This window comes from Erigeron canadensis, chromosome 9, assembly GCF_010389155.1.
Source record: "Erigeron canadensis isolate Cc75 chromosome 9, C_canadensis_v1, whole genome shotgun sequence".
In the NCBI taxonomy this organism is placed as follows: domain Eukaryota; kingdom Viridiplantae; phylum Streptophyta; class Magnoliopsida; order Asterales; family Asteraceae; genus Erigeron; species Erigeron canadensis.
In genome coordinates this window covers 31,902,095-31,966,641 of record NC_057769.1, presented here as the reverse complement: position 1 = coordinate 31,966,641, position 64,547 = coordinate 31,902,095, and the positions used below count along the sequence as shown (strand labels likewise).

General features: G+C 33.9%; 7 protein-coding genes and 1 pseudogene across 10 annotated transcripts in view; 5 read left to right on the top strand and 3 right to left on the bottom strand.

Moving 5' to 3' along the window:
• LOC122581337 (kinesin-like protein KIN-7K, chloroplastic) overlaps nt 1–2,626 on the top strand; it is a 13,421-nt gene extending 10,795 nt beyond the window's left edge. The window contains exons 17-23 of one of the 2 annotated variants that reach the window (XM_043753552.1): nt 1–113; nt 223–363; nt 445–570; nt 655–705; nt 850–897; nt 997–1,125; nt 1,665–2,626. The exon at nt 1–113 is cut by the window's left edge and continues 115 nt beyond it. In XM_043753552.1, coding sequence (XP_043609487.1) covers nt 1–113; nt 223–363; nt 445–570; nt 655–705; nt 850–897; nt 997–1,125; nt 1,665–2,207 — 1,151 coding nt within the window. In that variant the 3' untranslated portion in view covers nt 2,208–2,626. The remainder of the gene's footprint in view (nt 114–222; nt 364–444; nt 571–654; nt 706–849; nt 898–996; nt 1,126–1,664) is intronic. The other variant, XM_043753553.1, reaches the window with a different exon arrangement.
• Nucleotides 2,627–5,492: 2,866 nt separating this feature from the next.
• On the top strand, nt 5,493–13,204 carry LOC122581157. The gene is made up of 9 exons (XM_043753323.1): nt 5,493–5,566; nt 5,673–5,881; nt 6,575–6,931; nt 7,017–7,276; nt 7,949–8,090; nt 8,810–9,181; nt 9,631–9,762; nt 10,285–10,413; nt 11,078–13,204. Exons 2-9 carry the CDS (start codon nt 5,774–5,776, stop codon nt 13,058–13,060), a joined length of 3,483 nt encoding a protein of 1,160 aa, XP_043609258.1. The 5' UTR covers nt 5,493–5,566; nt 5,673–5,773; the 3' UTR covers nt 13,061–13,204.
• A 1,228-nt stretch (nt 13,205–14,432) lies between these two features.
• On the bottom strand, nt 14,433–16,728 carry LOC122581773. The gene is made up of 3 exons (XM_043754049.1): nt 16,618–16,728; nt 15,593–16,277; nt 14,433–14,844 (listed from the first exon to the last, which is right to left on the bottom strand). Exons 2-3 carry the CDS (start codon nt 16,170–16,172, stop codon nt 14,648–14,650), a joined length of 777 nt encoding a protein of 258 aa, XP_043609984.1. The 5' UTR covers nt 16,173–16,277; nt 16,618–16,728; the 3' UTR covers nt 14,433–14,647.
• Nucleotides 16,729–20,444: 3,716 nt separating this feature from the next.
• On the bottom strand, nt 20,445–25,758 carry LOC122581016 (DEAD-box ATP-dependent RNA helicase 37-like). Of its 2 annotated transcripts, none has more exons than XM_043753156.1 (7): nt 25,659–25,758; nt 24,483–25,294; nt 24,062–24,145; nt 22,805–23,047; nt 22,071–22,238; nt 21,868–21,981; nt 20,445–21,118 (listed from the first exon to the last, which is right to left on the bottom strand). In XM_043753156.1, the coding sequence occupies exons 2-7, from the start codon at nt 25,209–25,211 to the stop codon at nt 20,585–20,587; spliced, it is 1,872 nt and encodes a 623-aa protein (XP_043609091.1). In that variant the 5' UTR covers nt 25,212–25,294; nt 25,659–25,758; the 3' UTR covers nt 20,445–20,584. The 2 variants fall into 2 exon arrangements, with proteins under 2 accessions (XP_043609091.1, XP_043609092.1); XM_043753157.1 differs by having other exon boundaries at nt 24,483–25,283; nt 25,659–25,748.
• Nucleotides 25,759–26,938: 1,180 nt separating this feature from the next.
• LOC122581018 (lipid phosphate phosphatase delta-like) lies at nt 26,939–31,148 on the bottom strand. Its single transcript, XM_043753158.1, has 8 exons — nt 30,953–31,148; nt 30,470–30,565; nt 30,036–30,110; nt 29,821–29,951; nt 29,062–29,165; nt 28,846–28,974; nt 28,253–28,368; nt 26,939–27,533 (listed from the first exon to the last, which is right to left on the bottom strand). Exons 1-8 carry the CDS (start codon nt 31,121–31,123, stop codon nt 27,123–27,125), a joined length of 1,233 nt encoding a protein of 410 aa, XP_043609093.1. The 5' UTR covers nt 31,124–31,148; the 3' UTR covers nt 26,939–27,122.
• An 8,549-nt stretch (nt 31,149–39,697) lies between these two features.
• LOC122583590 lies at nt 39,698–41,980 on the top strand (annotated as a pseudogene).
• A 7,498-nt stretch (nt 41,981–49,478) lies between these two features.
• Nucleotides 49,479–51,811, top strand: LOC122581733 (myb-related protein 2). Of its 2 annotated transcripts, none has more exons than XM_043754001.1 (7): nt 49,479–49,583; nt 49,689–49,896; nt 49,976–50,052; nt 50,397–50,457; nt 50,547–50,631; nt 50,712–50,781; nt 50,871–51,811. In XM_043754001.1, exons 2-7 carry the CDS (start codon nt 49,689–49,691, stop codon nt 51,522–51,524), a joined length of 1,155 nt encoding a protein of 384 aa, XP_043609936.1. In that variant the 5' UTR covers nt 49,479–49,583; the 3' UTR covers nt 51,525–51,811. The 2 variants fall into 2 exon arrangements, with proteins under 2 accessions (XP_043609936.1, XP_043609935.1); XM_043754000.1 differs by having other exon boundaries at nt 49,479–49,591.
• A 7,982-nt stretch (nt 51,812–59,793) lies between these two features.
• LOC122583589 lies at nt 59,794–62,115 on the top strand. Its single transcript, XM_043755977.1, has 3 exons — nt 59,794–61,402; nt 61,652–61,747; nt 61,811–62,115. Exons 1-3 carry the CDS (start codon nt 59,794–59,796, stop codon nt 62,113–62,115), a joined length of 2,010 nt encoding a protein of 669 aa, XP_043611912.1.
• The last annotated feature ends 2,432 nt before the right edge of the window (nt 62,116–64,547 follow it).

The window sequence follows — 64,547 nt, the reverse complement described above, 5'->3', positions numbered from 1 at the left end:
CCATACATTTACGCTCCTTGCCTACAGAATGCACATCTGGCGAGTTCTTGTCAGATGCCAAACAAGATCAACAAATTGACGAGGATAATTATTCACATCAAGAGACTCCTTCGGTATGCCTTCTGTATATATGTATAACTGAAGGTTGTATTTGATTTTAGAAGTAGTTCATATGAATACACGAATCTGTAACTAAAAAATCCCATTATATTTGATGAGTAGACTAGCGTCAGGACCCTTGATCATATTGATCTTTTGAGAGAGCAACAAATTGTATTGTCTGGGGAGGTTGCAGTTCATTTAAGTACATTAAAGCAGTTGTCAGAGGAGGCTGCACGAGACACTAATAAGGAATTCTTGAATGTAATAATTCGAACTTTAAATAGCCATTAATAGCTGGCGGTATACTCATGATACTAACTTTTTATATCGTTCAATATGTAGGTCGAGATAACCAGATTAAATGATAAAATCAAACAGAAGAACAAACAAATCTCCCTTCTGGAAGGCCAAATAGCTGATTCAGCTACATCATCTCATCACAATATGGATAAAGTTGAACAATCACGCGTGAGTGCAACCACCTTTCATATTTGTATAGCTTTGATATTAGGATAAGTTCTCTAATCAAGCTCAATTTTATAATGCGTGTAGTCTGTTTCCGAGCTAGAAGCACAACTAAGCGAGAAATCTTTTGAACTTGAGGTATTTCATCTTGCAGGAAACTGATTTTGTTTATGAAGTTTTTACCTTTGTGTTGCACAAAAGACATGTTTAGACATTGATTCACCAAAAACAGTGTCAGTTTGAATTGTTATATGTTATACCCTTATACCATCTTTTTGACAGGTGAAAATTGCGGATAATCGAGTAATTCAAGAACAGCTCAACCTGAAGGTACAATACCAGTGCTTATTCTTTTGATGGAACTTCTGTCACTCCTATATTATTTTTTTTTTTTGTTTTCTGACCTACTGGTATTTTAATTTCTACCAGATCACTGAATGTGAAGGATTACGAGAAACAATTGCTTCCTTGAAACAGCTTCTTCCAGATGCTCATGTTGCAGATAAAAAATTTGAAAAGACGGAAGATACAAAGCAAGATTTGCTTCAGCAGGCGCAGGTTCTTTAATCATTCCCATGTTACCAGTTTTTGCATGTCGATTCACTTTTTTTAAGCTGAAAAATGCTGCATAAACAGCAAATTAAACCTTGTGAGGGCATTGTTCGATGCCGATGTTAATATCCTCTGCATAGACAGCACAGTACTACCCCCAAGGTTTAATATGATTCATTAGCAGCATATTAAACTTTGGGGGCAGCGTTAAAGGAACAACAAGTTATAGCATTAAAAGTATTAAACTAGCTCCAATGCGATGTTGTGGGTCAAATTGTTTTATTCCTAAAGTTATATTATAGTTTTACTATTATATATTCTTTAATCCTATTTAATACTTTATTAAACTAAACTAGTTTGTTCCATAAAAATTGAATGAAAAATGATTATCTGGTCGATACACCCGAACTAACCTGTTTTGAGTTTGTAGTTTCTACCTGTAAATTCTTGAGCATTTTTAAGTTGTGTATGGTCGTCCATTTGGATCTAAGTCGCTGTTTTATATCATGCAACTAATTTTACTATTATTCTTTCCCCCCAAAAAGCAGGCCTTTGAGATTGAACAACTCAAACAGAAAGTGATTGAGCTCTCCGACTCGAAGGATATGTTAGAAGCACGGAACAAAAAACTAGCAGATGAAAGCTCATATGCCAAAGGATTGGCCTCTGCTGCCGCAGTCGAGCTCACGGCTCTATCCGAAGAAGTTTCAAAACTAATGAAGCAGAACGAGAGACTAACAGCTGAGCTAGCATCACCAAAGCACTCAACAACCCCGCGTAAAACAATTGTTCCTACTAAAAACGGACAAAGAAATAATAGTCATACAAGACAAAAAGAAAAAAGCCCGTCTCAATTAGAGCTAAAAAGAGAACTGGCATTGTGTAGAGAAAGAGAATTGTCTTATGAAGCACTGCTCTCCCAAAAGAACGAAAGAGAATCTGAGCTACAACATAGGGTAGAGGAGTCACAACAAAGAGAAGCTTATCTTGAAAATGAGCTTGCAAACATGTGGGTAATGGTGGCAAAACTAAAGAGATTACAAGGAGTTGAGACTGAGCCATCTGAGTCGAGTAAAGAGAACCAATGAAGTGATCGATGGGACCTCATATGATGTGCTCGCTGTGATCTAACTACACCAAATCATTCCACCAATCATAGATTGTGCGACATCACCACAGACGGGTGTACGAGTTATTTGTCAATATAAAACTTGATGTCCGTCTTCTGACAATGGTTCGTGGTAGTTTTTTGAGAGTGGGAATGTAATATCGGCTTATATAGTAGCTTCTAACCATGGGAAAATGTTGTGCGCATCAAAAATTGGAAGTACATCTACGCGCTGAAAGGCGGAAAAAAGGGTTAATCATGTTCCTGTTCATAGAAATGATATCAGATGGGATAAAAATGAAAATTTTTAGAAAGAGTGTTTGCACACAACTTGTATGCAAGTAACTTGTTGGATGTTGTTCCTTATAATTAATATTTATGTAAATTAAGTTATTATTATTTTATTTTTTTTAGGAACGTGATCACCACAAATCTTCTTTTGCGATTATTACCTTTATGTACCCGTGTCCTTACGCTACAATCATAGAGAAAGAAAAGACTAACGAGTCAAAAGCGACTTTAGTAACATACACTAAATCACTAATCTTTTTAAAGAAAATTCTGTATAAAGATGTGAATTATTCACGAATATTGAAAGATATAGCATGTTGTCTTAACTAGTTCTAAAAAAAAAATAGCCACGTGTATTGTTAATTATCTTTATTCATGAAAAACACTGGTGATTAGTGAATGATGATGAGTGAATAGGTTTTGTACTTTATAACTGGAAAGCTAAAGCCTATACATAATAAGTAGAGATTTTGTAAGATCTTATGTTGTTTAACCATTTCTAAACTATGTTTACGCATTTTAGATCAACTGTTTAAAATGATAAAGGTAACAACTAACAAAATTGAGTGTTGAACAAAGTTGAAAATGAAGTCGATCCTTTTATTATCAAGGACTTTTTAACATAAGGCTGACATAAGGTTGTTTGTACGTAATGCCTTGTTTAGAAATTTTCCCAAGTTACCATTCAAATTTCAGGGTTAATTATCAACTTTACACTTAAATACCCGTGTACCATAATTTGTATAGAAATATGAAAATTTACGAATATTAAGAACAACTATACCATTTCTCGACTATTGGATACACTGTATTGTATATAAAGTTTAAGAATATTAACGATGCCATTTAATATCGATATACTAAATGAATAATACAACTAGTATAAACAGCCTCCTTTTTTGATTATGAACTACTAATAAATCAAAATTAAATTCAAATAATCGACATTGTGTAATAATAACACATAAGTATGCGAAAAGTAAAACTATGAGTATAAAAACTATGAAGACAATTTTGTGTTTATTTACAAAAACACTGGAGTAGAAATCTTTTGAATGCATGTGAATTAGTGGTTTAAATTCACATGTTAACTTATTCAACCAATAGTCATCAACCAATAATTCATTTTTTGATGCATATCCTACACCCTTTGAGACCATGACTTTGGCTTCTTCCCACTCATCAATTAAATAAACTATTATCTTTAATTAATTAATTATTTGACATATATAAACAAATCTTCAAATCAATGTTTGTAATACGTAATAGTTTATGCATATGATTGTTAGGACTTAGGAGTTAGGAGGATAGCCAATCAGCTTGACCACCTACCCAAATTTAGTTATTGAGGCCCAACAACCTTGGTAACTATGTTAAAATTAAGATTAAAAATGTTCATTTAATTTAAATTCAATTATAACCCTAAACGTATATTTATTTACAATTCTTTTGATTTTGAAAATACATCCTGATATATTCTTTTTACTAGATTTTAGACTCGTGTCCAACACTGAACACAAGACTTACGACATTATTAATATTGGATATTACTACATGTAATTCATAAAAGCTTATAAGTTCAAAGATGAATATATAAGTAGATACTAAATATTCAATTCAAATGTCAGAAATGTTAAGCTAATAGAAAAAAAACTGGGGATTAAGCTCAAAGAGTAGATTTAAGGATGTCAAATGTACCCCTAACCTTCACTTTTAGTTATATTATAGATTATTATTAAAGAAAATTTATTGTAATATTATTACAAGTTTTTGAGATAGGTAACAACTAAGCTAAATTAACTAATTTTTCATATTAGTTGATAGTTTCAATTATAAAACGATGGTTCCTTTTTAATAATCTTGATTAACTGATTATATTGTTTATATCTAAAAATTGTATTGTGGTTTTAACTAGATAAACATCTTGAGAATTTAAAAATAGTGAATAGATTGGTGACCCATTAGTAAAAGTTTTGATTTTGGAAAAATCCACCAGGGTTCAAATCCCATTTTATATTAGAGGGGTTTTCGATAGTTATGGGTTTTATCTCATACATGCGTAATTCGAGCACCATATACTAATCAATTGGATGTTACTTTGTTATCTCAAATGCTAACTGCTAACTCGCTATTATATATATATATATATATATATATATTTATTTATTTTAAAAAATCACAAAAACACCCAATTATGGCATACATAAGCTTATTATCATCTTTATGTAACATGAACATAAATATTCATCCATTCATTATCCAAAACAATATATCTCACCAAGGATTAGAAAAAAAGAAAACACTTTTATGTGACTGTATAAGTGATAACCATGATTATAACTAAAGGGTATCTCCACAATGCCGTAACGGTAGCAGCAATGGGTGGTGACATGTGGTGGGAGTGGTGTGATTATTAGTGGAAAAGTACAACAACATAACTCAATTTTTAAGACGGGGTATCAGGAGGTGAGATGTAGATAGTCTTGTTTCATGACTAGAGATATTGCTTCCATAAGGACCTCCGGCCAAGATGATGCAAGAGTAGGAGAGTGTTAATAGTTTAGTTACGACACTTGTTCGCCGAGTATCACGTGACAACATTATAGAAGTAGATAAGTATAGAAAACATACCAAACGAAAATATTTTGGGTAGATAGAGGTTGGAACATATTTTGTGGGTACTTTGAATAGATGTAGTGTGTGAGTCTAGAAACATTGGAATTAAAAGGTATTTTAAGTTTTTTAAAGAAAAAAAAGTTTTAAAAAGAAGGAGATGATTTGTTTATAAAGTTAATAGAGGTAAAATACATATATAAACTTTATAAAAGGAAAGAAAAAAAGAAGCTAAGAAAAAAGTTAGTCATATGTCCAACCAACCATGTTTTTAACCGTGTGTGATTATATATAAGGTGCAATAGAAATAGATACATATAAAATTTTTTTACAACACAACCAAATCTCATCGAAAACCCTCTCACGTTCTTCTTCGTCTCCATCGCTCTCTTAATTCTCAGAGATCCTTTTTTCCAATTTCTTCAATTTAATCAGGTTTATTCATTTATCCAATTATATACATACACATATGTATACATATGCAATTATTTTAATCAATTCAATATATTTATGATCTAATTTTATTTATTTTTTGGATCAGATTATTGATACAGTGGAAAATTCGGTTCTAAATTTATTGCATATTTAATTAATAGTAAATGGATAAATTGATGAGAAATTGAGAAGAAGAATAAAAAAAAGATGCCGGAATTAACGCACGATACAACGACGTCGTGTGGATCAGTTTCGTCAACTGTGTTTTGGTCTAAGAATCGAGATGATAGTATTAGTCACAATCACCTCCAGAAGGTACTTTTTTTATGTACATTACATGTTTTTATTTTATGTATTCATATATATATATAAATGAATTTTTATAGTGGTGATTGTTTATAGCATTTGTTTATACATCTTAATTAGTTAATTTATAAATTTATATATATATATATATAGATTCTGTGGTGCATATAGATTCTGTACTTGTGTGTTAGTTTGCTAATAGTACATCTGAGCCAGGTATATTTTTCGTGTCTTGGAGTTGACGAATATCAAGTAGTTTCGGTCGGGTCTCATTGGATTTAGGTTGAGGAGAAACATAGGGACTGAGGGAAGTATATTTGTACGAAATTTCTATTACACATGATTGTTGATTAGGTCCTTGTAGTTTAGTGCTAGTAGGAAGTGGTTTTGTTTCATGTGGTATGTTAGGCAACTGAGGCCGCAACATTAAATGTACAGAGTGGCCTTGACTAAGTTTAGTATGGTTTTATGTATAAAACGAGCAGGTTCAGGTAGAAATTTTGTGTCGAAGTTGATACTAGTATTACACTAAAATTATAAAGAGTTGGACTTTCTGGAGTAGATAGGTTAGTAAGGCAATGTTAAATAAATTAAGTTCTTATTGTTTATCTGAACAAATCATATAAGAGTAGAATCTATTTTGTGTGACTAATTAAGTTATATTTGATAGTAATTTTTTTTTATTTTTGGTATTTATTGTAGTTTTGGAGTGACTTACCGCTGCAAGCTAGGCAGAAACTCTTGAAAATTGATAAGCAAACACTTTTTGAACAAGCGCGTAAAAATATGTATTGCTCCAGATGCAATGGGTTACTTCTGGAAGGTTTTATGCAGATTATTATGCATGGAAAGTCATTGCAGCAAGAGGGAACAGTTGGTCTCGGTTCTGGCAATAGGTCAAGAACCTCAAAAACCCAAACCGTCGAAGATGAGTGCTTAACAATTGGGTTTCAAGATCCATCTGTTCATCCTTGGGGAGGTCTAAAGACTACTAGGGATGGAACACTCACCCTCTCGGATTGCTATATTTATTCAAAGTATTCTAAGGGGCTCCAAAATGTAATTGTTGTGTTAATTATTCTTTAATGTAGTTTCGTTTATCCTAAAATGGTTATTTCGTGATCTCATATTACTCCCAAATCAGGTCTTTGACAGTGCTAGAGCAAGGGAGCGCGAACGTGAGTTACTTTATCCTGATGCATGTGGAGGTGGAGGTCGTGGATGGATTAGCCAAGGGATGTTGGGGTATGGAAGAGGTCATGGAACCCGTGAAACATGCGCTTTGCATACTGCTAGACTTTCCGTTGACACTTTGGTCGACTTTTGGTCTGCACTAGGAGAAGAAACAAGATATTCTCTTCTAAGGATGAAGGAAGAAGATTTCATGGAACGACTAATGTACAGGTAGGTCTTAGTTGTAGACTCTGTATGGGCGTTTATGAGGCATCCCTATCATCAAATGTAGCGTCGAATTATCATCACTTGAATACTATTTTGATGGATCTGTAGATCAAGGGAATGGCTAATAGGATTAGGAAGTAAAGGTTAAAAGTTGACCACACAGCATCTAGGTAGAAGTCCTATGCATTGTGCTGAAAATACAAGAATCCAATACTTTTATTTTTCTACTTAAGGAAAAAGCTGGTAGTCATCTTCACATTTTTTAGGCCACTCATATTCAACAGGCTGCTAGTTATGTTTTGTTCATTGGGTCTTTATATTCACATCAACGTTAATGAAACAACCGGATAACTTAAATAACAAAATTTTAGAGTAATACATGCTATCAGATATCAGAAGTCCTGTTAGATGGAATATTCTAGACTGAATCACCTTACTTTAGGTTGATCTTGATACTGAGTTATTTTTAATTCCAATCCATGGTGGCTTCACTCTAGCTTTAAGGCAGGAGTTTGTCTACTTGTGTATTCCTAAAGTCACTTCCTACTTTAGACTCTTCCAGGAACATAGTGGGAAGGAAAAAGTTTAAAATGCTCCAGTAGTTTGTTTAAGTTTTTTGCTGATCATGTTAAGGAGATTATAGTGCTTCTACCATAACTTTATCTTTTTTCACAGGTTTGACAGCAAGAGATTTTGCAGAGATTGCAGAAAGAATGTTATCCGTGAGTTTAAAGAGCTAAAAGAACTTAAGCGCATGAAGAAAGAAACTCGTTGCACGAGCTGGTTTTGTGCAGCTGATACAAGCTTTCAATATGAGGTGCGTCACAACCACAAGTGCATGTCTCTTATGCTGTCTCTGCTATTGAATATCAACAGAGATTACATATTTGACCCATTTACTTATAAATGGGTCAATTAGTGTATAATTAAATTTTTTATCTTAAATTGGAAACGAGTCAGATGGATCCGTTCCTGATTATTAAGATAGAAGTACCAACAAATTTTCATTTTATCTACCATTATTAGCTTTATGCTCTCATTTGTGGTAGCACCATACTTCCATTTTCTTACCAATATATGCAATGTCCTTACACGCATATGTAAAGGCTGATAAGGATAGAACTGGTTTCTAACATTGTTAACAAAATACAGTTAGCTGATAATAACTTAATAAAATTTATAAAAGAAGGTTGCTATTGTCAGAATTTAAACCCTTATTGATACTGAGAAAATAAAATGGTTTATCATTTTCTTCTCACTTCTTAGGGTTTTTTGGGTTGTAAGTGTATTTTTAATTCATAAAATCTTCTAAGCCGCTTAATTCAAAATTTCATAAAATTTTGTAATTACATTAGAAACACTATTGTTTGTCTCGATCAATTACCAAACCCATTCAACCTGGCCATTCAAGTTTCAGCTCTGGCTCTTGCAGTTTTCCTTTTTTTTTTTTTGTGAATTATGTGATTTTCAGTTATCTGTTTCAATGTACATCATGGATAAAACTGTGACTTAGTGAGGGCAATTTTATACTTGTAGGTGACTCTTGATACAATTCAGGCTGACTGGCATCAAAACTATGCCGACTCCACAGGATTATATGAGCATTATGAATGGGCTGTTGGGACTGGAGAGGGAAAATCTGATATACTAGATTTTGAAAATGTTGGCACAAGTGCAAAGGCCCAAGTGAGTGGTCTAGATCTCACTGGTTTGAATTCATGCTATATCACTCTAAGGGCATGGAGAACCGATGGACGCTTCAACAAAGTCTCAGTTAAAGCCCATGCTTTGAAGGGTCAACACTGTGTTCATGCTAGGCTTGTAGTCGGTGATGGTTATGTTACAATCACAAGAGGAGAAAACATTAGGAGGTTCTTCGAGCACGCAGAAGAGGCCGATGAAGAAGAGGTGATTAACTTGTTAATGCTTCTAAACCATCTTCTCTCTTTTTCAGAGATTATATATTTTCTGCAATTAACTAGAGGTGGCTATTTCAACCCATTTAGTTATAAATGGGTCGATTCAGGCCGGGTTATATAACACAATTAGTTTTTTAAGAAGCAGGTTGAATGGTATATAAGTTGTGTAAAGAGTCTCTTATATATCTAAAACCTTCCAAGTCATGTTATTAAATGGGTTAAATCATTAATTGATATAATATTCGTAATCTAATCTTATCTGAAACAGTAATTTAAGAAAAATGGATTGAAGGCGTGTCTGGTTAACCCAATTGACGCAGCCGGTACCAAAGTTATCCGTTTCGATATGTCATTCAGCCCATCCTTTTATAATCTTTTTTACAAATAGCTGTAGTCGTTCTTTAGTGGTATGATTCTTAATGATGAAACTGAATTCAGGATGATGATTCCGTGGACAAGGATGGAAATGAGATAGATGGAGAATGTTCCCGTCCTCAAAAACATGCGAAGAGTCCAGAACTTGCTCGAGAATTTCTTTTAGATGCTGCGACAGTTATTTTTAAGGAGCAGGTAATATTCAACTACATTGAAAGAAATATATTCTCTTGATATGGATTTCTAATTTCCTCTTCTACCCAAGTCAAGTTAGCCTGTTTTAGCTTTTGATAAATCTACACGAAAATACTCATATTTGAGATCTGTTTGGATACTTTTTTCTTGATGCTTTCATGCCTCAGTGTAGAGTGATTTCCTTATTAATCTATTCTACTTGGCTTTTAGTTGCAATAAAATCCAATCATGCATGAAAATGAGTTTACTTTTTCAGACCAAGTGCAGCATTATAATCCAACTTTGTCTGACGAATCCGGCACATATTTTCCTTGCTTCTGCAATACTGAAGATAGATATAGAAGGGCATTTTAATAGTAACCTAGATTAGTTTATCATAAACTTCTTAACAATTATAGAAGGGTATTTTAATAGTTGTATTTCCAATACATCAGTTGTAAGTTACACGAGATTTCTATACCAGCTAATGTTTGAGAAGGATTTCAAACATATAATTTAATTTACTCTTAATAAATTTCATAGGTTGAAAAGGCATTCAGAGAAGGGACTGCTCGTCAAAATGCACACAGCATGTTTGTATCTCTTGCGTTAAAATTGTTGGAAGAACGTGTGATGGTCGCATGCAAGGACATTATTACTTTGGAAAAACAGGTGAGATGATTTGTGATTTGGTTCACTTGTATATGGTTTTGTTTAGAGGTGGCAAATTGGACAGGGCTGGCTGGTTGGGTCATTGTTTCAATATAGCTTTGTCAAAATGGGTAATCAATTATGATTGTGGTCCAATCAGGTCAGATGACACCGACTCGTCAATAAGTATGTCATTTTTATTTTAATATTAATGAATAAGGAGTTGTTTATTTAACTTTCTAGAAAAGCAAGGCCACCTTGAGGAGTTGATGTTTAAGGTATCTAGTAATCTGGATAAAAGATACATGTGCCTAGTAAATATTGTATGAAACTATGCCTAACTATGAGATTGAGACGCATGGCAAAATCTAAGGTTAAGTTTAGGAGGAAGAAAATGAATGAGTAATATGGTAATCTTTTAAGTACTTTGATAAGGCATATGTACTATTATGTGTTACTCAAGGCGTCTGTTTTTTTTTTTAATTAATAAAACTATCAACGAGGTTTTAAACGTTTGGAAATACTTGACTTTTAACCCGAATGACCCGTTCATTATTTAGCTAAGTTCACAACCGTACCTGTTTGACCAATTAGAGATAAAATGCAAAGCCGACTTTTCTTAGGAAAATGGGTTGGAATATTGTTGTAGCTGTTTGAGTGTTTTCTCAACTCAATTCTTCCTCAGTTTAAGCTCCTTGAGGAAGAAGAGAAAGAGAAGCGTGATGAAGAAGAAAGGAAGGAGCGAAGAAAGGCAAAAGAAAAGGAAAAAAAGCTTCGTAGGAAAGAGAGGCTCAGGAGTAAAGATAAAGAAAAGGAGAAAACGTGTGCCGAACCTCCTCAAACTCCATCTGTTCCTGATACCAATGAAGAGGAATTGACAAATGTTATCAATGAGCCAAATGTCACCAACACTTATTGTGAAGAACAGGAAGATACTCTGTCATCTATGCCTGCATCAGAAGATTATGCTCAGGAGGATAAAATATTGGAATATGATGAAGATTTCAATGTCGAATTCAGTTATAAAGAAGACGGAAATCAATGGTTTGAAAGTGATCAATTAAAACACCCACGTAGGAGACTGAAACCATGGAAAGACTATCAACTTGATCAACCCTCAAAGTGGCAAGAAAGACGGCGGTTTGAGAATGGGTCAATAGCCAATAAACCCGGGCCAAGGTTTCACAATGACAGTTTTGAAACTTCTTCAATAAATGGCAACTTTAATGGAGTAAATAAGCCTGTAAGGCGTTCAATTGGATCACGGTACAACGAAAGACTACATTGTTCTCATAATAGAACGAGTGGCAGGTACGACCCTCCTGCATGTAATTGCTACCATAATGATTACCGACCCAAAGCAGGAAAGAAACTGGAACCTGATACAGATATCTCGAAACAATATATTCGCGGAAACAAGTACAATAATCAAACTGAAAGTGTTTGGGAAAAATCCAGGACCAAAGTTATGACTGGAATTAACGGGTCAAGTAGAGATTCATCGTATACAAAGAAAGTATGGGAACCCAGAAGCAATATAGATACTGATGATCTTATTGATCGGTCTGCTGATGTCACCAAACCCGTCAAGATAATTAATTTATCAGAAAAGACCGGCGTGACCAATTCGACTCTCATCAATCATGAGAGTAATGGGATGAAGGATTTAAAAAGTAATGTTCATGTAGAAGCCGAACCTGAACCTGAAAGTGGGACGACTGATCTTTCTATTACTAGCAGCAGCAACTCCAATTCGGATAGTTGCTCGTCATCTCTTAGTGAAGGAGACGGAAGTTCTTCATTTTCGTCAAATCCACAGAATCCCGAGTCTTCATCCACATCAGATTCAGAATATGCCAGCCATCATTCTGATGTGATGAAAGAAACATCACTCTGCCTCGAGAATGACTTTTCGGAGTGTGGTATTGTGAAGGAAGGTGACTTTCTCAGAAAAGACACATCGGGAGAATTATTGACAAAAACTACTGAAAGTTGTGAATCTGTGAAAACGAATGATGTTACGGTATCTCATCATCATGGTAATGTAATGCCACCTCCAATGCAAGCTCAGAGCCTGCACTTTCCAGTGTTTCAAGCTCCTTCCATGGGTTATTACCATCAGGGCCCGGTTCCATGGACCACCGCCCCAGCCAACGGGCTCGTGCCATTACCACATCCAAACCATTATCTGTTTCCTAGCCCGTTCAGTTATGGTTTTAATGGAAATCCTCGCTACCTTCAGTATGGTGTTGCTGGTCTCCAGCCGCTGGCTCCACCACTGCTAAACCATAGTCAGCTCCCGATATACCAACCTGTTCCACCGATCAATGGCATTAAGGAGCACTCAAAGGCCGTGCCTATCAAAGGCACGCAGAAGGAAAATACTGAAAAGTTGGAGACGGGGTGCTCTACAGTCGCAGGCGGTCAAAATGGGAATTCTGACAAACATCAAAACGGTAATACGGGGTTTTCTCTTTTCCATTTTGGTGGACCTGTTGATGTTTCAAACGGGTTTAAGCCCGATGAGGTTGCACCTGCTTTGAAAAACGGGATTGATGTGAATGTTTGTTCAAAGACATCAGGAGACAGTTGTGGGAAGGATGCGAATGCTGTTGAAGAATATAATTTATTTGCAGCAAGCAACGGAATACAATTTTCCTTCTTTTAAATATACAGTTTTGATGAGAAATTAAAGTTTTTGAGTCTTCGAGGTACACCCAATTTTTTATTTTCCATATGCAATAATCTTGTGAAACAAATTCAGCATATTTCTTGTTTTTCATGTTATAAGTTTTGATTGTTTTTTGCTGCTCTTTTTGGTGTAGAGTTATGAGTTATGTATTGCGGTATTTATTTTCCCTGTAGCAAATGAGAGAAATCATCCGTTACTCATCTCCATTGTGTGTTTCATTTTTAATCTTTTAATTGTGCATTAGTGATGGATGAAATCACTCAGTGACGTTACATGGCATGTTGTAAATCGGAAAAAACACACCCAAAACCCGTACGGTGAGTCTGATAAACCCTCGAATGCTGCTCACAAATAATGAGGATTTAAGAATCATACTCATATAACAAGATGCACTCTAAAAATAAAAAAATAATATCTAGCTAAATCAAAGATGAATATTAAATAGATAGATGCAGCAATTGTAAAATGGCATTATCGAAGTTGACATTCAATGGTGACCAAAGAAATGTTTGCTAAGTCAGAAGAGATGGAGGTCGAGTCACATTAGAAGTTGACATTCAATGGTGACCAAAGTTGACATTCAATGGTGACCAAAGAAATGTTTGTTTGCTAAGTCAGAAGTGACATGGTGTACAATTTGTTGAATAAAATGCTGAAATCTTAATGCTTGCTTTTTTGATAACTTTGAACTTGAGTTCAACAAAAAGGTCCTTAAAATTACTAGTTCAAACAATATCGAGTGGTTGCTTTAGAAAAGCATCCATCTGATCGAAGTTAAATGGATATAGGAAGATACCACCATAAGGGTATTTGATATGTTGTAACAAGCTACGTCCATTACACTACCCTCAGCATCTCCAATACATGACATGACTTGTTCATGAGGTTGAAGTGTTTTAAAACTTAAAAATCAGGCCACATTCTTAGTTTCTCACAACCTAGTCAGAAGCCAGTCACGCGACCTTAGCAAATATAACCATGGTGATAACAAGGCGATTACACTTGTAGAGCCGTATTGAGATCACAATATCACATATTCTGTATGCTGTAATCTAAGCTCAAAAAGGAAATTTTCTTGACAATATCTGATGCCCTTTACTGTTAACTGTAACAAGTACTTTGAAACTTAACCTGTATTTTGTATCACAAATTCTCTTTATTTCATGCCATCGTTATGGGTCACTCATTCCGACCTAATATTATTACAAGCTTACCTTTCTTTCTTTTGGAACGGCGTGTTAGTTGGTTAGTGGCTCGAACCCTAGCAGTGACAACTTACTTTTTGACCTAGCCTTAAGGTAAATCAGATATCAAAAGGACAAACGGAGTATCATGAAGATTGTTGGTATAGAAACAAAACAAAACAAGCTTTTCCCTATTCAAGCATGTTATAATCCAGCATAGTTGTCATAGTATTGGAAGCAAATTCCATGGTCTTTTTCATATTCCAAAATTTTAGTCAGACTTCAGAAAGTCAAAGACCTGTACTGCTATTGAAATTCAACTCAGATGGCAAAGCCTTCACATAGACCAAAACTATACCAGAATCTCAGGGTGGACCATCTACTTTGTGTATGCTAATACAGCAAGATAAAAACCAGGTTCATCAACAAAATCAGCCATCGTAAATAAATGATGAGATGCAGCGCTCTCTAGTGCGGATTTATCAGGCAAGGTGGAGACTACAACATCAGGGTACTCAGCTTTTTGCTGCTCGAGCCCTTCTCTTCCTTTCGGATGGCTTATCACGATTCTTGCACCTGCTCACATGTAATGCAAAAATGTTAAAGCTCGATCCGTGTACTACTTTGATACTTATAAACTTACATTTCAGAAATGAGTGTACTCCCTAGGTAACAACGCAAGACAGGTGTATATATATATATATTTAATTGTAGGGGAAGAGGACACCTGATTCAGTGATAACAAAAGAGCAAAACAGGTAATTTTATGTCAGGTTACACTGAATCAGGACACCTTTTGTCCAAAATATTTATGTTCTAATACAGCAAGTAATTAGCAGGTCAAATATAATCACTGAAATCAAAATATTTCAATGAGAATTTAACTTAAGATGATTGAGAAGGTTCTATGCTATAAAATAAACATGAAAAAAAATTCAATCTGACCCAATTAACCTTTTTTTTAGGCTAATTGTTTTGAACCATCTGACCAGTTCGAGATCTAAGATAACCCATATCGACCCACTTATAAATAAAGTCCTTGCAACAACATGAATACAACTAAAATGATACTAACTATGGTGTTTCGACTAATCTCTATATTAGTTCAACCTTTGTATCGTGTGTGCTTCTTGGTCCTACAACCAAGATCCGAGTAAAATAGAGTTTGATTTTTAAGGTCAAGCTAGCACATTTCAAATTATCAACATTATACAGATCACTTTTATCTGATCCAATTCTTGTCTAAATGCACTTTTAGAACGAGCACTACTAAAATACACGAAAAGAAAGTGTTGAACAAGATTCTAGCAGCAATGATATATACCTGGAAGGCAAACTTTCGCTAGTGCTTCAAAGACTTGACTAAGGTCAAATGGCAGACCCGGAAGGAAGTAAAGCAAGACAACATCAAAAGGCGCCCATTTTTCAGGCACGAAAATCAGTTCTCCTTGCCAACATTTTACCTTGTCATACTTCTCTTTAATGCAAGCTAACACAAATAAAGAGTCATGAACAACAAGCAACTGTTTACAAGGACTCGTTTCGACCACTCGATCAACAAATCCTTCTGATCCCGTCGAAATCAAAACCTTTGAATCTTTTCCAACTTTCCCAGCAGAGATTATTCGGTCAGCAACTTCATTAGAATTTAAATCACCTGCTTCAAGAAACGACCAATCTTTCTCCACAAAATTTTCAAAATCGATAACAGACACAGTTCCTTCACTTGGAGGTACAGCGCAAACAGTTGACTTAGGTGAAGAAGCCGAAATCGATTGGATTGAAAGCAACGACAACCGATGATTAATCAAACACTTGTGTGATAATAAGCGTTTATAAGGTGTAGGCTTAGTGTGAAGCGATGGAAGCCATGAGACGGATAACGGTGAAACAATCGAATTCATGAGACTAATTTCGGTTAATCGGACAGTTTCAAAAGAAAATTGCAACGAACTCGAGATCTCAACTAAATTGTGTTAGCATTTCAGAATTAGGGCTCGCTGCTACTCCTAGTAACATTTCATCAAATATAAGACATTATAAGTTAGCTAAAACTTTCATCATATACTTTTTTAAACAAACCCAACCTTTGACATCCGCATTTATAATAATATTTTTATTACTTATTTCTAGTGGCGAAGCTGGAGAATTTTAACTTACATATAAATTAGGCCGTTATAATACACATAAAACTTTCAAACAAATTACGCATAAAGCTTGAGAACTTTAACCTATTTCCAACATTAACTACTTATTTCTTAAACTAAAAATGCAAAAATTAACGATACAAAAAACGAAAGTTACATACATCCAACATATAGAATTATTACACACTTTTAATAAACTAACCTTAAAAGAATATACTGGTACTTGAAGTGAGAAAGTGTATGCCGCCACCGCCGTCGGCTGGAAGTCTTATCTTCCCACCTTATTAAACTAACTATGTTCCAAAAAGTTGCATTTTAGGGCCTTAAATTTTTTAATCTAAACACTATCGACCCATATTTTTAACAATTACACATACTGAATCCAAGATACTTTTCAGTAACTGCAATTTTATTTTTTTTTATCGAAGTGTTTGCATATTGGTTATTCCCTTTTATAAAGATAACAAATTAGTAGTAAATAGTTACCATTTCAGACACCACTTTGACAACCAATTGGACGGTATACAGGTCTCAGAACCATGCATGTCTGTGATAAAACTCAGGACTCTTGAAAACACCCCCACTAATCCAGTTAAATAAATGTAGTGTAACACCCCAAATATTTTAAGGTAAAAGAAAGTAACCCATTTTTATAGTTTTGACATTTAATTAATTTCATAGTACTTTATTTTTGGATATGGGGCTAATTTAGTTGGAACTTTAGCGGATAGCGGGTAAAATACCCACCAAATTGAGAAGTGGGTCGTGGCACCCCTAGGAAGTGCCAGACATCTTCTTTTGAGTATGAATCATACTTCCACCTTGGCTCACCTTCATTCTTCATGCATTCTTCTTTCATTTCTTTTTTTTCAAAATCAAGTCAAATTCCTTCAATTCAAGCATAAGAACAATTATATTAAGCATCACCATCAAGTAATCTTTATTCAAGAATTCAAAGTTAGGGTTTGTGCGTTTAGTGGTGGTGGCCGAAAATTGGGAGAAAAGGAGGAAGGGATTGCGAATCTAAAACCCCAAGTAATTGTCTTTCTTGTTGAGGTAAGGAACTTCCCCAAATTAGCTTTATCTTTCTTTTGAATTTAGGGTTCATGAAGGAACCAAATTGGGGGTTTTGCTAGAAATTGAATTATGATTAATTTTCCCCAATTCCTTAGTTAACCTAGTTGTCATTGAGTTATATGATATGTTGTTTTTGAAAATAATGAGGGCATGTGATAAATTTTAGTTCTCAAGAAAAGATGAATTTTGACTAGTTATGGAATTATTGATGAAAATGGTAGGTTGAACTACCTAGTGTGTTTGTTAAAGAAAATGAAACTCAATGACAAATGGGTTGGGTTTTGGGTCTAGGAAGGCTAGTGATTGAGTATGACTAGGTTGAGCTAGTCATAGTTGTGAATGTAAGCTTATGCATTTTTAGGATATGATCATAGGTTGAAGATTTGCTTGTGCTTGTTCATTTAGCGTTATTATCTTTGTTGCGAAGGAGGTGAGTATATTTGCATACCCTTATGTTTACGTTGGGTCAATTACCATGAGATGTGAATGTTCCAAGCATGGTAATTGATTTGGCATGAAGCCCATGTGGGGCATTGTTTATGAGGCCTAAGAACCTCCGGGGCCTAAGAATCCCGATAGTTGATGTGATATGAGGCCTAAGAACCTACGGGGCCTAAGAATCCCGATAGATATGATTGTTATGATTGTTTAGCTTATATGGATCCATATATGTATTGTTTGTGTGCAAGGTGAATATGTAAATGTGACATGACGATGCCATAGGTTACATGTAAAAGTCCTTGTACTTCGCCCTCCTTCGTATTCGTAAATGTATGCAAGTAATATCACTAAGCCTTTGCTTATATTTTAGTTGTTTACACTTTTATAGGTAGTTCCGGGAGAAGGAACTAAGTGTGTTGATAAGCTTGAAGTTGTAGATATCTTTGAAGAACTTGAAGGTAATTAGGTCATTCTTGAACGAATGACGATCTTTTGGTATAGAAGCTTAGACGTCCCACACCTTATGGCTCATGGTACATCTTGGTTTGAGGTCATATTTTGGAACTATTTCTGTAAATATCCAAGTTGTAAAGTCTTTGAAAAATGGTATTGTCGTTTATGGGAGAAAATGTTGCCAAAACGGGTAAATGACCCGTTAGGGTTGTTCTTGGATTTGTAAAACAGGTTATGTTGTAATTATGTTTGTAATGCGTCTACTTTGTTGTTGGAAACCTTTGAAAAGTGTTTTGAGAAGTTTGCTTCGAAATTTGAAGTTTGCAAGTTGGATCAAGTGTTAAAATGAGTTTTAGGGTTGCTGTCAGGTGGTCCACTGCGGCGCAGTGGAATCCCACGGAAACAATTTTGGTTCTTCCCACTGCGGCGCAGTGGGAGATGTAACGAACCCACTGCGGCGCAGTGGGACATGTTCCAGTTATGGCCGAGGATATCCACTGCGGCGCAGTGGGGAGACCTCGACCCACTGCGCCGCAGTGGGGTGTAAAAAAAAAAATTTTTTTTTCTTATGTTTTCGGTTTATCGAGTCTGGTCCTTTTATGTAGGAAGTGAGATTCAAACAATTGTGGATTTCCCCTATTTTTCAATTTTATCACAATGATCGAGTTTGAATGATATAGTATTTCATCGTATCACTTACACTGTATTCTCGAGTTTTTATTAAAAGAAAAGAATTGGGAAGATTGGATAGGGGAAGAAAGGATAAAATAACACTTAAAAAAAACACATTCTCTAGTTTAAAGGAAACTGGAAGAAAAGAAAGCTAAATAATCAGAACTTGGTTACGTCCACCACGCAACTACTACCTGCAACCACCACCTGCAATCACCCCTTCCACGCAACCACCACCTGAAACCCCTTCTACCATCTACAACCAGCCCTTCCACCTCGTCCCACCTATGAACCACCCAAAAAGAAAGCATACCTTCAAAATCAAATGACCCCAATTCATGAATCCAAGATCTTAATAACTCTATTACGGAGAAAATTTTGTGATTGTGTGTGAGAGCTGTTGGTTTGAAGGGTGAGGAGATAATCATAGAACTTTTTCTATCCAAATTAGACCAAAAACTTTTTGGATGAAAAAACCCTAAGTTTACCTTCCCTACACTTTCTTTTCTCTTGTGGAAAAAACTCAATAATGCAAAAAGGTAAAATTCCTTATATTTTCTTTTCTTTTCCTTAAAAAAAAAACTCAAGAATGCAGCATTAGGGCTGTCAATGGATTCGGGTTCGGATTGACGGGTTCTGGTTCGCGGGTTGGTAGGTCAAAAATCTTTGACCCTAACCCAACCCATTAAAAATTTCAGGTCAAAATCAACCCGAATCCAACCCACCAACCTGAAAAAAAATCGAGTTGGCCAGTTAACAGGTGAAGTTTCGGGTTGGTGGGTTGGCGGGATGACAGGTTAATTTCAGGTCAATTAGGTCATATGAGTTGTGGGTTGGTGGATTGGTAGGTAAATTTTAGGTCAAATGGGTCATGAGTTGGCGGGCAAAATTGGTTGATGGGTGGACCTTTTAAAAATATAGATATAAATTTAAATATTTTTCAGGTTGACGGATTGACCTGTAAACCCAAAAGTTCGACCCAACCCGAAAAATCAGGTTAGTGGGTTGACGGATCGACGAGTTGAGATTTCATAACCCTAATTTGATTTTTTTTTTTTTTTTTTTTTTTTTTGGGGGGGGGGGGGGGGGGGGGGGGCAGGTGGGGTTGGGTCGAGATTGCCAACAATATTAGTACAAATAATATTACGATTATCCACAATTTTAGTTAATGTAAACAAATTATAAAAAAAAAGTTACATTTTTTGTGTGCAACACTATATTGAACCAAAGTGTGTTAAAAGTTATCAGAAAAAAAAAAAAAAGAGACTTTCATTCGTAAAAGTGTTGAAATTTCCTCCCTAGCTTTGCTTTTCATTTGTAGATACAACTGTATTCCAGTTAAACGATGAGTACAAGGGCTAAAATCCTAATTAACTCAGAAATATATAATGGGAAGAACCAAATGTTGGCATTTAAAATAAACCACATGTTTGATACATTATAATTCTTGATCTCGCGAAAAATGATAAATATACCGATGAAATATGAATCAGTACATCTATTTGGCTGGGTGGTAGAGAGGAAAGTTAGTCCCAAGCACTGGGTGCACCAGAGGCAGCACCACCATATCCGCCGCCGCCACTATAACCACCATATCCACCGCCGCCATATCCGCTACCACCATATCCGCCACCCCCATATCCACCACCACCATAACCACCGCCGCCATATCCCCCACCACCACTATAAGCCCCCTCCTTTCTGAAGTCACGCCCACCAAATCGTCCTCCTGACTTCTTGTTCTTGCCACCACCATAAGACGGCCTACTAGCATAACGGGTAAGCCATGCGGGTACTTCTTGATTAGCTTCTTGAATCAGATCAGCTAATCCTTTTGCCAGTGACAAATTACCCTCGTTAAAGAAAGCTGTAGCTAAACCAGTTTTCCCAGCTCTGCCTGTTCTCCCTATTCTGTGCACGTAATCGTCTATATCGTTAGGAAGGTCAAAGTTGACCACGTGAGACACGTGAGGGATATCGAGACCACGTGCTGCCACATCTGTTGCAACTAGTATTGGCGTGTTCCCACTCTTGAAGGATCTCAATGCTTGCTCCCTTTCCTGCATTTAATTTAGCAACAAATATGTGATGGATGACAAGACCCAGAAGTCAACTCACTCATTTCTCCCACAGAAATTACAACTTTTATCTAAGAACGTCCATGAAAAATGCAGTAAAGTCGATATTACATATCATTGCATACAAGTTACAAAGCTAGCATGTATTTGGATCCACCACACACCCCTTTACTTATTTTTATTATCAAAAGGTAGTTGAATTTTTTTTAAAGTAAGTATACTAATAGGGGCAAATTATCATCCTCTTTACATCATTAGAAGTGGCAAGAAGAGCAGTGTGGGCAATGAGTGGAAATGAAGTTTGATTGATAAGGTAGTTTAAAGTATTGTCAATCCCATCCGGACTGGGTTGGCTCAAAAGTCACAATCATTTTTATATTTTGAAAACTTGAGAGCTTGAAATGATTAATGTGCATAATAATCAAGAAAAGAAGAAAAATGTTAAAACATGTAGTCTAAATCTATGACTAAAATACTGAGGTTTAGATTTAGACTTTAAGCAGCTTTTGACCCGGTTTCCCTTTAGCTATAATCTTTATCACGGCCATTTGACCCATTCTATCCATTATACATTTTGCCGGCTCTTACATCTTTTCTCCTTGTAACAAAGAAATCTATCAGATAGCTTGTATCATACAACAATACAAGCCCTATGTATATATGATAAGTTGAAAACTGAAGTACCAAAGAAATAGAGCCTCTTAATGTCTAAACGATCATATCTGACTTACCGGTTGTGATCTGTCACCATGAATTGTTGTTGCAGGAAAGCCATTACTATACAGCCAATATTCAAGCGAATCGGCTCCCTTTTTGGTTTCGACAAATACTAATGTAAGAGGTTGCTGCATATATATGATAACAGGTTAAGTTATACACCTTTATAATCGTGTGCATTAAATAGATCCATATAATGGAAAGTTAGTGGTATTACAGTGCCATTAGTTCCGGTGTCCTTCTGAGCGTGAAGAAGATCCATAAGATGGCTTCGTTTGTCACTTTCTTGAACAAACTCTACCCTTTGGTCTATTAAACCCGTACTTGAACCAACACGCCCAACGGTTAGAAATATGTAATTTGAAAGAAAATCGGATGCCAATCTCTGCACAGCATGTAAAAGTCATTAGAAATACAATCCAATGTAATTCACCCTTTCAAGCGTGCTATCTTTGTAAAAAAAAAAAAAAAGAGACAACAAAACTACATGTACTAGAGAAGGCAAACTTTACCCATTTACAGGCTACTGGGTTCATCTGGTATAATTTATTTCTAAGTAAAATGGATAGACCTTCCAAGAGTAAATAAAGCAAAACCAGGCTACATACATAACTGAATCGGCCAACCAGGCCAAAACTGTATCTAATATGGACAAACCTTGTAAATTATTTTGTATTTTATAGAACTAGCTTATAAATGCAATACTATATGTATTTAGCATATTAACTACTTGAAGAATTCCAAATTGAAAGATTAAAAATTTATGCAGGTCAGCCCAGTCAGACCTGAACCTATTTGCGCCATAAAAAATAACTGAATTGACCCTGACCCTTCTTTACCTGTTGCCCAACCCGCCATAGCAACCCATTTTGCCATCTCTAGTCATTAAAACACACATACATTATACATATATCAAATTTAGGATAGTCCAGATTATTAACAACCAAAAACCTGGATTTCTCTAGGAAATGTGGCACTAAACAGCATGGTTTGTCTTGTCCCCCGTGGAGGCATGTCTGTTTGCTCCACGATCTTCCTGATCTGAGGCTCAAATCCCATGTCCAGCATGCGATCTGCTTCATCAAGTGCCAGGTACCTTATCATTTGCAATGACACTTTTGCCCTTTCCAGTAAATCGACTAATCTCCCTGGAGTCGCCACAAGAATATCAACTCCTCTCTCCAGCTCTCGTAGCTGACATGGCATTAAAGGTTCCATCAGAAATCAATTCTTGATATCATAGTAAGTGCAAAACAGAACTCATAAATCTGTCAAGAAAAAAAATAAGTTGAGCAAAAAGGTAACTTATAAAGTAGCTTAATATACACAATCACACAACTGAATACATTGGGATTTTACCCATAATCACGCAGTACAACCGATCCCTGCCAAAACGTTTGTATAGACTGTAGACACCTATAGGCCTAAAGAAATCGCCTTCCTGACCCATATAGAGCACTGAGCACATGAATAGAAATTCACTCGTTTGGTACGCACATTGCAGGCTTGCAGTACAGGTGGCAAAATGGATAGATTGACATGAGGTATTTAGTATAGGTCGATACAGGCTGACCCGTTAGAACAGTCCATCCATTGTTTCATATATAATGGAAGTGTTCAATATGATTATCCTAAACGGACTATAGGACTATAAGAAAATGAAAGATAAAATGTAGGGAAACTATATCGCTTTATTTGTATATCGATGCAAAAAAGCAGTCAAGAGGGATCCCAAACATGCACACGCAGTAGTATTGTTTTGGTGTGCATGTTTTGTGTTTGATATACGCCAAATGTACATAAGTATTTTTGTGCGTCACGATTTAAAGAAAACTTTATCTCTGTGTAAATACGATGCCCCCCTTTGTTCATGGGACAAGTGCTCGGCCTATGGCCCATATTTAGACCATTACGTTGACAATCTAAATCTTTTAAATAACTTATAAGAGACTGTATGCATTGAAGATACAGTTTTGGCGACCCTATTCCCATTTCACCTTTTACCTGTTCCCTTTGCAGTTTGCACAAAAAAAGGCTACCTGACCCGTTTGAGATAGAGCATAGCCCAAATTGACTATTTAATTAGCATACAAGTTGGAATAAAACAACCTCTAGTTGCAGCCGGTATTAGATATGTAAAGTAACGCTTCCATTGATCCATGTTATTAGTCATATAAACTGAGAATCAATTTAATTCTTCGTAGTTACCTGTTGATTAATTGGCGCACCTCCATAAACGACTACCACCTTGACACCTGTTTGATAAGCAAATTTTTTACCTTCCACGTGTATCTGCATGTAACACAGGCATACAGCATAATAGATACATCAACACATGCCAACACTGTATTGCCATATTGGCATATTAAGTTAATAAGTAACATATCAAACACGAGTAACTTTGATGTAGCCAAACTGGGAATGGTCGAATTGACACGAAACTCTTTTTTTAGTGTTTTATAATTTATACATACTAAATTTTCATTATTTCACAGATTCAATGAATCCTTCGAGTTAAATAACCTAAAATGTTTGACGCATTAAAAAGAAGTTCCACCAGTTTAACCCATTCTCATAATGCTAACTGTTGTCAAAAGGTAAAAATAATATTGCTAGCTATAAACCTAACCTGAGATGCGAGCTCCCTCGTAGGAGATAGAATAAGAGCAAGGGGGAACACAGTCCTAGTACCATATGGTTTTTGCACATTTGCTTTCATAATTCCGCTGATTATAGGAAAGCAAAATGCTGCTGTCTTCCCCGAACCCGTTTGAGCACATGCCATTAAATCTCGACCAGCTAAAGAAATGGGAATCGTATAACGCTGAACTGGTGTCGGCTTAACATACTTACACCTCCTAATGTTTAGATTCAAAGCATCTCCTAAATCAATATCTGCAAACGTATCAACCGGAGGTGGTACATTCTCCCCAGTCGTTTCAACATCAATATGCTCATAAGCATCAAAATTAATACCGTTACTTTCTTGCGCAGACTTAGTCTCCTCAACAGCTTCTATCTCATCATTACCAAACGGGTTAGCCTCGTAATCTCTCCCACCTCTATTTCCCCACCCACCGCCTCGACCACCATACCCTGTCCTACCATAATCCTGCCTAGGAGCACCACCCCACCGTGACCCACTCGTCTGTCCACCGTACCCTAAACTATCATTCATAGACGGTACAACACTATTCACCGCACCCGAGCCAGCCGCCCGCCCAGAAGCAGCTGGCCGGTTACGAAGATGAGGTGGTACATAAGCCGGCTTAACAGGACCTCCCGACGCATTACCCTCGTAACTACCAGACCCCGAATCCGCTGCATTATCAACAACATCTGCCCAAGAAGTTCTCATGATATACGTCTTCCAGATTTTGCTCAAAAAACTAAAAAGAAGCTAACTTTAACCCGAAAAAATCGTTTCTTCCTGAAAAACACCTTCAAAATGAAAAAGAATAAAAATATATCCTAAAATCAAAAAAAGTCTAACAATGTATATCTAACTTTCACCTAAAAATCCAACAAATCTAACATCACACAATTTTATATGATTTAATGTAACCAGACTGAATCTAATTTACATAAAGTGTGTCATATACAGATTTGATATATGCATATACATATAATAAAGTATAGATATAAGTTACTGAATTTACAGTAGGAATAATATTTATACAGATTTGACATATGCATATATATATACATGTAATAATAAAGTATAGATATAAGTTTTTGAATTTACAGTAGGAATTATTATATTTAATAAATAAAATAAAAGAAAAAAAGTTGACAAAGAAAGTACCTGGTGAGATAGATGGATGATGTGAGTAACAAAAAAACAAACAAATAAAATGGGGACTGACTGCAGAGAATTTAGGAGGTGGGAAATTATAATTAGTAGTAGAAAACCCTAATAAAATGGGGGCCAAAAATATAGGATTATAAATTAAATTAAATAAATACATAAAGTATATGCTTTTGTTGTGTGCCATTGTCATATTATTCATTGGATTTTTGCTTACGTTTACTTTCCTTTTGCTATTGCATTTCAACCACGTGTTCTTTTACTTGCCTCATGTATGTATACTAAACGAATAAATATGATTCAAGACTTTGTCAATGTTCGTTTATTAAGCTTGATTAACAGTTTACGATCAGAGTTGGCTAAGAAGATTAGCTTGTTAATGTTTGTCGAGGTGACGACGTTCAATAAGTTTACAGCATTACTCAAATTGTATTGAGTTAACTTAAGTGACCACATGATTCTGTTAAAAAGGTCATATGTGCAAAGTGTGGTAATAAAACAATCCACCCGGGTCCGAGGTGTGAAAACCTTCAACCAACTCCATTATAGATATTTTTCACAAAAGAAATTACCTGATACATAAAGACTTGCAGAAACAATGTACAAATAATATACATAGACTAAGAGGTTCCGGTCAACCTACCTTTTTTTATATATATATTACTCATGTTATCAAGGGTTGTCGTTATCCACATTAAGGTTGTAAATGTGATAAGAGCTACTCTCGACTCGTTTAGTCTAAAAGAGTTCGAGTTTGAGCTTACTTTTCCAAAATAATGTATTCAACTCTAAAACGTTTTATAAAAAACCATAAGCTTTTCTACATAAGCTAACCTAATCACCTCACAAAATGATCTATCACAAGGAGAAAAAAAGAATTTTTTTACTCAATAACCAGTTTAATACCATTTATAATGTAACATCTCCTAATTCAAAGACATTATATGGCACGACATATTCACATATATTTACCATTTATTAGTCATACTTAACCTTAGAGGCTTAAAAGCAGCTTTTTATTAACAAACAATAATTATATAATAATAATAATAATAGATAAGTAAATAAAGGTTACCATGAATCACGCACTCGAGAAATGATTAATGTTCCTAACGAAATGACTAAAAAACCTCTTAACAATAAGAATGTGACATTTGTTAAAATCAAAGAATAAAGTAAAAAAGAGAACTATTAAGAATATTTTTAAAAGGATATATCGTTTCTCTTGCATATATATTCTTACTTGTACAGTTGTCCTTCAACTTGTTGCAAGAAACTTAAACATAACTTGACAACGCCAAACTTCGCGATTTCATGGCGATAAATTACTTAACTGTATGTTGTACAAATCCCTATAACAATATTAATCTGGTATTATCCAATATATCGACCAAAAAAGTTCATAGCACTAGAATAATATATATACACATAGAATGTCTCAAAACAATACTATGGATGTTATCACAAGTTGAGTTGAGAGAACAAAGAAGGAACAAGATCAACCACGGACCAAGCAAGACCGGCATATTGCAGCAATCGGATGCCAGTATCAACATCAAACGAGTCCTGCCTGCTAAAAAACATCTTTTGGAGATACCCGCCAGACTGTTTGACTTCATTTGACTTTTTGACCCCTGAAGAACCAATCAAAGCTGCAACATAGCCGGATGATCTTACTGGGATCCCCAGTGCACTTGCTGTAATGGGAAGAATCCATTTTGCAAGAGCTTTGCTGCAGAATTTAACGAGCAGAATTGTTGGGATACCGATTAGAATTCTGCCAGCAAAGGCTGGAATCGTGAGTTGAGGCGTGAATAAACGTGATACATTTTCGTGATGAAATTGATGGTATGTTTGTTGGACACCTGTTACCTGAAAGTAGTGTAATCATTGATTGTGAGACATGAATGTATAGATTTGTACATACAGTATAGTTATAATTCTACATATTAACTAAGCAGCCAAGGAAAGGGTATTTAGTCAGTTGGACAATAGACAAGGTATAGTATAAGTTGCACAGATAATTTAATGGTTTAAAAAGGGTACAGGTATATTGGTCAACTGAACACCAGGCACAAGAAAAGATTTTCTATGCATCTATGTCACATAATGCTCTTCGTGTAGGTATTTGATTTCCTCAACAATTTTACACTAAACATAACTTTCAAGAACTTCAAACACTTGTTCACGATACAAAACACAATTTTTGTGATGTTCCATTCATTATGCCCATTCCGTTTCATTTTGCCTTCATTTGCAGTTGTACATAAAAAAAGGCAAATGAAAACTTAAAAAATATATATTGTCCATTCATACGTCCCAAATGAATGGAAAACGGTTTTTTTATTAAGCTTAATATTTTATCCCATGAAAACTGCAATGTATAATTGGGTAATATAGTATTAGAAGATGTTGCCTATCTGTCAAATATCTTAAATAAAATACCTTTATAATGACAGATCAAGTAATCTTGAATACCCAAGTTAATATCACCACCTTTTTTGTAATCAACACATTTGACAAAATATATCTAAAATAGAAATTCTTGCAATTTCAATGGGAAAGGTGTCATAAGAGAGTTGTATTCTTACGATTCCCAGTGCCACGCCGGTGAAGGCCGTGTGAAACTCAAAACTTGGAGTTGGATGTTTGGGTGTTGGGTAGGCAAAGAGCAACAATGAGCTAAGTGCAATCCAAAAGTATGTAACTGCAACAAAGATAAAAACATTAGGACCCAAGAGTGAAATGTCAGTTGCTACTATTAGTCTATTACCAAGTCAAACCACATCCTTATGGAAAAAAAATGTAAGCAAATTCTTAATTCCATGATATAAAAATCCTAGAAACTATATCCTGCCGCATTCTTCATGACTAAATTTTGTAACTTACTAATGACATTGTTTTTGGTGTGCAAGTATACAAGATAAGATTCCTATAATTTGTCATTCTGAGATTTTGCAGCTAATCAATAGCCAATACTCAGAACAATATTCTCAGAGTAAGTCTTATTTGGACAACGAAAATATATCCCGCTTAGAATAATAGGTTGAGAAAGGAAACTACTATAATTACAACATTTGACCACATGTGTGGTTTAATTGATAAAAGAGTGAGTGTGTAGTTAATATCTGAACTACCTTTCACTAATAAAAGTAAAGAGAATTTCAAGTAAAAGAAAGAATACCGTTTTTTCCTAAAGTTACAAAATTGTCGATGGAGTCATGAACTTGAAGCCAAAATGCAAGGATTGTTAGTCCAAGAACAAGCCCACCAAAGATGTCGATCACACTATGCATACCAAGATATATTCTTCCTATAAAGAGATATTAAAGGAATCAGGTGGTAACCTATTGATCAAAATAGAGAAGATGAGAGATAAGAAAAGCAAATTAAAGCTTACCGAGACCAATAAGGCCTATGAACAAGCAAACAAATGTAATTCCTGCTATGTGATAGAATGAACCCATACTTTCATGGCATGATAAGACATAATGCAAGAGGTAACTGAAAATCCAAAGAAAAAAAATGAAAACAAGATTATGAACATACACAAAAATTCTATTCCAAAACAAAGTTAGCAACCCACACATAGTTTTACAGCTAGGGTGACAATATTTACGGGCTGGGTTACAAGTTGAAAGGGTTTGGGTCAAAGGAGTAAATTCTTGTACAGGCTGGATAGGTTGACATGAAAAACTTTTATCCCAAAAAAAATTTGGATTTGTTTGAGTATAATTAGTGTGTGGTTTTATGCATTGATAATACAGTATAAGAGACTTCTGACCCGTTTAACTTGTTCGGCCATTTAACCCATTCAATAAAAGGCAGAACTATAACCAAATGACTTATGTAAATGGGTTGAAATTGCCCACTTCTATTTACATTCTAAGAACACATTGGAGAAAATCTAGACATCGGTTTAACAAATCAGACTCTTTACCAAGTCATGAACTACCAGTAGAGTAAATGACCATGGGGTTTTTAGGGAAATTCTTAAACTTGAAGACATATTTAGAAACATACTCTTATATAGGTTGAACTATACGCTCTTATTATTACCTTATGCAGAGAGATTGGCTAAGTTCATGAATCATCAAGAAGTATAAGTGAAAGTGTGAAACATATCGACATAGAAAATCGTTAAAAAGTGGTAACATACCCTGACAAACAAACTGTATTAAGAGTGTGAGAAGACGGCAATCCATATTCCAATGCATTCTCTTTCTCATCTTTTGTGGCAGTTAGTATCCTCACTGGTGGAGATTTGGGTCTAGGAGCAGACACCACATCCTACACAAACTTATGCATCTCAGCGAATGCGAATATATAAGCTCCAAAAAACAACAAAAATCAAGAACGAAAATGGCAGTTTACCTTTATACAATTCCCTAAATAATCACAAAACGCCATTAAAAGTGTCATCTGCCTTGCCAATTTCCCATGTCCACTCTACATAGTAAACTAACACCATTCAATAGATACAAGAAGCAGAAACATAACCTATTTAAACGGAAATATGAATATTATTTTGTTTCCTGTGCTAAATACGCATATAAGGCTGGAATGATAATGTATACAAAGGTTTTGGTACACCTAAATACATATTTAGTGAGAAGGAAAACTTATCATAGAAGCTAAAACATTAAAACTTTTCATAAATGCATTTTTCAGATGGAGTACGTAACAACATATCATTTGAAACACATGAGATTTGACACTTCCCTTTTACGTAATCATAATTAAAACACTACAATTGAACCATTCGAAATAGTGATAAACAGTTAACTTTTTGCATCACGAAAACTTACCCAAAATAGCAACGGAAGAAAGCCAGTATAAAAGGGCACAGAAACAACACAAGATAGCCCAGAGAAGAAAGCATCCAAAAAACCATGCTGATATTTCTGCAAAAATTCAAGACAAAGTTAAGTAAATAACACTAATCCAACACCAGTAACAAGCAAGTTGAAACCTTTAATGACACCCACCAAAATTAAACATATAAAAAATCAATAATTCATAACCTAACCAAATTACAAGACTAGTAGCAAAAGTGTGAGAAACTAGTTGCATAAAATGTCTATAATATTCACATTTCTTGAAAAACCCACCAATAGTTTCAAACAATGCTGCTATTCTACACATACCCACAACAAAAATAACACAAAATGACCAAAATTCAACATAAATTTCAAAACTTTATGAGATTAAGAACATGGGTCTGTGCAAAACAAAATAAAATAAAATAAAATTCCAATTATAAAAATATATACATATAGATATAAGTATACCTGGATCTGAAGAATAGTAGGAGTACCAGAAACAACACAATGAATAACACATGGTTGTGCTAAAGATCTAATCTTTTTGGTGAAATTAAAAATTGAAGAAAAAATAATCCATGTGAACACCCCAAACAAGAAATATACTTGCCATGTTGGTATTAACATTATGCTTTCCATTTTTATCTTCTTTTTTTTTTTTTTTTTTTTTGCTTTTTCTATATTTTTTTTTCTTTGTTCCCTCAAGAAATTGAGGGATCAAAGAAGGGATTGAATAAAATGTAGATTTGTGAAATTTGAATTGGGGTTTGATAATAATACAGTAATTAGTTGTAATTATATATTAGTATTTTTATATTATAATGATAAAACTAATTACTTGGGGATGACCGGAAATGGAGTATGTGACTTTGAGAAATTTGGATTTTTTTTTAGGGAAGAAAAATTTGGAGCCAGACGGCAGACAATACATACATATAAATATAAATATATAAAATAAAATAATATTAAAGTAAGATTTTGAGCCATATGTTTTGCAACTTGGAGTAATTCTTGAATAATAAACGGGTTACATGTTTACAATTAAGGATGAATCAAAGCTTTTTAACATTACTGATACTCGTACGATATAGGATAGCTATATAGATTCATAAAGAAATTTAAATATGTCTCATGGGGATTTGTGAGTATGAAGTAAATTGTGATTAAAGTAAATCGATGATTAAAACTAAGTTATAATAAACAGTAATGATATATATAATCACTAGATTATTTTCCCGCATGATACGCGGAACAAACATATTAAGCTTTTAATTTAACATAATTTGAATATTAGATAAGACATAATAAAATAAGATAATAATATTTTTTTTAAAGTCGTATAAAAAACGATTAGGAAAATATGTATAATATATCTTTATATAATGATAATGTAATGTTAAATATATAGGTAGGGGTTGGGTATAGTAAAACTAAATCAAGATCTTGACCATTAGATCATGGTTAATTTGATGCACAAAGATTCATGAAGCAATTGATGTGCGATGATTTTTATAATGCACGGTAATTTTCAACGAAGAGAAATTTATTGTTTTATTAGTTTTACTTTAATACTTGTTTTATTTTATCTAGAACTTCTATAGATAATACATGTTTCAAATTTAATACATCACTTCTACATGTAATTTTTCTTAAAAGGATAAGCTTTAAAATTATAGATTTACACTCATTTATCTAATTAGGTTTTTTTTCCTTTTATGTTGACATAACTATAATAGCTTGTGCTTCATAAGTATTTATATAAAAATTTATATAAAAATAAGTCTTAAAAATTTATAAATTTTTAGAGCTTGTTTTGTAACACCCCAAATATTTTAAGGTAAAAGAAAGTAACCCATTTTTATAGTTTTGACATTTAATTAATTTCCTAGTATTTTATTTTTGGATATGAGGTTAATTTAGTTGGAACTTTAGCGGATAGCGGGTAAAATACCCACCAAATTGAGAAGTGGGTCGTGGCACCCCTAGGAAGTGCCAGACATCTTCTTTTGAGTATGAATCATACTTCCACCTTGGCTCACCTTCATTCTTCATGCATTCCTCTTTCATTTCTTTTTCAAAATCAAGTCAAATTCCTTCAATTCAAGGATAAGGACAATCATATTAAGCATCACCATCAAGTAATCTTTATTCAAGAATTCAAAGTTAGGGTTTGTGGGTTTAGTGGTGGTGGCCGAAAATTGGGAGAAAAGGAGGAAGGAATTGCGAATCTAAAACCCCAAGTAATTGTCTTTCTTGTTGAGGTAATAAAATTCCCCAAATTAGTTTTATCTTTCTTTTGAATTTAGGGTTCATGAAGGAACCAAATTGGGGATTTTGCTAGAAATTGAATTATGATTAATTTTCCCCAATTCCTTAGTTAACCTAGTTGTCATTGAGTTATATGATATGTTGTTTTTGAAAATAATGAGGGCATGTGATAAATTTTAGTTCTCAAGAAAAGATGAATTTTGACTAGTTATGGAATTATTGATGAAAATGGTAGGTTGAACTACCTAGTGTGTTTGTTAAAGAAAATGAAACTCAATGACAAATGGGTTGGGTTTTGGGTCTAGGAAGGCTAGTGATTGAGTATGACTCGGTTGAGCTAGTCATAGTTGTGAATGTAAGCTTATGCATTTTTACGATATGATCATAGGTTGAAGATTGCTTGTGCTTGTTCATTTAGCGTTATTATCTTTGTTGCGGAGGAGGTGAGTATATTTGCATACCCTTATGTTTATGTTGGGTCAATTACCATGAGATGTGAATGTTCCAAGCATGATAATTGATTTGCATGAAGCCCATGTGGGGCATTGTTTATGAGGCCTAAGAACCTCCAGGGCCTAAGAATCCCGATAGTTGATGTGATATGAGGCCTAAGAACCTCCGGGGCCTAAGAATCCCGATAGATATGATCGTTATGATTGTTTAGCTTATATGGATCCATATATGTGTTGTTAGTGTACAAGGTGAATATGTAAATGTGTCATGACGATGCCATAGGTTACATGTAAAAGTCCTTGTACTTCGCCCTCCTTCGTATTCGTAAATGTATGCAAGTATATTCGCTAAGCCTTTGCTTATATTTTAGTTGTTTACCCTTTTATAGGTAATTCCGGAAGAGGGAACTAGTGTTGTTAATTGAAGGAAGTTGAATTAGGGCTTGAAGTAACTTTGGAAACTCTTGAAGGTATTTAGGTCATTCTTGGACGAATGATGATTTTTTGGTGTAGATGCCTAGTCGTCCCCCTCCTTTGGCTCTTGGTACATTTTGGTTTTATGATGATGTTTTGGTTGTAATTCTGCAAAGGTTCAGGTGTAAAGCTTTTGAAAATTGTAATTTTGAATGTTGGGCGAAAATGGCGTCAAAATGGGTAAATGACCCATTGATGGTGTTCATGGGTTGTGAAACTAGTTAATGATGTAAATTTGTTCAAATTGAGTCTATAACATCCTTGGTCATCTTTGAAAAGTGTTTTATGAAGTTCATGTTGATTTGTGAAGGTTGTAAGTTTGTTCATGTGTTGAAATGGTTTAGGGTTGCTGATCAGGTGGCTCACTGCGGCGCAGTGGGGGTGGTTTTGTCCACTGCGGCACAGTGGAATTTCACGTAAAGAATTCTGCTTCTTCCCACTGCGGCGCAATGGGGGTGTGTCAAACCCACTGCGGCGCAGTGGGGCAACTTCTCTTCCAGGGCCGAGGCTTTCCATTGCGGCGCAGTGGGGAGTGCTCAACCCACTGCGACGCAGTGGGGTGTAAAAAAAAAAATTATGTGTTTTCGATTTATCGAGTCTAGTCTTTTCATGTTTAATTTAGCTTATTAACTAAAAGAGCTTGTGATTCATAAGAGCTTATTAATTTTACACTAAAAATTATAAAATATAGATATATATATATATATATATATAATTTTAATCAATAATTTACACCTTTTAACTTTAAATGTTTAATTTATATTTATTATAATTTTTGGTTATCAACTTAAGAAGATTATCTTTAATTTTTCATCATTTAATTAACTGGACAAATTCGAGATATGAAACATTGTCTATTAAAAAGTATTTTAAAAGATGAAATAAGATATATGTGTTCAATGTTCTAGAATTATATTTTGTTGAATTTGTTTTTATTTATACTTTTTACATTTGAATTTATATATTTAATATTTATCTTATTAATTAAAATGTTATAAAAAAAATCTGTGTATTTTATATGGGCATAATATCGTATTAAATCCCGTAACCATAGTGATTTTATAATAATGAATTGAACTTAATTATACGGGGTATAATATCATAGAAAACAGCACTAGCCAAATGTATAAATGTATCATGAGATCCGAAAACCATCACATATATTAGTCCACGACCCAATTTTATGCATAAGCCCATGTTTAATAAAAATGGAAAATGAAGCCAGCAAATGATCCAAGAGTTATTATTGAAAGTTTTTTTTTTCCATCAAATGGTTGAGACTTTTTCAAAAAAGAATTTAAGGTGTTGTTTTATAGTTATTGGTAGATTGTTTTGTTAGAGTTATGGATTTACCTTAAATTTTTAAAATCACATCAAAATCAGAACTTATAAGCATAGTGCCTAACGGCAAATAGTCTTGTGATTTCGGATCGTAAACTCAAAATTTTGAAATCTTCATATTAATAACTTATTATAAGTATTATAAGTAATAGAAGTTGAAGAATTGAGATTGAAAAAGAGACAAATTATTAATGAGAAAACGATCAATTAAATAGGTTATACTGTCTATTGTATCAATAAGTCAAATAATTAGACTATGTTTTTGAGTTTTTCTAAGGGGGGAAAAGAAATGAATCCAAATGATTATAAAATAAGTTGAGTTCTTGAGTTTTTTTAAATAAGGAAGGAAAAGAAATGAATTGATAAGATTCAAAGGATTTTTTAGTTGTTTTTAGAATATGGGGTACTTGGTAGGGGTTTTTAGTGGTGAAGAATGGGTAATGTAATGGTTGATGGTGCTTGTTTTAAAACAATGTAGTTAATGAATAACAAAATTGGGTAATGGGCCATTAGGGGCAAGGGTGTAGTCGGCAAAAAGCATCGGCAAGTTGTTTTGACAAGTTTTGGCAATTTGGCAAGAGTATAACACATGCATTAGCAAGTTTTGGCAAATCAATCGGCAAGTTTGATCGGCTAGTTTTGGCCGATTGTGGCAAACATTGGCAAGCGTAAAGAGTTTTTTTGTTTTTTACTTGCTTTGTCTTTTTTGTAGCAAGTTTTGACAAGAAATGACATTACACCACATATTTTGGCAACCATTTGGCAAGAATTAGCTACATTTTGGCAAATCCACGTGGCGCTCCCTTATTGGTTGAAAACTTCTCAATTTGTCAAAATATTGACACTACACTTTTATCCCTTATAGAGTAAATTGGGAGGAATGGTTATGATTGCCCGCTTATTTCCCCGCCTTATATTCCTACACGTTCTCTTTTTTTTTTATCTCTCATTTTTTCATATACTCATCCTCCATCAAAGAGAATATTTATCAACATATATCAAACACAGGTCGATCAAAAATCACTCAGATATTTCATATTCATACTACAAAGTATCTATATTATTATATTTTTACTTTTTTAACAACACTTTAATGACATTAATGGATGGATGAAATTAACAATTCAAACTAGTAACATCAGCAACAAAAGATGAATCTATTTATTTTTTGATGATTACTTTTGTCTGTTAATGGTAAATATAAAAACTCATGAGCCATAAAAGATGGGTTAAGGTCGATGTATGATGTAACTTGAATTGTGACTACTTCTTTCTCTTTTTTTTTTCCTTGATATGTCTAGTTTTGAAAGGTACTGGATAGTTGTTTTTGAAATGGAGTAAATTTTATATTTCCCCTCCCTAAACCATATAAATATCATATATATCAAATTCAAATACATAATATCATATTTCCCCTCCTTAAACACTAAAATATCATGTATGTCCAATTTTAAAAAATAATATCATATTTCCCTTCTTTGTAATGTAAGAATATCATTTATACCCAATTCGAAAGCTTTAATTAAATTTAAATTTCTAAAACAAAAATATGTCAATAATTAATTTATCCTTTCTTCTTTTTCAAATAAAATGTCAACCCATGTATTAATGCAATCAAAATGACCTACATTCATAGTAAAATACATAAATGATATAAATTGCTTTATTGTTTATTCACGTCATTTAATAGTAATGTTTACATTTACATTTCTTTTTATTGACATATGATCAGTATTTGTATGTCTTTCTAGATGCTTGTACTAATTTGTTTATATGGCTTGAAACTAAGATTTAATGCATATTAGATTTTTTTTTTTTACCGATCTAGGTGCTCTATGATTTGATTGTGGTAGCTCATTCGCATAGATGATACCAACATATAATTGAAAGATGGATGTAATAATCACTAATGGATTAAAAATGTATAACAATTGTTAATAAAATTATAAATGCAACTAAATTGATTAATTAGGTATATATGATATTTATAACTCTTAAAGAAGGGAAAATATGATATTTTATATTTGAATTGGATATATATGATATTTTTATAGTTTAAGGAGGGGAAATTTGAAATTCACTCTTTGAAATATAACTCGATTCTTAATATATCTAATCTCTTGATTATTAACACCTATTAATAGTTTTTCAAATACAGAGTATATAAAATATTTTAATCTATAGTTTTTTTGTTCTCCTGATTAGCATTATTTTTTTTTTCTTGATTATTGATAATGGTAATTTAACTGACATGAATGTGTAAAATTTGTGAGTTGTTAGAGACGATTGAGGAAAAATAAACTTATATTATAATGCATTTCTAAGAATCAAACATGATCAATGACAATGATAATGATTACTTTTCACGAACCAAACAATACTGATGCAATGGTAGTATGTATTCTCTAGTATTTTTTTGCATTCCATTTTCCATTCCTTAATTTGAACCAGGCACACCCTAAAAATCTTCTTTTCATTTTTGTGATGATTTGAAAGGATTCTATCTTCTATTCTCATCATATCATATTATTTCATTTCTTTTCTTTATATAATCCAACTCGACAACAGAGCATTAGAGTTCAATTATAAGTCTAATAAGAAAATTGAATCTATATACAATTAAAAATAATAATTTAATAAAATAAATAATTTAAAAGGACACGTGTCGATCAAGGTACGTCACGTGTCGTTTCAAGAACATCTCAATTTTGTTTTAGTTTATTGATAGATATGTTGATAATTTGATAAATTATTAAATTCATGTAATATTATATATGTGACAACCCATATGACGTAAGTTTTTGATAGGTCATTTTAATGATCAGAACATTTTTATCAAATCAGCAACGTACGATATCCAAAATTATAATTCATTTTTATCTATGTTCCCTAATAAAACAAACTCAACCTCCTCCCTTAAATTTAAGAACATGATATGTCTAATTTATCCCCATCTTAATACATCATTTTTCTACTTTATAAAATGTGACTAAAATGCTTTTAAAAAAAATTCAACATCTATCTTTCTCTCACGTAGACACAGATAGAAAAAAACCTTAATTCACAATTCGTACCTTCCTCCCCCTTTCACATCCCACCGTAAAAATTCATCACATCGTCGACCGCAATAAAATTAGTATTTATGTTAATAACCACATTGTCACCGCCGCTGCATTGCGCGGGCACCAATTTAATTATAAACAGTTAGTAATAACTAGTTACATTCCATAATACTTAACTCATAACAAATTAGGAATCATTTATGAGATAAATACCTCAAAATACAAATAACTATGACAGTTTGATTTTTTTATTATTTAAACGGCATAAATTACTATGACTTAGCGGTCTTAACCCATAATAAATTGGGGATTATTGGGATAAGTAAAAAATAGAACTAACTATTAACTAAGGGTAACAGGAGTCATTGCTATGAAATTTTCATCCTTCCAATTCACACCAATCACATTTTTTCAACTTATTGTACCCCTCCAATCCTCTCAATCCATTTCTTTGGCATTCACAATTTTTTCAATCATCCCAAAAAAAATTTATTTTTTCATTTGATTTAATCAGACATTTTAATAAAACATAAAACTAAGGGTACTAGGAGCCGTTAGCTATGTTTTTTTGTTATGGTTTATTTCTCCTTAAATCCATGTGAAAAGTGTGGTATATGAGAAAACTGTAGATTTGGTTGTGGTTTGGTTTGAAAAATGAAAGTCTATATATAGAGGAAAAAAATGAGTTCTTTTTTTAAAAATTCCGAACGGTCTTATTAGAGATTGAATGGCAGTCCCAACGTTCAAAAATTGCAACATGCTTTTATACCCTCTACAACTTATAAGCCCGATTAATCTCAACCCATACAGAACCTATAAAAGTGGCGACGGTGTTTATGGGCGGGCTCCTCCAGCTTGTCTTCAACCCGATGTGACTCCGAGTGCCTTAAGATTTTTAACATGTTATGTTGACAACTTAATAATTATCTAGATCGAAGTTTTTGTCAACCGAGTGCCCTTAATGATTTCAATTCTATCACGTCTTCAATAGATAGTTAATAATACAACATTTTGAAACAAAAAATAAATACCCTGTATAAAATTAAATTGTCCGAAAAGATTTAAAAGAGAGTAAACTTTAAAAATACATTAAAAAAAGGGATTTTCTAACCGCTGCCTCAAGGGCAATAGTTTACTTTTCTTATTATGGATACTATTCTCTAATTTAATGCTCTAAATCAAAACTCTCATCAATCTTTAATAATTTTATTTACACTCAAATATTTTACATTAAATACCTATTGCCATCAACTTAAAAGATGATTCGTTCAAACCTTCTTAAAAATATCCTAATCATATTGCAAATCATCACTGTAAATATCAAATAATAGACAACTTTTAATACTTAATTGACTTCTTGTATATATGTGGCTTGTTCATCTTTACAGAAAGACACAAATATTTTTCATTTCTAATGAATATGTATTGAAAGAGAGTGGAAGACATATCAAAAATCACAGGTAACTAAACATTCATTCTTTATATGTAACATTGTTACTAATTTCTTATATTTTTTTGAACGTACCGTTTTATAGTTATCCATAAGAACGTACTCTTTTGTAGTGTTTATGTAGCACCCATGTTTGTATAAATTTCTTATTGCAGAGTATTTAGTCATGATTAATTTGGATTTGAACAAGCCCCCGACCGAGGAAGGTGATGAAACTCTAACTAATTATGAACCTTTTGTTGGGCAAACTTTCTCGACTTTTGAAGAGGCACATCTTTTCTATAAAAACTATGCCTACAAAAATGGATTTTCTATTCGCAAAGATCGATTTATTAAGAAAAATGATAGGATAGTAAGACGGGATATGTATTGTCACCGAGGTGGTAAAAAACCACTCAAACAAATTGAACCCTCTAAGCAGCAACGAAATAGAGAGTCTATAAAGTTTGAGTGTAATGCTCATATTCGTATTACTTTAAAAAAAAGTTTCGATATATTCCCGGAAGAATGGCATGTGACAACATTCATCAAACATCACAATCATGAGTTGCTATCACCCGATGAAATACGTTTTCTTCCCGCTAACCGCAATATCACTAAAGAAGATGAGCATCAAATTTTACTATTCAAAGATGCCGGACTTAATGTACGACAAATCATTAATGTAATGGAGCTCCAAAAGCAAGTCAAACATGGAGATCTTTCTTTTCTAGAAAAAGATGTTCATAATTTATTTGCAAAAGTGAGAAGAATGGTTGGTGCTAGCGATGCTACGAATCATAATGATCATATGAAAAAATTAAAACAAGAAAATCCCAATTTTCAATATGTATTCACAGTTGACGAAGAGAGAAGGTTGGAAAACTTATTTTGGTGTCATTCTCAAAGTTTTAGTTGGTATACTAACTACAGTGATGTAGTTGTTTTTGACACCACTTACAAGGTTAATGCGTATGATATGCCTTGTGCACTTTTTGTTGGCATTAACAATCATGGAAAAACGGTGTTATTTGGAAGTGCACTCCTTCGCGATGAGACAAGACGAACATTTAGATGGCTGATGAAGGTACATAATCTACTAATATTACATGCATTCCATGATGTTCTGTTACTAACATTATTATTATTTTTTTATTGTAGATTTTTGTAACGGTAATGAAGAAACCACCAAAAACCATTATAACTGATCAAGATCCATGGATGGCCGAAGCAATTTCTATTGAACTTCCAACAACAAAGCATAGTTATTGTATATGGCATATCACCTCAAAGTTTAGTAGTTGGTTTACGGCTCTTCTTCGTACTGCATATCAAAGTTAGTGTAGTGACTTTTATATGGTTTATAGGATGGTCTCTGTTGAAGAGTTTGAACATAATTGGCACTCAATAGTCATAAAATATAATTTGGAGAATAAAACATGTTGTGGGTTTGTATGATATTCGAAAGTTTTGGGCACCAGCTTATTTACGTGAGTATTTTTTCGGAGGGATGACATCCACTAGTAGATCAGAAAGTATCAATGCATTCATAAAGAAATTCGTTTCATCCCACACAAGTTTGAAGGATTTTGTTAAACAGGTTAACTCCACATTTCTTTCATTTAATATGATTTATATGTTAATTACTTTATGTACCACTTGAATTTTTAGAATACGTGAGATTTACAATTGATCCATCATGCGAAATACTTATTACTATTTTATTGCAACTAACCATATGTTAATTTTTTAGATTGATCATGCGGTGGAGGAGATAAAGAGAAAAGAATCACAAGATTATATGTCCTCTATAGTTAAGCATGTTTCTTCAAGCATCATGTCACCATTATTGAAACAAGCTTTTCATGCTCTTACGCCATTTGCTTTCAAAAAGTTTCAAGAAGAAAATGCAAAAGCAACTCAGTATATGATTGTTCAAGTTCATGGTAATGAGTTCATTATAAAATACTTTGATGAAGGAAATCATAAAAGGCACATTGTGTTTTGGGATGGAAGAATAGCATTGTGTAGTTGCAAGAACTTTGAGTTTTGGGATATTCTTTGTCGGCATATATTTCTGGTGCTCAACCACAAAGATTGTTTTAAAATTCCACCCGAATACTTACCTTTACGTTGGTGTCGGAATTTATTACAAAGGGGCGGTGTGTTTCAAAATGTGTCACAAGAAGAGACGTTTATGGACGATCAATTAGAAGGTGGTGATATTTTGTGTCCTCCAAAGTCCGTAACAAAAGGGCGTCCAAAAAAAAGACGTTTCATGGGTGGAAAAGAGTTGCCAAATAAGACAATCAAGACTCGTTCAATATGCAAAGAAAGCGGACACATGAAACCCACATGTAGCAATAAAGAGAATAATATGGTCTTGGGTACTCGTTCTTCAAATTTGAGTGGAAAGAAATGTTTAGCTAGTGATATAGGGTTGAATCCTATTTTCACTTTGAAGTATTAGAAGAATTTAAGTCTTTAAAACCTTTTGTTGGGTTATTTATTTGGATGGTATTTTGTTTACAAATAAGAGTGACGATTTGCTATATGCTCATTGGAAGTGCAACATGAAAAATTGAAAATATTTGTGTCCAAACTTGATGAACATAAAGCATACGAAGTTGTCTATATTTTGATATATACTAGGGATGATTTGAATAATATTTGCTAGTAATGTAAAATATTGTAGGAGAAGGTATATCTTTTAACTTGCTGACAATAAGTAACGTAAATTATATTGTAGTATTTAATGTAAAATATTTGAGTGTAATAAATAAAAATATTAAAGATTAGTGTGAGTTTTGATTTAGAGCATTACATTCGAGAATAGTATCCATAAAAAGAAAAAATAAACCATTGCCCTGGGGCAGTTGTTAGAAAATCTCAAATTTTATAGCAAAATTAAAATTTTCAAGCCGGATATTGACTCTTTTTTAGTATCGCTGGTGTTTAATTGTCATTCACTCTTGGGATTTTTTCTTTTTTATGTCATTATTTCTTTATGTAGCCTTAGCATATAAAAACTACGAGCATGGTACCTGCGCAATGCAGCGGCGGTAGTGGGGAAGACGGTTTAGTGGTGTCGGTGATTGGTGGTGGTGGCGGTGTAGGTGACAACTGGTGTAGGTTTATGTTATTGTGATAGTAGAAATTTTTAGAAGATAAGGGTTTAAAATGTTAATTATTAAAATAAAGGTTTAGAGTGTAATTAGAGAATAGAAAAGGAAATGTCCAAGGACAATTTTGGTATTTCAAAGACAGAAATTACTAAAAATAAAAATGGGTGTTTTTCTTTATAAAGGAGTAAAGACTAGACCTAACACTATGTCATTAAAAAGGAACGTACTACTAATCGGAAGGATTGAAATAGTTTTTATGTAATTTAATCCTCATTGTAACATTGGATACTTTGTAATTGCGGTGTAGTGTTTTTTTATGTGAATGTACATACTTTTAAATAAAAGTATAAAACTATGTTATTAGAAAATATGACTCATCATCAGAATAAAACAATTGTATCATCAGACAAACTTCTTACAAAAGTGGAAATGATTTGATGCAAGGTCGAAATATGACCATAACTTATTCAGTATGATCATCAAAAACAATATTGTTTTCTTGCATAGAACTAGTTTTGCTTTCATTCATGCCATGTATGACAATTACCTAATAAGAGGGTTAAGTTATGATCTTATCATCTAAGTTAAACTCTTGATACATAATAACATAAATGATAAATTTGTGAGAGAACAACTACAAAAATGACAAAAGATTTTAAAAGTGAGAGAACAACTAAAAAAATGTTTTTATTTGTTACAAAAAAAATGATAACAATTTTTAGAAAGAAAAACTAAAAGTGTTGATGAACTATAATTTGTGGCTACTTTTAGAATATGATGATTAATACTGACCTGTAAATATGATGTTTCTTTTATTTGAATCACTATTAACTTATTACGTTTTAATTTGATTCGCTTAACTAACTTGCAAAATGCAAATTGCATTGCAAACTAAAGGTGGGCTTAAATAGTCATTGGGCTAATTGGTTTTGGGCTATGTTTTTTCAAATGATTTTATTAGAAAAAAAATGTAAATCGAGATTCGAGACTTTATCTAAAGGTGGTATCCTATGGTTTTCTACTTTTCTTTTCTCATATGGAACTATAACGAAAAGAAGAGGTCAGGTTATTCTTTAAAGCTCTTTTTAAGCCTAATGCTTCTTACTAATTACTTTAGAGTTCTCTTTTTTTTTTCCTAATTTTTTTTATTTTTTATTTGCTTATTAAATAAATAATTATAATTAAAACTTTATCATAAATCTTCTTCTATCAAAACAAATCTTTTTAAAATTTAAAGATATATAATATCCTTAAAACTCACCCAATAAATTATTATTATATATACACTCTAAATTTATATTAATTATTCACATTCATATTATTCCTCTCCTTTCTATCTTTAATAAAAAAAATCAAGTTAAGTAAAATTATATATATATAAAAAACATACGGTCTTTTTTGTGTGTCACTTTAATTTTATTTTTGGTATTTTGTTCGTGTTTGTTTATTATTTGGTATTGAATTATTATGTTATTGTTATTTTTCATCTCTTTTAATTTAATTTGTTATCCATTGTAGTTTTGTTATGACTTCTTTTTCTACTACTAAAGGGGTTTATTCTTTTAAATTTATTTTGTTTATGTTTTGTTATTTTTCACATATTTTGTTATTTATTATTTTGATATTTATATTTGATATATATATATATATATATATTGAAATTATTCGTTTATCGGACGAGTCTGATGACTAATTAACTTATTAAGTATTAATTTGATTTGCTTAACTAACTTGCAAAATGCAAATTGCATTGCAAACTAAAGGTGGGCTTTGAATAGTCATCGGGCTAATTGGTTTTGGGCTATGAATTTTCAGATGATTTTATTAGAAACAAAAATGTAAATCGAGATTTGAAACTTTATCTAAAGGTGGTATCCTATGGTTTTCTACTTTTCTTTTCTGATTTGGAGTCGTGTGGGAAGTAATTAACATAACACTATCCTCACGCACACACTCACACAGTGACTAACTGACTATTGCACATATGTTGTCATGACAAAGCTATCACATCAATGTGATAGTTTCATTGAAGATGCTATCATGAATTTCGAAGGCCTTGTGTTATATATATCTAACAAATAGGCCTTATAACTAATGATCAAAAGATCAAAGTCATTAAGCATTACACAAGTGTCGTCAACTTTCATGTCAAAATGTCATATACCAAATTGAATCCAATCCTAAATAATACATCATGTCAAAATGTCATACACCAAGTTGAACCCTAAATAAACATCCAAATCCTAAGACGTCACATAAACTTACAATTGATGTCTCAAAATATCTTATCAAATATAGGCAGATTGAGTTAATTTTATCGGACCCTTTACAATTGCTCACCTTGCATAAGTCTTAATCCGCCCCGGTTCTTAATTTTCCTACATAAACAACATGATGATAATCTTTCAATTCATACATGTAATCCAAATATAATTATAGAACTTAAAGGCTTGTCCCAGTCACTCATCTATTTCATTTTAACTAAACATAGTCTAAAGTGTACCAAAAACCAGTAAGAAAATGTCATATCTTTCTATATATTTAGAATCTAATTTAAAGCTTTGCTATCTATTGTAACAGGAAAAAATAAAAACATAAAGACCATTATTTAGATTTTGATGACTTATAATTGCAACTCAAGTTGTATGGGATTATAGCATATTTAGGCCTAGCTTATATTCAATCCCATTTAGTGTAGCATATAAAGGTGGCACAGGATTCCTTTGCAACAAAAGCCCACCATTCCACATCTTAAACCCTTTATGGCTTATAACAAATCTTACCATATATTTCTCAAAAGATTCCCAAAACCATGCATTTCTAGTCATTGACATATTAGTAGTACGTAGATCATTACATAGCCTCGATCAACCTCGAGCTATAAGAAAGTCTGACCAATTTTACCATAACTTAGCAAAGTAGTTTAATGGTTCTGGTTATAATTACTTTAAGTAAAGTCCATTAGATTGTTGACGCGTGTTCTGCTGCATTGACAAGAGAAAGATCAGCAGTCAACCCTATAAAAGAGTAAGCATAGTTCAGCCTCCACTCACTATGACCAAAAGGCATATGATTTTTCTGGGACTAAATTATGTTCCGGCAAAAGATGGTGGGCTAGACAGAGAAGCCAATGCATTTGAAATAATGACCAATGATCAGTCATGACTCCTGAGGCCAATCAAACCGATGCATATTAGTGACTTGTCTTATATATCCTTTAACAATGACAAGATTCGGAGCTCTTATGGACGCAATTTAATATCACTCATCCTTTGCGGTAGAGGTAGCAATTTTTACCAATTTACTTGAATGGGCCGATTTGGGTTATGGTTTAACCTTACAAGCCAAATCAGGTAATTTACTCAATTTAGGTAAAAGAAACGGGTCAAACAAGTTGAAAGTCACCCAAAGTGTATTATAATGCTTCAAACTGTTCAATATTTCAAAACTAGATTATAATTGTAATAACAATAACAATTTTTGTAAAATCATATTTAACACGTTAACCATTCAAAAATAAAAATAAAAAAAAGGAAACAGGCAGAATGGCAAAAAAAATGTTTGTGTTCCAACGCGACCCATTTGAGACTCACTAAAAACGATTAGTTCAACTCATGCCCTGTCCCTGACCCATCCATTTTGCCACCATTGGTTTCTAGTATGTAGGGTAAATGTGTAACTTCGATTTTTAAAGAGTTATCAGAAGGGGAATGCAGTAACTTTCATGAGATTCCTAGAATGAAATTAGTGGGGGGTTTTCATAGAAACGGATGGAGTATAATCTAACCAAAAATAGTAAAAGGTATGATGGGTATGGGTGGGAATCCATTTTTTGTGGCCTCGAGTGGAAAGGAATAAGACTCGATATTCTTGACTTGAGAATAAGACCTATTGGCTTTACTAAAAATGAAATTCCATGATTCTATTCCTAAAGAATCTCTCTTTTTTATTCTTTCTTTTCCTTTTCCCATTCTCTCAGCAGCTGGAGAATAACATTCCATAGTCATTTCTATTCGTTTTCTCTCCCATCGGGTGCCATGCACGTGTGGGTTTATGTCATCTCCAATAACATTTCCACAGGTGTTGTTAAGTTAATAGCGTGATAAAGTCCATGTGGAATATGATTCTTAACTATGATACGTTGATATGTTCCTTTATGTGAGCTTCACCTTGTCTTCAAAAGAGAACTTGAAGAATAAAAGCCTTATAAAAGGAAGTACAAGTACAAAAAAAGAACAAGTACCCATGTTCTAGATTCTAAAGTTGGATAGAATATATATATTGGAACAAAAAAAAGAAGAGTTTCACATACCTTGGTAATTGTCAAAAGATAGGTTCTATGCATACATACATCCTTTCTGCATGTGAGTAGAAAATACTGCATACAGTGATTAGTCATTATGCAAATGTGGAAGATGGTTACTATTAGACCGGTCTAATAGTTACTTTATGCAAGAAAGATGATGTGATTGTATGTAGGAGTGGTAAGATGGGTGGCAGGCTCAGTAAAGGGTCAAAACAATATCGGGTTAATATAGGTAACTTTTAGTATGGGTCAAAAAAGGATGCAACGGGGTTAAGAAATTTTTGTGCAATAGACATGCTTAGAAAAACAATATAATCTCTCTGGATAAAATAATATAGGAGGTTGTGTGCATTAAATATAAACATTGGGCGACTTGCAACTCGTTCAATCCTTTTAGCCCGTAGATATGCTTAGAAAAACAATATTATATCTCCCTGCGTAGAGTGATATAGGAGGTTGTATGCACTAAATATAGACTTTGGACGACTTGCAACCTGTTCAACCCTTTTATCCGATTTCCTTTTAGCTAAGTTTTATTGACTTCAAATATTTAGCCCATTCGAGATACAACTGGACTAAATTGAGACATTCATTAATAAAAGGGTCAAAAGGGCCGGCCACCTCTAGTCGTATGATGCACCATTGTATGCGACATGTAAACCATTAAAACTTTAAAGGGGAAAGTACGGAATGAGAAAAATATGGTAAGTACAGGGCTGGCAAAAATAAATTTAAAGTACTTTATAAATTGTAAGTACTATTACAGGAAAGATGATCATTTGATTCTCTAGTTAAGGAGGACATGAAGTGAAAGTTGTGGCAGAAGATGAGAAATGGTGTTGGTTTATAACTGTGCTGTGAATCCACGATTATAAAACTTTGCACACCAACAGACATCAAATGACATAAAAGTAAAAAAGCTTTAATCATGATGCCAATAATTGAATTAAACCGAGAAACTTAGAAAAGACCTTCTGGATTCTGGTCATGTGGTTTTTCATCTTTAATTCTCAATATATTGTAGCAAAATAAATTGATGAATGTTTTGGATTATTGAAATATATCTTCTAATCAATCAATCACCATAACTTATACTCGCAGATGTTTTAAGTTGACTGATGAATAATATAAAAGATTTTGACAGGAACTTCATTTATGCTAGAACTTTAATCGATTTTGAAAGCTCTTAGATGTACAGTGTTTGTGCAACAGTATAATGGTTGATGTAGTTGCTAACCTAAGCAAATGAAAAATCACAGTAATCTTTAAAGATGCCATCTTATCCTTACAAACGTGGATAAAAACTATCTGAATTTGAGAAAAATTTCAAGAGAAACGAGACCTAAATTTAAAACGAGCTTCTTTGAAATGCACAGAAAATGTTCCTCATGAGCATTGTTATTCCTATCCACATGCCAAACTGTTAAGGAATTTCTTTCATTTTCACTTTATCTAAAGGCTTAAAGATTGATTCCCTCTAACTGCATAATCTTTGTAAAACTTAGTTAGAACTAGCATGAAGATATCATTTGCAAAATTATACGTTATGGCTACATAATTGTTACCTGATAACCTTAATGATCCATAAGTGCTAAATTTGGCAGAAAACGATATATATCTATAGAAAAGAAAATGATGTCTTAGTGACATATATTAAAATGAAAAGATGTGTGAAGATTCATACTAGATGTCCTTCGACTCATCAAATGCAAGTATGGAGTCAAGTACGACACATTATATGATCTTTCGTTCTTTTCAAAGGGTCCCGCCTCAATTCATATTCTTGAAGGAAGGCCGGCCGGCTGTCCTATACTACCCGAAGAATGTGAAGATTTTGGTTGAGGCCCCACTACCATCAATTTTAAATACTGTATATATAGGCTGAATAAGTACCAAACTTATTGAAGGGGACAATAAGGAATGTGTTCATATTCCATACCTGCCCTCCAAGCAGAAGCATCTCTCCTATTACAACCTTTTTCTTGTATGTATCAATGCAAGTTGTAGATGCTTTAGTCAACATAATTTAACTAGATATTTCCTTATGTCATTTTCTATATCCTGAATACAGAAAGACGAAAGATAATTGTCATTAGTAACAGTGTAAAATGATATGAACAACAATATAAATGAAAATTAAGATGTCTTTCTAGAAAGTGGATACCCTGTAAATTTGGTCAGAAAATCTTGGAATAAGGAATAAGGTTCTTTTCACTTTACCACATTTGTGGATCTATTCCAGTACCCATTGTAAGGTGTTAAGAGTTCTATAGTGCAACGGAATTAAATATTTTGGTCTACGAATAAACAAGTGGGGTTCCAAAGCAAAGTTATTGATGAATGCGAGTTTATTTACATGTCGCCACAGAGATTGGATTAGGGTATAGCGTTTGTTCCTTCATTAGATCTGTTCAATATTCTATGCTTCACTTGGAAAGCACCCCTTCTACCCCCACCCCCACCCCCACCCCCATCCACCTATTCTCCATTTTCTTTATAAAGCGAGGCCGAGCAGACCACCACTATATGAGAGTTATCAGATAGGATAATAAGTAATAGTATCGAGAAGCATATTTTAGAATACTCTTAACCAAGTTTCACAATTTGAAGGCTAAGAAGAGCAAGATTCAACAAACAATAAAGTATGCAGGTAGCAAACTGAGTATGTTTCATAGCATGATGCTAGTATAGTGGTATGCTATATGTTAGTACTAATATAGTACTTATAAAACATTTTTTGTATATAGATGTATCATCATCATCATCAAGGAAAAAACATCCATTCATCATCAAGAATGTCAATCACACCAGAACGACACTTGTTTCTGCAAGGTGGGAATGCTGGTGGCGATTCAGGACTTGTTCTTTCAACAGATGCTAAACCTAGACTCAAATGGACACCAGACCTCCATGAACGGTTCATAGAAGCGGTCAACCAGCTTGGAGGGGCAGATAGTAAGTGCATTTCTTGAAAGTTGTTGATAAAAAAATGAAGGGAAAAATGCTTATTGGTTTTTGTTTTATTTTGTTACAGAAGCTACACCGAAATCAGTTTTGAAGCTAATGGGAATTCCCGGTCTTACTTTGTATCACTTAAAGAGTCATCTCCAGGTAAGACACATGCCGACCAGGGTTTCTTCTAATGCATAAAAAGATAACAAACTTTAGTCCCATTCCTATATCCGGTAAACCTACTTTTCTTATGCCAGAAACAGTTATCTAATATTATATGAACTGATAACGGACTAAATGACATGGCATCTAAGAAACAGTTATCTAATGTTATAACCACAATTTGCTAAATTTGAAAGTTTAATGGTTTTGTTTGCTTAAAATAAGTCGGTTTCTAGAAACAGAAATTCGGGCAAAGTTAAACTGTCACCTTTTTTATGCAATTTGACATTCCATTCAATGACAAAAATAGGCAGGCAAACTAACTTACTTTTGTTTGGCAGAAGTACAGGCTTAGTAAGAATCTACACAGGCAAACAAATAGTGGTGGTTCAAACAAAATTGGTAAGAATTCTAAGGACTCATCTTAAGATGTTTTGCAACAATTTATAGCTAAAAAGAAAGATAATTTACAACAAATATCTGGGTTGTAGATATGGTCGTGCCAGCAGGAGATGCGCTTTGTGAAACAAGTGAAGCTCACATGACCGATTTAAGCGTTAGCCCTCAATCAAACAAGTAAGAGACCCTTATTCAGCTGTACATTTTATAAGTTCTATAAAAAATGTCTTATTTTAATGACACAAATATCTTTTCAGAAACTTGCAGATAAGTGAAGCTATACAGATGCAAATTGAAGTTCAAAGAAGGCTACATGAACAACTTGAGGTATAACAGCGCTTAACAAGAATCGTATAAGTAAATACTAAATTCGACGTTTTTCAAAAGTATGAACATGTTCTTTTAACATGAAATAGGTACAGAGACACTTGCAGCTTCATATAGAAGCGCAAGGGAAGTACTTACAATCAGTTCTTGAAAAAGCACAAGAGACGCTTGGAAGACAAAACTTAGGTACAGTAGGACTAGAGGCTGCAAAGGTTCAACTGTCCGAACTAGTCTCAAAAGTATCCACTCACTGCTTAAATTCTGCATTTTCGGGAATCAAAGAAGTGTCAACACAGACAAACCAACCAACAGATTGTTCGATAGAAAGCTGCTTGACGTACGGTGAAGGGCAACAAACAGAACAAGAGATGATCGGGTTGACCCTTTTAAAGTCAAAGAAAGTTGACAATGATCCAGAAAACTTATGGTGTGAAGACACGAAAAGAAGCCATAAATTTCTCTCAGAGAGCGATTTGTCAATGAGTGTAGGCGGTTTTAAGAACAGTGAATGGAACACAAGTAGAAGCTACGCTGAAGACAAATTTATCGGTAGGAATGAAGAAGACAATCCGATGGATCAAAGCAATCAAAGCAAAACAGGTTCGGTGAAGCCAGAAATATCTGAAATGCCACAGAAATTTCAAATGTCTTATTTTGGACAGAAACTAGACTTGAACACCCATGATGGAAACGATGCAGCTTCAAGTCGCAAGCATTTCGACTTAAATGGACTTGGTTGGTGATATGATAACAATGACTATATAGTTTTAAGTGAAGAATCATCTTTTTCATATTAATGCCAAGGAGATTAAAGATCTTATGTTGCATTTTCAGAATTTTTGTAGCATAATCTAGTGCAGAAACATGAGATATTACAAATCAATGAATCATGAAGATTTGGGTTTATAGCAGCATACGTTGCTGGAATTTTAGAATAGTCATAAAACTAGGGGAATCATATATATCAATTGTTGTATTGAATAACATTATTGAAGACTTATTATTTCTAAAACTTATGAATTCTTGTGAAGCCTTTTAAGTAGCCAAATGTTACACCATCCATAGTTCAGTAAAACCAAAGTTCAGTCACATAGACTATTTCTCGATTTGCATCTAAAGCTGTAAACGAACTAAACAAAATGAACATGGTTTCTTCGAGTTCATCCCTTAAATTAAGTTCACCGAACTAACGAACATATACGAACACAAGAACACTTCAACGAACAGATTTTCTGGTCCGTGTTTGTTCGTCCATCTTTATCCGTGCAAATTAAAGTTGCAAATGAGTGAACATGAACTTTTAACTAAGAGATTATCATATCAGTTTCATTAAGATGGTAAACAAACACAAAATAGCTAATACTGAAAAAATCATATACACTTTAAAATACACATTATTTACGTTCACCATAATTACTTATGTATTACTATTAGTATTACTATATTTAATATGAACGAATAAAATAATCAAAGTCCTATGACGAATACTTCACTGAACATTCATGAACACAAATGAACGAACTATACCTATGTATATGTCACGGATAGTTGGTTACCGGTCAATGGGGGCCTTCTTCGTCGAATCAGATCACCTTGTTAACGGAGTTTTTTTTTTTTTTACTTTTGGAATATAGGAAAACGATCACTTCACTGACCGGTGAATAGTTACATTCTTTACCTGACGGGTGCTCGTTGTATGGTATTTTAGTCGGTGTATATAATGGAAATATGAATGTATCAGAATGGACGGTAAATTAGACATATCAGAATGGAGGGTAAATTAGACATATCAGGTTTTTAAAGTGTAAGGAAGGAGTGTCAGTTTCTTTTATAAGGGAACTAGATGGGTGCCCGCACTTTGCAACGACAAAAATAGACAACGTTCGAGGTGTTGTGACAATGTTAATTTCAAATCAAATATTTAATCGGAACTTTTATATGATAGTTTTTGACAATAACAAACAAAAAAAATATTTTACGAACAAAGAGAATTTTAATAAAGTCTGAAACTTTTGTAGGGATATTTTAGTCCCAGTGTATAAAATGAAAATAGGGATATATTAAAATGATGGGTATATTAAATATATCAGGTTTTTAAAAGTTTAAGTAGGGGTGAGTTTTTTTTTTATAAAAAAGTATAGATGTAGATATATCGACTTAATTTTTTACAAAAGTACAAAAATAACGTTATTTTAATTTTTAAGAAAGTACAAATATAAAAATAGGGTAAAATTCCAATATCATAAGAGAATTAGAAAAATATTTGATGGACTTTAAACAGTCCATTTCGGCTTACAAAATCTTAGTTAATAGTGGCCCGGCCCAACAAGTTTTGGATGTATTAGTTAATACTTAATAGAGGTTTTCAATTTGGCTTTGTTTGAAAATCAACATTTCGCTATCAATTTGACACCAAACCACTCACAAAACCAATCGATTTCAAATTATTAACTTCGATTCTATTTGAAAATCAACATTTCGCTATCAATTTGAGACCGAACCACTCATAAAACCAATCGATTTCAAAATATTAACTTTGATTTGGTTTGATTTATCAATTTCCTTGATTGCAATCGACATACTAATTACTAAACACCCTTACTAAAATTAGATACACGCCTAAGTACTTTCTAAAAACTATATGTTCGCTTGCTTCAGTTAAGTTAGACAAATGATTAATTACGACAAAGCTATGATTGAGACAAACCTAAAGATAGTAAAACATGTCATGCTCACTATATGTACGTTACTTGATACACATGACCTGAACTGAAAATGTTAAGCCGAGTTGCCTAAATTCAGTTAAACATGTAACATGTCGAGCGACCAAGTAAGTATTTTTGGACCCTTTTGCATCCATTAGTTTGTGATGTTCGATTCTTATTATAGAGATGGTGGATAGAAGTGATTAAGCAGCAATAGTATATTGTGCTTTTCTTTGCAACATGCTCATTCCAGTCGACATCAAACTCATGTAAGGGTTGTAGAAACGCTGACACTAAGAGGTCGTTTGGTTCCCAGAATCTAAGGGAATTTGATTGAATGAAATTTGAATTTTCTTCCTATTATGTTAGATTAATACGAGTATAAGAAATTCTAAGTTCCATTTCACCAAATTCTCATACATTTTGAGAACCAAACGGCCCTTAAGGCTTCGACTCGCCTATAAATCACCTTATATTCCGATCTGGATCTTCTTACATTTTGCTACTATAGTACAGTACTATTTATTACTTTTTGTTAAACTTTGTGCGTATGAGCAAATGATAATTTCATTTAGTTGGATTGTTGCTTTTGATTTTTAAAAAAATTCACATACGTATCAATAATGGGGTGTTAGCGGGGAGCCCTCTAATTATCAACCAACAGACATCATTTGGATGGGTCTTGCCGGTAAGCCATGACCATCCTTACCCCTACACATCTTCAATTCGCCCCTAATTTTCATTTGATACATATGATAGTAACAAATTAAATCGTCTTATTAAGTAGTCAAATTTATAGAAATGCAATGTAATGTACACACCGATACTCCGATAGCATTGTTAATTTTTCAAAGAAAATCATCTTTCATACGGATCGTTGCATGTTACGAATCTTGTAGTACGGAAGAATATGTACTAAAATTCCTGGAAAAGGTAGCTACTTTGACAACTTGGCACATATTCTTATTCCTTTTGAGTTTTTAATAAAGTTTAATCAATATTATCACCAATCACCATTGAATAAATATTATTATCATCGTATTCGGACTTGTATTTTATTACAAATAATAAAAAAAATTGTTTTTGAGTTCCATGCCACAAACTTAACTGACAATGTTCTCGATTTTTTTTAAAGAATTGACATCTTACACAAAATGTTTGAAAAAAATATTGAGTTCAGTTTTACAGCATGAAATGGTGTTAGGAATGGAAAAGATCATTTCATTTTTATCAAATTATATAACTAATTATCATTATTTAAGTGTTTAACTCGATCTATCAAAACCAATTAATTAGAATGGAAAAAACCAATTGCTCAACCATTCATTAACTTAATCAAACTAACTATATACCGATCAAGCTGACCCGTCGCCAAACATCGCATTCAAGTCAAATACTTGTCATCATCAAATGTCTATCTCATGATTGAAAATATAAGTTTTTATGGATAACGTTCACTAATAAAATAGAAATCCTAAAAAGATTGCTATGTATATGTGTCAAGAGAAGAAAAAAGAAAGGGTTTGGGTGGTGATGTACCAAGTCGACAACACTACTAGAAAGATGTGTGAAATTTGACTTGCGAGAAAGGACGTCGACCTTTTTAAGTTAAACTTTTCCACATTCTTTTGTTTTGGGTTATTTTGAAGTTACTTCCTCCCACATGTTTCCTGTTCGCTGCTCTATCCCACCCATCCTCTGCCCCACAAATGTTTCCTGTTTTTCAGTCGGACAAAAACACGTTTTCCAACTAAATTTTTTTATCGCTCATAGCCTCATATGTTGTGTTTACAAAACTATTGGTAGCTAGACCATACATTTAGAACCGATAACCGATAAAAATTAGAGTTTATAATACTATCAATGTAACTATGTAAAATGACAAACATATCAATTTCAACCGTTAGATTATAACTACTTAGTTATCCCAAATAAAAATCAGTGGTGTGACATTTATTGATGGAAGTTTTTCTCATGTATAATTTCGTTTTTAGTTTTGATTCATTTTAAATTCTTTAACACTTAAATCTCTAAAAATATTTCTTTAGTTAAAATATTTGACAGCTAACTAAAGTTAATAAACATAAACTTCTACAAAACCATTTACGAGTATAAACTTAACATAATGATACATTGTGTTACATTCGATCATAGTGTGTTTTGATCAGTTTTCTAATTTTATAAAAAATTTAGTTTTCAAATGAATATTTCTCTTAACATATGCAGAGTATAAAATTATATGTATCATATATATATGTATACAAACATCTTTATTATTTGTGATACGAGAAATATTCTAGGTATGAAGAAAAAAAATACTAATATTTATGTGGAATCACCTCGTTAAATTTAGAAATCGGTAGACCAATGGACGTCACTGGGTATAATTTTTTTCTAGTATTATTTTATGCTTTATTATCTTGTGTCACTGTACTAGACATGTAGGATACTAGTATTGAACTATTGATATATTCATATACTAGGTATTTTACCCTGTGCGATGCACGGCTAGTTATAAAGGTTATTTTATACATTAGTAAATAGGTATTCTATAAGTTTATTATGTGGAAATTGATTATGTTATAGTTCATGGTTAAATTCTGGTCACCTTTTGACTTTTCTGACATGTCAATATTACAATCACTCAACCTACCGTAGTTATTAAACACTTCTTTTGAGAACATTTACCCTAAGATATTTTGATATCATCAACAACACCATTTGTGTAAAAATAAATCAAATGTAAATCGATAATGTAGCAAATTCCTACGTGGTAAAGTCTAAAAATATTTTTAAAATATATTTATATTATTATTTAATTATATTGTATATAAATATTCAAAAAAAATATGGAGGCGACACGTAAGAAAATTCCTACGTGACAAAGTCTAAAATTATTTTTAAGTTGAGTTGGATGACTTTATAAAGCTAAGATTCTTATTGTTTTATTAGTTGTATAGATATCATATCATATACGAGTATCATATATGTTAACTTTTAGTTATTTTATCTTTCTATGTTTCAAAAAGGAAAAAAATAAAATTATTTCATATCTTTAAAATATGTTGCTATAAGACCATCTCCAATGCATTAATTTATCGTCAGCATAAACCGTGACTAATTTATAGTCGGTGTGAATGCAGAGGCGGTACTATGAAAAATCTCTGAATGAGCAAAATTAAAAATCCGTGAAATATAAATACCAAAGGGGTCAAAATGTTAAAAACCTATAATAAATTTTTAAAATTGATGAAAAAATTTAAAAATACATGACAAAATCTAAATTTTGAGGGGGACGTTTGCCCCCTTTGCCCCTCATGTGGTACCGCCCCTGTGTGAATGGCCTTTTCGAGCCGGGACTTGGCCTGAAAGCGTTCGAGTCTCCGTTTGAGTGTCAATGTTGTTTCTGGTCAAAGAGGTTCACGTTGGTTCGAGCGGTTGAAGGATTTCTTTTTAATACCCCTATTGGCCCTGTTCTATTGATGTTAACATGACATGGCAAAACTTATCGCAGATCATTGTTATCGTTGTCCATGCAATGGGTCCATCAATCCATGTGGGTTTTTTTAAAGATTATTTTAGTTAGAAAAATTATAAATGTAATTAATTTGATAGGTATAAACATATGTTTAAATTCTGGTATTGACATATGGCACATCAAAGGTTAAAATTCAGTAAAAGAATAAGTACCTAGGAATGTAATGAACTATGCATAAATGTTTATGTTATGTAATGAACTACTTAGATGTTTATTATATGTAATGAACTTTTGAATCCTTTTTATTGGATGCAACCAGATATATGTGGTAACCATATAAGCTGCCACTTGTAAGTTTTTGATTGGTCAGATACATCCAATAACATGGATTTGAAAGTTCATTCCATATAATAAACATCCAAGTAGTTCATTACACAACATAAAGATTCGTTCATAATTCATTATATTCCCAGACACTTATCCCTTCAGTAAAAATAAGTGGATTCATACATCAACCCCAAATTTTAAACATATGTTTAAGATATCAATCAACTCTCTAAATTATTATATCGTTTTTTTTTTAAAAGTTTTTTTTATCATCTATAAGGATACAACTATACAAGTAACTCTTTCGGACATTGCTGATAGTGGTGTTTGTAATTATGTATCAACTAATAGGTTATGAGTTAGTGGCGGAGCTCCGGAGCTACATGAATGTCAAGTGTAATCGTGGTCAGTGATGGATCCAGACATTTACAAAGTTGGGGGGTTTATTTTTTTATTTTTTTTTTCAATTCCCTTAATTCCTACAAATATATACACACTTATAAGGTGTGTCATTCCTTAGTTTGTTTGATGTCCATGATGAGACAGAAAAAGTATGTTTTATTAAACTTTTAAACAACACACTAATTTTGAAGGGTTATGCAATATAGTCAAAATAGTTGGCAAATCTTTTAAAATGATTGTGTTATGTTAATATATTGTAATTGTTAAGTTCATATTAAGCAGTGTTCGTAAAATAGAGTCAATAAAAAGTGTTAACTTATAAGTCTATATATAAAGCGGGCACGAAGAATACAATGAAATGGGAAAAAAACTGCTAGAACTTTTTGTTAGTCTCAAAATAAAAAAGAGGGTAATTGATATGTCCATTTATATGCATATTCCCATATCGTTTCTAAGACGTTTTAAGCTTAATTATGTGTAAATTATATGTATATTCGATGCTTTGATGGTGTTGCTAGTGATTTCAGGCTTAGAACAGGTTAAATGGTTAGAAACAGCTGTTGGAAGACTTTAAGATGCATTGGGATGGTTCGTGGACGCATACGAGTGAAGATGGAATGGAAATTACAAGTTTTGGCTGAAAACAAGGTTGGTGCGTCGCACCATGTAAGGAAGTGTGGAGCATTTTCTATTCAGAAACTTGGAAGAAGTTGGAAAGCAGGGAGGTGCGACGCACCAACCCTGTGGTGCGTCGCATATCGGGCAACTTCAAATTTGGTAACAAGGCCAGGTGCGCCGCACTTGTAGGTCGGTTTGTGAAGACCTCTTGCAAACTCTATAAATACAAGGCCATAACCCTCCCATTCGACACACAATCACTTCTAGTCGACTTTAGGGTTCTTTGGGGGTATTCTTAGCAGCTTTTTCATCCATCAAGGTCTAAGGGTTGTTCGTGATCTCCAAGGCATTCGGTTGTCGATTTTCTTAGCGTTTACTTGTTTTCTACACATTGGTACAATATGTTCTTCTATATTTTTACTCTTTGTTCTTTGTTTTTGATTATGAGTAGCTAAATAATTCGTCATCCACTGAGATGAAGTGATACATTGAATAATGGTTGCATAAATCTTTTGAATTCAAGTTGATTTGATTTAACGTTGTGTCGTAATCTTAGCTTATTAATTCTTTGTTATTTAACTCTCAATTGCGGATAGTTTTTGCATAACTTCAGTGGTAACTAGGTTGTGTAGAAGTTATTTTGATTGCTTGGTTAGAAGCAATTGTTTCTATGACGGGTACGGTAGGAAGTAATTGATAGTTAATAAGGGTTAACGGGTTAATAGTTGGGTACAATCAATAGACACAATTGTTATCTTAATAACCAAAACAATTAATTGGCTAGGAAAGTTATGAAAGGCGTCTTGGGGTACCGGTCTTAGTAATGGAACTAGTTAATTAAGAGAATTTAATAAAGTAACAAACTTGACGGGTACGGGGTGAGTCTTTGTTAGTTCTCGGTTATAAAATCAACATAATTGAATTGTTTCTTCAAATGTATGCAACCTAAATAATGTGTATCATGGAGTCGAAGTGGATGATCTTCTCATCCTATTTGATTTAAAACAAATTTCTTTTCGATAAGTTCTACGGAATTTCTAACTCTTTCAATCAACTAACTTTCAATTTAAAATCAATATGACGTGGTGTCTTTAAAAACCAAACTCTTTTTAAATTACTTTAAACTCGCTAACTCTTATTAGTCTCTGTGGAACGAACCTTTACTTACTTCAATCTATATTACATACGAACGGGTCCACTGCCCGATTGTGTGTGGTAAACGATTCGGAGTATTTATAGGAATTTAATTTAACTAGATTTTCACACATCAAGTTTTTGGCGCCGCTGCCGGGGACTAATTTAAGAGTTTTAGTTTGAGATTTCGTAGTTGATCCTTTCTTGTACTCTCGTGCAAGAAAGTTACTTGCTTTCTTAGGTTACTTTTCAATTTTTAGTTTAAATTTTCTGTTTTGTTTATTTTGTGTAACTTGGTGCGTTTTACGGTTTTCTTTGTTTGTGTTTTCAGGTTTTGTTTCTTAGTTAATGACCACAAGGGCTACCGGTATTCCACTAGTAAGCCCTCAATCAAATCCGGGAAAGACGAAGAGAAGAGGAAGGAAACCATCTAAAACCGTTAACCCTTTATCTAGCAAAATAGATACCTTAAACTTAAACGTTGAAGCTGAAACTTCCACACCACCGGAAAATAGACCTCAAACTCCACCAAAGACTTCACCGAAGAATTCACCAAACTCAACACCAAACTCCACTCCACCCTCTACACCTCCTACTACACCAAGAAACATGGCCGAAGACATGGTTCACTCTTTTGATAGGACTATTGGGAAGAGTACTCGAGTCATTGCACCTAATAGGGGCTCGGCTATTCGTCCTCCAACCACCGCTCCAAATTTCAATGTCAAAGGTAATCACTTGTCTCGGGTTGAAGAGAATCAATTCGATGGGGTTGTTAAGTGGGATCCGTATGATCATGTGGAGAAGTTTGAAAAAGTTTGTCGATTGTTCAAGTATGGGGAGACTCAAATGCCACTTGTTAAGCTCGAATTGTTTCCGTTGTCTCTCACGGGAGAGGCGGCGAATTGGTATAAGAATCTCGATGACAACATATTTGAGACATGGGAAGAGTTGAGAGAAGGATTCATTGAGCGGTTCTTTCCGGCTCAATTGGTTGAAACAATGAAGTTGGAGATTAGGGCTTTTAAGCAAATTAGTGGTGAGGATTTGGTTGATGCTTGGAAGAGATTGAAGGAGTTGATGAGAAATTGTCCGGGGCATGGTATTCGATTGAATGAGCACATTCTTATTTTCTTCCGGGGTTTAGATAGCCGTACTCAAAGGGAATTGGATTGGGCTTGTGGAGGTAACATTAACAATGTCACTTACAATGAAGCCTATAAGATTATGGAAGATATGGTTCGTACTAGTGTAATTCGAGAAGCGGGTAGGACTAAACCGGATCTTGTGAAAACGGGAAGGAGAAGTGTGGCTCGAGTTGATAGTGGTAGTGAAGTTGTGGATAAAATTAAGGCATTGGCAAGTCACATGGATAAGCAATTTGCAAGCATGGATGGTAGATTTGGGTTGATTGAGAAAGATTTGAAGACGGCGGTTGCGGGTTGTGATATTTGTGGTGGTAAACATTACACGGAGGATTGTGATAAGACACCATGGAATGAAGAAGTTGATTATGTTCAAAATCAATATCAACCACCGTTTGCAAATCAAGGATTATTTCAAAGGAATGGAGCTTATCAAAACCGGTACCAAGGTAATTCTAATTCTAACTTTAATTCTAATGGTGCAAGAAATTATAGGTCTACATTGGGAGCTTCATGGCAAGGAAGAAATCAAGGAGGTCCTTCGGTTCAACCGGTAGAGGTTGTTGATCCTAATGTCGAGCTTAGGGATCTTATGAAGAAGTTCATGGTTGATCAAGACAAGAAGAATGAAAACTACCGAACCGACATCATCGCTTTGAATGATAAGTTGAATCAAAATATCAAAAGTCAACAAGCGGTGATCAAGGATTTAGGAGTAAGGCTTGATAGAATGGGTAATTCTAATCGTCAACAAGGTTCATTGCCAAGTAATACCCAACAAAATCCTAAGCCTTCCGGTTCGAATGATGGAGGTAATAAGTATCAACACCCGAATGTTAGGAATGAGCATGTAAATGCCATTACTACTCGGTCGGGAAAGGTAGTTAATTCTCCTATTTCTCCTCCTATTTCTAGTGCTACTAATGTTCCTACGCAGGTTGATAGTGAGGATGAGGAAGAAGATGAACAAGTTGATGAAGAGATTGTAATGGAGCCGAACCAAGCCGTGAAACCACCGGTCGTTCCATCTACATCTACTACTCCGGTTGCTACACCTGTAGCTATACCAACGATTGATGAGCCTCAAGTCAAGCCATACAAGCTGAAGATTCCTTTCCCTCAAAGATTGAGGAAGGAGAAGCTCAAGGAGCAATACCGTAAGTTTGTAGACATGTTTAAATCGGTACATATTAATGTGTCTTTGGTTGATTTGCTTTCAGGGATGCCGAATTATGCTAAGTTCATCAAGGATCTTGTAACGGATAAGAGGAAGCTAGAGGAAGCTAAAGCTACTTTCCTCAATGCGGAGTGTTCGACGATTGTGCAAAATCAAATTCCTCCCAAGCTTGAAGATCCAGGGAGTTTTCTCATTACTTGTTCTCTAGATGATAAGCTTAATTGTGATGCTTTGGCCGACATTGGTGCAAGCATTAATTTGATGCCTTTTTCGGTTTATAGGAGATTGTCTTTAGCGGCTCTTAAGCCAACTCGGATGAGCATTAGGCTCGCCGATCATTCTTTCTAATATCCCATGGGGATTGCGGAAAATTTGTGTGTGAAAGTAGGCCATATTGTCTTTTTGGCCAATTTTGTTATTCTTGAGATGGAAGAGGATGCTAAGGTTCCTCTTATTTTAGGCCGACCTTTCTTGTATACGGCCGATGCCATCATTCGTGTTAAGGATAAGATTATTTCATTAGGCATAGGAAATGATAGAATTTCGTTTTCAATTGATAAAGCTTTGCAACATCCTTATTCTACCGATGATTCTTGTTTCAGGATTGATGTAATTGAAGAAGACGAAGCTTTGGAAATGAAATTGATGAGTTTCTTGGACACGGATGAGGGAGAAGCTTTGCTTGCTTGTAGTAAAGAGGAACAAGTGATGGTTGCGGACATGGTAAGAGAGATTATGGAAGTAAGCACGGATGAATCAATGCCGGAAGATGAGACTTTTGAGGAAATTGAGAGGGATGGTTTGAAGATTGAAACTTCGGTAGACAATCCACCAACCGATTTGGAGCTCAAGCCACTTCCCGAGCACTTGGAATATGCATTCCTTGAAGGTAAGTCGCTTCTTCCCGTTGTCATATCATCATCACTTTCGGATGATGAGAATGGTAAGTTAATGACTGTGTTGAAGGCTCATAAAAGAGCCTTTGCTTGGCGTACAACTGACATACCCGGAATTAGCCCCGAATTTTGTAAACATAAAATTAATTTGCATGAAAATTTCAAACCAAGTGTTCAAAGACAAAGAAGGCTAAATCCGAATATGAAAGATGTTGTTAAGAAAGAGATAATTAAGCTTTTGGATGCCGATATTATTTATCCTATCTCTGACAGTCTATGGGTAAGTCTGGTCCATTGTGTACCAAAGAAGGGGGGAATGACCGTTGTCACTAATGAGAACAATGAACTTGTACCAACTAGAACGGTCACCGGGTGGCGTGTGTGTATTGATTATAGGAAGTTAAATGATGCAACCCGTAAAGACCATTTTCCTTTACCCTTTATTGACCAAATGCTCGAACGGTTAGTCGGAAACGAGTATTTTTGCTTTCTTGATGGTTTCTCTGGGTACTTTCAAATACCCATTGACACCAACGATCAAGAAAAGACGACCTTTACATGTCCTTTTGGCACATATGCTTATCGTAGGATGCCATTTGGATTGTGTAATGCTCCCGCCACCTTCCAAAGGTGTATGATCGCGATTTTCCAAGACATGTTAGAAACATCTATGGAGGTTTTCATGGATGATTTCTCGGTCTTTGGTGACTCTTTTGACAAGTGTCTTTCCAACTTGGATAAGATGTTTCAGCGATGTGAGCGGGCACACCTTGTTCTTAATTGGGAAAAATGTCATTTTATGGTTAAAGAAGGCATAGTGTTGGGTCATAAGGTGTCTAGTTTGGGGATTGAGGTAGATAAGGCTAAAATTGATGTTATTGCTAAATTACCTCCACCAACTAATGTTAAAGGTGTTAGAAGTTTCTTGGGTCATGTCGGGTTCTACCGTAGGTTTATTAAAGATTTTTCTAAGATAACCCGACCTATGACTCGTTTGCTTGAGAAAGATGTGCCTTTTGAATTTAATTCGGATTGTTTGAAGGCATTTGTTTTGTTGAAAGATTGTTTGACTCACTCACCCATTATGGTTTCTCCCGATTGGTCTCAACCTTTTGAACTAATGTGTGATGTGAGTGATTTTGCAGTTGGAGCAGTTTTAGGGCAAAGAGAAGGTAATCATTTTTGTCCTATTTACTTTGCTAGCAAGACTCTTAATAGTGCTCAACAAAATTACACCACTACTGGAAAAGAGTTACTTGCGGTTGTGTATGCATTTGATAAGTTTAGGTCGTATTTGGTTCTTAGTAAGACCATTGTTTTTACCGATCATTCGGCCCTTAAGTACTTGTTTGCTAAACAAGATGCTAAACCTCGTCTCATACGTTGGGTCTTGCTTTTGCAAGAGTTCGATATTGAGATAAAGGATAAGAAAGGGGCTGAAAATTTGGCGGCCGATCATTTGAGTAGGTTAGAGGATCCTCGCCGTGAGGAACCTAAGGGGGATGATATTGATGATGCATTCCCGGATGAGTCTTTAATGAGTATTGAATCTAACGTTCCATGGTATGCAGATTTTGCTAACTATCTTGTTGCAGGGGTACTTCCAAAAGGATGGACAAATCAACAAAGGAAAAAGTTCTTTTCCGATGTTAAGCATTATTATTGGGAAGAACCCTATTTGTTTCGTGTTTGTGCAGATGGAATGATTAGAAGATGTGTTGCGGGTGGAGAAACTCGTTTGATTTTGGATGGATGTCACCAAGGGCCAACCGGTGGTCATTATGGACCAACCGTTACTAATAAGAAAGTTTTTGATGCAGGTTTTTATTGGCCAACAATTTTCAAGGAAGCTCAAACTTTGGTGGATACTTGTGATGCATGTTA

Bases quoted from the DNA above. Each gene is read 5' to 3' on its own strand.
- LOC122581773 (XM_043754049.1), bottom strand. From the start codon at position 16,172: ATGAATTCGATTGTTTCACCGTTATCCGTCTCATGGCTTCCATCGCTT. The intron at 14,845-15,592 runs GTATATATCATT...ACATGTGAGCAG, and splicing joins AGCGAAAGTTTGCCTTCCAG to GTGCAAGAATCGTGATAAGC.
- LOC122581733 (XM_043754000.1), top strand. The intron at 49,897-49,975 runs GTAAGTGCATTT...ATTTTGTTACAG, and splicing joins CCAGCTTGGAGGGGCAGATA to AAGCTACACCGAAATCAGTT. The intron at 50,782-50,870 runs GTATAACAGCGC...AACATGAAATAG, and splicing joins GGCTACATGAACAACTTGAG to GTACAGAGACACTTGCAGCT.
- LOC122583589 (XM_043755977.1), top strand. From the start codon at position 59,794: ATGACCACAAGGGCTACCGGTATTCCACTAGTAAGCCCTCAATCAAAT. The intron at 61,403-61,651 runs GTAATAAGTATC...CTACACCTGTAG, and splicing joins TTCCGGTTCGAATGATGGAG to CTATACCAACGATTGATGAG. The intron at 61,748-61,810 runs GTAAGTTTGTAG...ATTTGCTTTCAG, and splicing joins GAAGCTCAAGGAGCAATACC to GGATGCCGAATTATGCTAAG.
- LOC122581016 (XM_043753156.1), bottom strand. From the start codon at position 25,211: ATGAGAACTTCTTGGGCAGATGTTGTTGATAATGCAGCGGATTCGGGG. The intron at 24,146-24,482 runs GTTAGGTTTATA...TGTTACATGCAG, and splicing joins CGAGGGAGCTCGCATCTCAG to ATACACGTGGAAGGTAAAAA. The intron at 21,982-22,070 runs GTAATACCACTA...ATATATATGCAG, and splicing joins ACACCGGAACTAATGGCACT to CAACCTCTTACATTAGTATT.
- LOC122581157 (XM_043753323.1), top strand. From the start codon at position 5,774: ATGCCGGAATTAACGCACGATACAACGACGTCGTGTGGATCAGTTTCG. The intron at 8,091-8,809 runs GTGCGTCACAAC...TTATACTTGTAG, and splicing joins ATACAAGCTTTCAATATGAG to GTGACTCTTGATACAATTCA. The intron at 10,414-11,077 runs GTGAGATGATTT...ATTCTTCCTCAG, and splicing joins TTATTACTTTGGAAAAACAG to TTTAAGCTCCTTGAGGAAGA.
- LOC122581018 (XM_043753158.1), bottom strand. From the start codon at position 31,123: ATGGAAAGCATAATGTTAATACCAACATGGCAAGTATATTTCTTGTTT. The intron at 29,952-30,035 runs GTAAACTGCCAT...AAGTTTGTGTAG, and splicing joins ATTTAGGGAATTGTATAAAG to GATGTGGTGTCTGCTCCTAG. The intron at 28,369-28,845 runs GTATTCTTTCTT...TCTTTGTTGCAG, and splicing joins TGTAACTTTAGGAAAAAACG to TTACATACTTTTGGATTGCA.